The sequence below is a fragment of the Zingiber officinale genome, chromosome 3B (assembly GCF_018446385.1).
Source record: "Zingiber officinale cultivar Zhangliang chromosome 3B, Zo_v1.1, whole genome shotgun sequence".
NCBI lineage: Eukaryota > Viridiplantae > Streptophyta > Magnoliopsida > Zingiberales > Zingiberaceae > Zingiber > Zingiber officinale.
Window position 1 is genome coordinate 125,172,662 of NC_055991.1, and position 61,349 is coordinate 125,234,010.

The following is a 61,349-nucleotide window of genomic DNA, read 5'->3' on the forward strand; positions in this document are numbered from 1 at the left end:
TTTTTTGTAGGAAGAAGATGTTGGAAAAAAGTTGGTCTGGATGCCCGGAAGGGATCCAGGCGCCTGGGCAAGTTTCATCGAAGGAGAGCCTCGGGCGGGTGCCTAGGCAGGCACTCGGGCGGTCCAAGGGCCTAGAGTTGCTCCAGGTGCCCAGGCGACCAAAATCTCTTTGACATGATGAGCTGGAACGTGATGACTGGATGACCCATGTCAGTGGTCCAAGCGCTCGGAGGGGGTCTGGGCACCCGAACGTGGATAAACTTCGATGATGAAGTTTTGATGAGAGCTCACCACATCAGCACAGTCCAGGCGCCCGGATGGGGCTATAAAAGTAAGCTTTGACCAGCAGCTTCAACACATTAATTCAAAGAAGTTTCTCTCCTGCATGCTGCTTAGAAGTCATCCCCGACATATTGAAGAAATTCACTAAAAATCTGTAGCTATGATACTAATTATTGCGCAAAGAAGGCGGCAACAACACCTCTCAACCTCTAACGCGGAAGAAAAGAGGAAGAGAGAAAATAGATCGTGCGGAGCAACAAGACAAAGACGCACAAAAGGAGAGCAAACATGAGGAAGGAGAAGAAGAGAAAGAAGAAGAGTTACCGTGGTTCAGCGTGTTGGAGTGTATACTGAAAGTCTAAGCTTTGTAAACATTCATTATGAATAAAGAATCACATTTGGTCAAATTGTCTACATTTGTTTGTAGTTGTTCATTTAATTTATATTATAGATAACATAGTATGTGGTGTCACATACAGAAGATGATGTTATCAGTACCTTATAAATTATAAACAGTAGCTCACGACTAAAATGGAAAGGAACAAACCATTAGAAGGTCGTAGTGTAATTAGGTATTAGTTTATCTTGACGATATAATTACACTAGTACACTCAGAGTGTATTGAGTAGGACCATTAGAGGTCGTTTCTTTTATACTAACTTTATAAAGGAACAAAGACCTCAGTTATTATGGAAGTGTGTGCTCTTAATCCTAATATAATAACAAGCACATATGTTTGATATTTATTTCTTTAATTTATCAATGGGTGAGATTTAGTTCGATGAATCAATAAACCCGATAAGTTGGGAAATGGTATCACTTATAGTGTGTGTTGTTGATTATAGAAGGAAACTGTGTCCTAAAGATACTAGATTGATAATGTCCCAAAGAGGAGCTCATAAGGATTGTCATGTTAAACCCTGCAGGTGGACTTAGTCCGACATGACGATAAGGTTGAGTGGTACTACTCTTGGACTTAGATATTAATTAAATGAGTTGTCAGTAACTCACTTAATTAGTGGACATTCGATATCTTAAACACAGGGAGACTAACACACTCATAATCAGAAGGAGCCCAAAAATGTAATTTGGGATTGGTGCGGTAGTTCAATGATAGTTCTCTAGTGGAATGAATTATCATTGATAAAATTAAGTTGTGTGTTCGGGGCCAACACGGGATGCTTAATTTTATCGGGAGACCAAAACCAATTCCTCCTCTCGGTCCCTATCGTAGCCTCTTATTTATAGAGTTCTATACCCACCTATACCCACCTTCTATACCCACCCAAAAGGGGCCGACCGAGCTAGCTTGGGAACAAGCTAGGGCCGGCCTAGGTATAAGATTGGGTGGTCGGCCCTAGCTTGAACCCAAGATAGTAGGGCCGGCCAAAATAAATTAAAAAGAATTTTAATTTTAATTTTTATTATGTGGAAGAAATAATTTATTAAAGAGAATTTAAATTAAATTATCTCTCTTGTAAAATTTACAAAAGATTAAAGAAAGAGATTAGATCTCTTTCCTTATTTGTAGATTGGTGAGATATTTTATTTTCTCTTTAAAAATTATTCACATGTTGTAAAAGTAAAATTATGGAAATTTCTTTTTATTAACCATGAAGAGATTTTTTTGAAGAGAAATTTTATTTTAAAAAATTTCCGGAAACAAATAAGGAAAGTTTTAATTGTTGATTGAAACTTGTCCAATTTGCTTCCCATTGATGTGGCCGGCCAATGTAAATTTAATTGGGAAATTTTATTTTATTTTTCTCAATTAAATCATGTCAAGGAAATTGAGGAAATTTTATTGTAATTAAATTTCCTAATTTGCCTAGGCCAAGGAATATAAAAGAAGGGGTGAGGGTGCCTTCATGAGATACAACCTCTATTGTTTTCTCTCCCTCTTTTGTTCCTTGGTGTGGCCGGCCATCCTCTCTTTCTCTTCCTCTTGTGGTGGCCGAATCTCCTTCTTCCATTGGAGCTCTTGTGGTGGCCGGATACTACTCGGAGAAGAAGAAGAAGAAGGAGAGAAAGCTAGCATCTCTTGGAGCTTGGTTAGTATTTTGGTTTTTCTCCTTGGTGAAGTTTTCCTTTGTGGCCGAACCTTGCTTGGAGGAGAAGAAGGTGGTTGGTGGTTTCTCATCTCGGTAGATCGTTGCTCACACAACGTCCGAGGTTAGAAGAGGAATACGGTAGAAGATCAAGAGGTTTTTCTACAAGGTATAACTAGTAATTTTTCTTTCCGCATCATGCTAGTTATTTATGGAAATAATACCAAATACAAGAGGCTTACGTTCTAGAATTTCGAATATGTTTTTCGATGTTGTGTTCTTTTGTTTTTTCTTTTCCTTGTGATTTGATTGTTCTCTTTGGTTAACCTAAAGTTATTTTAGGAAATTAAATATTAGATTTCTATAAAGGGTTTTGTCTAGTCGGTGGTGGTTGCTCCCATATCCAAGAAGGCCATGTGCCTCGCCACGTCAGTACTGGGAACCAATTATGGAAATTAATGTTTAATTGAATTAATAACTTAAGGAGACTTGGGTCGAACGTGTTAAGTTCCGCAGGAGATCCAAGTCAAAACCTAAAAGAACAAATAGATTATGTTTTAGATCAAACGTGTTAAGTTCCGCAGGCGATCCAAAATTTAATTTAAAAGAACACATGGTAGCTAGGAAAAGGTTCAGACCTTTGTAAAAAAATTTTGTACAGTGGAACCTATAGGTTTTCCGAGTAGCAACCAACAATTGGTATCAGAGCTAGGGTTTTGCCTCTGTGTATTTGGTATTTAGTTTAATTATGCACATGTCATACATAATTTAGGCAGGTTAATAGTAGGATGTGCTAACTTTGTGGATGCAGGATCCAACTATTATGGCTTTTAGTTATTATGTGTGTGATTGGACCCTTGGACATGTCAAGGGCATTTATATGTGTGTGCATGATTGTATTAAAATAGAGGCTGTATTTAGTTTTATTAGGATTTTATTTTTGATCTAGATACATGTACATTCCTTTTATGGAATATAGGATCAAAAATGTAAAATTCTATTTATGTCGCAGATCGAATCTTGCAAAGCGTGGAACCTTCTAAGGACCAGAGGCGCAGCGGAACTAGGAGCAAGATGGATGCGACTGGTGGCGGTGGCCAAATATGGCAGCAGCTTGGGATGACAATACACGGAGGACAACTAGAGATAAAAGCCATAATAGTTGAAAATTAGATTTTCTATTTATTGCTTTTATATTGTGCTATGTGTGCATGTTAGTTTACAAGTTAAGTAGGATAGCATAGTTAAAATTCCTCATTTATAAATAACTAAGTGGGAGAGGGTTTTTTAAGTAAATCCATGGTCTCCATTACTGGTTTGTAAGTGATGCAAACAAGCTTGCGCGTTGGCTCTGAGTGCCTTCCTCCATAATGGATGAGCTTGTTTGCGGATCACTAGAACAGACTTCCATTTTTGGATCACTATAGGAAGTTAATTAAGAGCGTGTGATCTTCCCCAACGGAAGGGGCATAATCTTATTAATGGACTTAGTGTCAAGTAATGGTATACACTTAGACACATCTAATAGTATCCTCCCCAACGGAGTCACTGCTATTATTTGTGTGACCAAATAATACCAACTATTAATTTTATTTGTCAAAAGTTAGGTTGACAAGATAATAAAATTAATGGGTTAAAACCCTCCTTTTACAAATGTTGAATTTGTATACGTCCACACTAACGTGGCATACAAAATTCACGGTGTTATGAGGTGTTGGTTAATTTAAAATAGTATTGTTTGAGGAATCAATATTATTCTAAATTTAGAGTTCTGACCAAAAGTTATTTGTGATTCTTAGGATGACTTTCAACCCATTGTCCATCATACTTCAACAAAATAGACTTACTGGACCTAATTACATAGATTGGAAAAGGAACCTGGACATTGTTCTGACTCCTGAAAGCTATAAATTTGTACTGACTGAATCTTGTCCTGATGCACCCACTGGTGAATCTACCCAAGAAGAGATTGAATATCATAAGAAATGGGTAAAGGCAGATGAGATGGCGCGGTGTTACATTTTGGCTTCAATGTCAAATGTATTGCAACATCAAGATCAAGATTTACCAACAACTTATGATATTATGAATAATCTCAAGGAACTCTTTGGTCATCGTGATAGGGCTTCTAGACAAGAAGCTATGAGAAAGATAATGACCACCATGCAAGAGGGTACTCTGTAAGGGATCATATCCTAAAGATGATGGCTTATCCGAACGAGATACAGATCCTTGGAGGAGAAATTGATGGGAAACCCAGATCGATATGATCCTCCAAACGCTACCTAGAAGTTTTGAGCAGACTGAACTATAATATGAATAAAAGGATTTATTCATTAGGGGAACCACTGACAGAACTAGGATTATTTCGTCACAATTCTCAAATTCACTATCTGAAAATGGTTCTACTTCTAAACCGAAAGGAAAGAAGAAGAAGAAACAAGTTAGCTCATCAAAGAAAGTGAATAAATCTCAGAGTACAGGACCTAGAGCTGGAGTGAAGAAGCCGAAGGGCAAGTGCTTCATCTGCAAGCAGTCAGGACATAGGAAGGTGGACTGTCCTCGTAGGAATCAAAACAACAAAGGTATATCTCAAGCTCTGGTTGTTGAAACATGTTTAGCGGTGTTATCTACCAGCACCTGGTGTGTAGATACAGGAGCCACTGATCATGTCTGTAATTCTTTGCAGGGGTTCCAGGAAACCCGACGACTATATGAAGGAGAGATAACCGTCTACATGGGCAATGCTACTAAGGTGGCGGCTGTTGCAGTGGGAGACGTCTACTTATCTTTTGATAGAAATAGAAAATTGGTTTTAAGAAATTGTCTTTATGTACCCAGTTTTAGAAAGAATTTAATTTCAGTTTCTAAACTATTTTTAAATGGATATTCTGTTTCTTTCAGTAATGATGTAGTTATTAAAAGAAATAATGTGATTATCTGTTCAGGTGCATTGGTTGGCAATTTGTATACTTTAAATCCAATTTCTTCCACAAAGAAAAACATGGAAATTTATAACTCATCTTCTAATTCTAATAAGAGAAAAGAACCTTTGGAAATGAACCAAGCATATCTTTGGCATCTAAGGCTTGGTCATATTAACTTAAGTAGGATTCAAAGGCTTATAGCCGATGGACTTTTGGGTTCATTAGAGTTGGAAAATTTTCCAACTTGTGAATCTTGCTTAGAAGGTAAAATGACCAAGAGACCTTTTAAGGCCAGGGGTATAGAGCCAAAGAAGTGTTAGAATTGGTTCATTCTGATTTGTGTGGTCCTATGTCTGTCCAGGCAAGAGGTGATTTTGAATATTTTGTCTCTTTTAAAGACGATTATTCAAGATACGGATACATTTACCTAATGCGCCGCAAGTCCGAGTGCTTTGATAAGTTCAAAGAGTACAAGGCTGATGTGGAGAAACGACTAGGTAAAAGTATCAAGACACTACGGTCTGATCGTGGTGGCAAATACCTCTTAGGAGAGTTTAGGAGTTACTTATCAGAGGCCGGGATTCAATCCCAATTGGAACACCCCAACAGAATGGTGTAGCAGAACGAAGGAACAGGACTCTTATGGAGATGGTTAGATCGATGATGAGTTATTCAGAATTACCAAATTCATTTTGGGGATATGCTCTGGAAATAGCAGTATACGTTCTGAACTTAGTACCTTCTAAATCAGTCTCTTCTACTCCCATAGAATTGTGGAATGGGCGAAAACCCAGTCTAAGACATATTCGGATTTGGGGTAGTCCAACACATGTGCTGAAACCGATAAGTTAGAATCCCGTATAGAAGTTCGTGTTTGTAGGATATCCCAAAGGAACGAAGGTGGTTTATTTTATAGTCCTAAAGACCGTAAGGTCATTGTTAGCACCAATGCCCGCTTTTTAGAAGAAGACTATATAATGGATCACAAGCCCGATAGTAAAGTTGTTTTGGAAGAACTTAGAGAGGACATGTCTACTTCAGTGACAAGACAAGATGAAGTACCACAAGAGGCAACACGTGTCACACATGATACACAACCACGGATGCCTCGTCGTAGTGGGAGGGTTGTAAGGCCTAGAAGATTCATGTTTTGGGAGAGTCTTGGACTTGATCCCGGGTAAACATGAACCCGATCCACGAACATATGACGAAGCACTCCAAGATCTAGACGCAGGATCTTGGCAAAAGGCAATGAATTCGAAATAGAGTCTATGTACTCTAATAAGGTCCGGGTAGAACCACCGATGGTGTAAAAGCCGTTGGATGCAAGTGGATCTACAAAAGGAAAAGAGGGATGGCGAAGGTAGAAACCTTCAAAGCTAGGCTTGTTGCAAAGGGTACACTCGAAAGAGGGAATCGATTATGAGGAAACCTTTTCACCGGTGGTCATGCTTAAGTCTATCCGGATACTCTTATCCATTGCTCATATGGATTATGAGATTTGGCAAATGGATGTCAAGACTTTCCTTAATGGAAGTCTTGAAGAGAACATCCATATAAGGGTTCATTGAAAAGGCAAAGAGCATCTAGTGTGCAAGCTCAATCGGTCCATTTATGGACTAAAGCAAGCTTCAAGATCTTGGAACATCCGGTTTAATGAAGTAATCCAGTCATATGGATTTATTCAAAGTCCGGATGAGTCTTGTGTATATAAGAAGTGTAACGAAAATGTGGTGGTATTTCTTGTACTATACGTAGATGATATTTTGTTAATTGGCAACAATGTCAAGGTATTATCAGACGTAAGGGTATGGTTGTCCAAACAATTTGATATGAAGGACTTAGGAGATTGTGCACACATTCTTGGGATCAAAGTTATAAGGATCGTAAGAATGTTGTGTCTGTCCTAAGTTTCATATATAGATACAATCCTTGCTCATTTTAGCATGCAGGATTCCAAGAAAGGTTTCTTACCTTTTAGACATGGAGTAGCTCTATCTAAAGAGATGTCTCCAAAGACGTCGAAAGAGATAGAGGACATGAAAGCAGTTCCTGCTTCAGCTGTAGGAAGCCTAATGTATGCAATACGAGACCGATATCTGTTTTGGTGGCATGGTCAGATATCGAGTAACCTCGACAAGGACATTGGACTACGTAAAGCATATATTAAAGTATCCGAGAAGGACTAGAGATTATATGCTAGTTTATCAAGCGGACGATTTGCTCCTGGGTTACAGTTGATTTCCAATCGATAGGGATAACAAGAAGTCTACATCAGCTATGTGTTTACTTTAGGAGGTGGAGCCATTTCATGGAGGAGTGTTAAGCGGACGTTTCGGACTCAACCATGGAAGTCGAGTATGTAGCAGCCTCTGAGGCTAAAGAAGCAGTATGGCTCAGAACTTTCTAATGGACTTAGATATGATTCTGGTTTGCCCAAAATCATCACAATTTATTGTGATAATAGCGATTGCAAACTCGAAGGAACCACGAGCCCATAAGGCAAGTAAACATATAGAGCGCAAGTACCACCGATACGAGATATTGTGAAGAGAAGTTGTCATCGCCAAGATTGCATCAGCAGATAACTGGCAGATCCTTTCACTAAGGCCCTTTCGGTGAAAGCTTTCGATCGGCATGTGGAGGAATGGGAATCAGATGTATGGTAGATATGATGACTTAGTCATTAGTATAAGTGGGAGATTGTTGGAGTGTATCTGAAAGCCTAAGCTTTGTAAACATTCATTATGAATAAAGAATCACATTTGGTCAAATTGTCTACATTTGTTTGTAGTTGTTCATTTAATTTATATTGTAGATAACATAGTATGTGGTGTCACATACGAAGATGATGTTATCACCTTATATTATAAACAGGAGCTCACGACTAAAATGGAAAGGAACAAACCATTAGAAGGTCGAGTGTAATTAGGTATTAGTTTATCTTGACTATATAATTACACTAGTACACTCAGTGTATTGAGTAGGACCATTAGAGGTCGTTTCTTTTATCTTGACTTTATAAAGGAACAAAGACCTCGATTATTATGGAAGTGTGTGCTCTTAATCCTAATATAATAACAAGCACATATGTTTGATATTTATTTCTTTAATTTATCAATGGGTGAGATTTAGTTCGATGAATCAATAAACCCGATAAGTTGGGAAATGGTATCACTTATAGTGTGTGTTATTGATTATAGAAGAAAACTGTGTCCTAGAGATACTAGGTTGATAATGTCCCCAAGAGGAGCTCCTAAGGATTGTCATGTTAAACCCTGCAGGTGGACTTAGTCCGACATGACGATAAGGTTGAGTGGTACTACTCTTGGACTTAGATATTAATTAAATGAGTTGTCAGTAACTCACTTAATTAGTGGACATTCGATATCTTAAACACAGGGAGACTAACACACTCATAATAAGAAGGAGCCCAAAAATGTAATTTGGGATTGGTGCGGTAGTTCAATGATAGTTCTCTAGTGGAATGAATTATCATTGATAAAATTAAGTTGTGTGTTCGGGGCCAACACGGGATGCTTAATTTTATCGGGAGACCAAAACCAATTCCTCCTCTCGGTCCCTATCGTAGCCTCTTATTTATAGAGTTCTATACCCACCTATACCCACCTTCTATACCCACCCAATAGGGGCCGGCCAAGCTAGCTTGGGAACAAGCTAGGGCCGGCCTAGGTATAAGATTGGGTGGCCGGCCCTAGCTTGAACCCAAGCTAGTAGGGTCGGCCAAAATAAATTAAAAAGAATTTTAATTTTAATTTTTATTATGTGGAAGAAATAATTTATTAAAGAGAATTTAAATTAAATTATCTCTCTTGTAAAATTTACAAAAGATTAAAGAAAGAGATTAGATCTCTTTCCTTATTTGTAGATTGGTGAGATATTTTATTTTCTCTTTAAAAATTATTCACATGTTGTAAAATTAAAATTATGGAAATTTCTTTTTATTAACCATGAAGAGATTTTTTGAAGAGAAATTTTATTTTAAAAAATTTCTGGAAACAAATAAGGAAAGTTTTAATTGTTGATTGAAACTTGTCCAATTTGCTTCCCATTGATGTGGTCGACCAATGTAAATTTAATTGGAAAATTTTATTTTATTTTTCTTAATTAAATCATGTCAAGGAAATTGAGGAAATTTTATTGTAATTAAATTTCATAATTTGCCTAGGCCAAGGAATATAAAAGAAGGGGTGAGGGTGCCTTCATGAGATACAACCTCTATTGTTTTCTCTCCCTCTTTTGTTCCTTGGTGTGGCCGGCCATCCTCTCTTTCTCTTCCTCTTGTGGTGGCCAAATCTCCTTCTTCCATTGGAGCTCTTGTGGTGGCCGGATACTACTCGGAGAAGAAGAAGAAGAATGAGAGAAAGCTAGCATCTCTTGGAGCTTGGTTAGTATTTTGGTTTTTCTCCTTGGTGAAGTTTTCCTTTGTGGCCGAACCTTGCTTGGAGGAGAAGAAGGTGGTTGGTGGTTTCTCATCTCGGTAGATCGTTGCCCACACAACGTCCGAGGTTAGAAGAGGAATACGGTAGAAGATCAAGAGGTTTTTCTATAAGGTATAACTAGTAATTTTTCTTTCCGCATCATGCTAGTTATTTATGGAAATAATACCAAATACAAGAGGCTTACGTTCTAGAATTTCGAATATGTTTTTCGATGTTGTGTTCTTTTGTTTTTTCTTTTCCTTGTGATTTGATTGTTCTCTTTGGTTAACCTAAAGTTATTTTAGGAAATTAAATATTAGATTTCTATAAAAGGTTTTGTCTAGTCGGTAGTGGTTGCTCCTATATCCAAGAAGGCCATGTGCCTCGCCACGTCAGTACTGGGAACCAATTATGGAAATTAATGTTTAATGGAATTAATAACTTAAGGAGACTTGGGTCGAACGTGTTAAGTTCCGCAGGAGATCCAAGTCAAAACCTAAAAGAACAAATAGATTATGTTTTGGATCAAACGTGTTAAGTTCCGCAGGCGATCCAAAATTTAATTTAAAAGAACACATGGTAGCTAGGAAAAGGTTCAGACCTTTGTACAAAATTTTTGTACAGTGGAACCTATAGGTTTTCCGAGTAGCAACCAACACAGCGGTGTGCCTACTCCACAAATATGGTCAAACCTTTATCAGAATTCTCTTTACACAAGAGAATCACATCTAATGATTCTTGTGATTGTTGTTGTACAATAGGTTTACAATGATCCCTATAAATAATGCATAAACCCTAGATCCAGTAAAATCATAACAGAATTTTATTATGAAAAATCGTAATAGAATTCTGTTATGAAAAACCATAACAAAATTCTGTTATATAAAATCGTAATAAAATTTTATTACGAAAAAACTTAACAGATTTTTCTTCAATAACATCCATCGTATTGACCTCATCCAAATATGAGTAACCCGTCAATAATCTCCACCTTGACGAATATTCACCCCTTTGAAGAATACGAGTATCTGAATAAATCTCCACCTGAATCTCTGGGTCTGGGCTTCCTTCTTCTAGCATTTAGAGATATGAATTAAGTTCAAGCAATGCTTGAACTTCTCTGTGGTCACTGGCTTTGTTAGCATGTCTGCAGCATTGTATGGAGTGTGAACCTTCTTAAGTTGAATTTCTTCGGAAGCAATCAACACTCTGATCTTGTGAAACCTCACATCAATGTGCTTAGTTCTTGTATGATAAACTTGATTCTTCGCCAAATAGATAGCACTCTGACTATCGCATAACAACTTGACTCCACCTTACTGAACACTTAGTTCTCTGACCAACCCTTAAGTCATAAAGCTTCCTTCCCTGCTTCAGCTGCTGTCATGTACTCGGACTCTGTAGTAGACAATATAACAATAGATTGTATCATAGATTTCCAACAAATAGATCCTTCTGCCATAGTGAACATGTATCCTATAGTAGACCTCCTGTTATCTAAATCTCTTGCAAAGTCTGCATCTAGGTACCCAGCAGCTGAAGGATCTTCTGGTTGTCTACTGAACATGATGTCATAATCAGTTGTATTTCTCAAGTATCTAAAAATCCATTTCACTACATCCCAATATAGTCGACCAGGATTTGAGAGAAACTTGCTTACCATACTAACTTCTTGCGCCAAATCTGGTCTCGTGCAAATCATGGCATACATCAGACAACCAACTGCACTGGCATAAAGAACCTTTGACATCTCTTAGATCTCATTATCCGTCTTTGGACACTATGTACTGGATAACTTGAAGTGATGCGCCAAGGGTGTGCTCACCAACTTTGCATTCTTCATGTTGAACCTATTTAGCACCTTCTCCACATAACTACGTTGAGACAACCATAATCTCCCTACAGCTCTATCCCTGTGAATCTCCATCCCAAGAATCTTCTTGGCCTCTCCCAAATCTTTCATGTCAAATTCCTTGCTCAGTATCCTCTTCAATTTGTCAACCTCTTTCATCTTCTTCGCAACAATGAGCATGTTATCTACGTATAGTAGTAAGAAAACAAGTGATTCATCTTCAAGGCTCTTCACATATATGTAGCAGTCATACTCACATCTCCTATATCTGTTTTGAATCATGTATGAATCAAAACGTTTGTACCATTACCTAGGAGATTGTTTTAATTCATAGAGCGATTTCTTCAACTTGCAAACCAACCACTCTTGTCTGGGTTGACTAAATTCCTCGGGCTGTGACATAAAAATCTGCTCCTCCAAATTTCCATGAAGAAATGTTGTCTTCACATCCATTTTCTTAAGCTGCAAATTGTGATGTGCCACTAAAGCCAACACCGCTCTAATTGACGTATGTCTAACCACCGGAGAGAAAATTTCTTCATAGTCAATCCTCATTCTCTATGAATACCCCTTTGCTACCAACCGAGCCTTGAACTTCACTCATTCTCCCTCTGACATTCCTTCTTTCTTCTTAAATATACACTTGCACCCTATATCTTTCTCTCCTTCAGGAAGTTCCACTAGATCCCACATTTAGTTCTTAGTAATGACTCCATCTCCTCTTCTATAGCACATGTCCACCTATCTTCTTAGAGCTGTGTATCGCCTCCTAAAAAGATGTAGGGTCTCCACTACTAGTGATAAGCGCATAAGATATCAAGTCTTTGAATCCATATCTGGTGGGTGGTTTTACAACTCGTCTCGTTCTACCACTAGCTATAGTGTGATGCTCCGTGTGCTTTGAGCTAGAATCATCGGAGTCATGAGTCTCTAGCTCCACCTGCATAACATCTTTCTCCATGTTGATTTGTGGTGTTTCTTTTCCTTCTTCCTAAGTACACTGTAACATAGCTTTCTCGTCAAATACCACATCTCTGTTGATCACCACCTTGTTTGCCTTAGGATCCCAAAATTTGAAGCCTTTAACTCCTTTCTAATACCCCAAAAATATGCATTGCTTTGACTTCGCATCCAGCTTTAATATTTCCTCACTAGATATGTGCATATAGCCTGGACATCCAAAAACTCGAAGATGAGAGTAATCTACTTGACTTCCTATCCATACTTCCTATGATTTACCTTCTAGTGCTGCCCTTGGTGATCTATTAATGAGATAACATGTCATATTAATTGCTTCTTCCCAGAAATTCTTTGCAAGCCCTACATTCAGCCTGAGACATCTTACCTTCTCAATAATTATCCTATTCAACCTTTCTGCTACCCCGTTCTACTGAGGTGTTCTGCGAACCAAGAAATGCCTCATTATCCCATACTGCTCACAAAATTCCTGAAACTTTGAATATGTGTACTCAGTCTCATTGTCTGACCTAAGACATTTGATCTTTCTTTTGGTTTGGTTCTCTACTTCAATTTTTCACAATTTAAACTTTGTAAAAGTTTCTAACTTGTGACGCATAAAGTATACCCAGACCTTTCATGAAAAATCATCAGTAAAACTCACAAAATACAAGTGTCCTCCACGTGATGCTACACTGGCTAGTTCCTAGAGATCCATATGTACGTAGTCCAGAATCTCCTCCTTCTTGTTTGTTGCCATCTTGAATTGCACTTTGCTCTGTTTTCCAAGAACACAGAATTTGCAAAATTCAAGCTTGCACGTCTTGACACCCTTCAACAAATGTCTCTTGTGAAGTTCTAGCATCCCATGTTCACCCATATGCCCTAGCGGCATATGCCACAAGATAGTAATGTCTGATTCAGACTCCACCGAGGCGGCTCCACCTACAACTTGAATTGCACTTTGCTCTGTTTTCCAAGAACACAGAATTTGCAGAATTCAAGCTTGCACGTCTTGACACCCTTCAACAAATGTCTCTTGTGAAGTTCTAGTATCCCATGTTCACCCATATGCCCTAGCGGCATATGCCACAAGATAGTACTGTCTGATTCAGACTCCACCGAGGCGGCTCCACCTACAACTATAGTTTTTATCAACTTGTAGATGTTTTCTGCTACCTTTTGTCCTTTCATTACCGTCAGAGTTCCATTGCTGACCTTCATCACCCCGCTTACTGATTTGTAATTGCAACCAATACCATCCAGTGTGCCTAGTGAGATCAAGTTCTTCCTTAGCTCTGGTATATATCTGACATCACATAAAGTTCTGATCACACCATCAAACATTTGGATTCTGACGTTCCCTATGTCGATAACTTTGCATGACACATCAGCTCCCATCAACATTGAACCACAATCCACTGCCCTATAGGCGCCAAACCAATTCATTTTTGGAGTGATGTGATATGAGCATGCAGAGTCTAAAATTCATGTATCCGTCAATTGCTCTGAACTTGACATAACTGATAACGTATCTCTATCACCGCTCTCTGAATTTTCTTCTTCAACTATGTTTGCAGATTTTATCGAACTACCTTTATTTTCTGTAACATATTTCTTTATCTCTGGACAATCTCTCTTGATATAACCTTTGCCTCCACACTTGTAGCACGTGATCACCTTCTTCCTTCTCGACTTTAAATGAGCCTTGCTATTGTTACCCAATCCATGTCAAGATTTACTCCTACCACGTTCTTGGTTGCTATTTACCACAAGTCCTTCTCCCTGAGAAACTTCATCGCTTGTTTTCTTCCTTTGGTGAAAACCTAGCAACGCACCTATGATCTCCTCCAATTTGAGAGTTTCTTTTTCCCACATCAAAGTAGTAACCAAATTCTCGTACATAGGAGATGAAGGTAGAGAATTCAACAACATCAGCACCTTGTCATTGTCTTCGATCTTCACATCAACCCGCTTCAAATCACTTACAATTTAGTTGAATATGTTGATGTGATGGCTCAGATCAGTTCCTTCTGTCATCTTCAGCCCGAATAATTTCTGCTTAAGATACAGCTTGTTTGTCAATGACTTTGACATGTACCAGCTTTTCAGCTTTTGCCAACTGCCACCGGTGACTCGTCGTCCATGACATGGTACATCATGTCATCCGTAAGACAAAACCTTATTGTTACTACTGCCTTCGCCTAAAGTTCTTCCCAATCTGATCTCTCCATGCTTTCTGGTTTTATTTCTCCTAGCGCCTTCACCATGCCTTGTTGCACTAACAAGTCCTTGACCCATCTCTGTCATAATCCAAAGTTTCCAGTTCTGTCAAATTTCACCATATCAAACTTTGTAGAAGTCGTCTCCAAAATATTAAAGAAATCCACCAAAAACCTATAGCTCTGATACCAATTGTTGCACAAAAAAGGGGGCAACAACACCTCTCAACCTCTAACATGGAAGAAGAAGAGGAAGAGAGAAAAGGGATCGTGTGGAGCAACAAGACAAAGACGTATAAAAGGAGAGCAAACACGAGGAAGGAGAAGAAGAGAAAGAAGAAGAGTTACTGTGGTTCGGCGGTGTGCCTACTCCACAAAAATGGTCAAACCTTTATTAGAATTCTCTTTGCACAAGAGAATCACATCTAATGATTATTGTGATTGTTGTTGTACAATAGGTTTACAATGATCCCTATAAATAATGCATAAACCCCAGACCCAGTAAAATCATAACAGAATTTTTTTATGAAAATCGTAACAGAATTCTATTATGAAAAATCGTAATAAAATTCTGTTATATAAAATCATAATAGAATTTTATTACGAAAATCTTAACAGATTTTTCTTCCATAACATCCATCGCATTAACCTCATCTAAATATGAGTCACTCGTCAACAAAAATATCCCATGCAAGTAGCGCCTACTTAATTTTTACACGTATTTTTTTAAAAAAAATCAATTTAAAAGAATTTGAAGTTGATGTGGCATATAGCGTGGGCCCCTGAGGTTGGGTCGAAGTTAAAATGATGTGATAGTGTCAGTTAAAATGAGGTGTTGATTAAAACTAGAGAGTATGTGGATGAGCTAATCATTTCTTCTAGATAGGACTCCTAGCATACAACCGATCAGACAAGATCCGGTCAGACCATCCGGGGCCTAGTTCCCTATTCTTCTAGGCACAACTCCTAGCATAATATCCGCTCAGCTCTAGATTTGAGCGGACGTACGAATTCAGCTCCTCGTCTCTCCTAAGCATGACTCCCAACACAAATTCGAGCATCACCAAGATCTGGTCGGAGCTAAGGGGTGTAGTTTTCCACTCCTTATGGGCAAGATCCTTAGCATAAATCTAGTCCAATAAAGTGTCAGTCAGACATTCAGAGCACAGTTCATCATTCCTAAGGGGCACGACCCCCTCATATAGCTAGTCGGCTCAAGAGTCAGTCGAACTTATGGGGCTTAGCTCCCCATTGCTCAACGCCAAGGCACACGAATACCAAGGAACACAACGTATATACGGTCAGCTTAATCATCGGTCGGACCTATGAGGCCTAGCTCCCCACTTTAAGTTCAAGTCTCCCAACATACAGCCAGTCGACTATATGGTCAATCGAACTGCCTCTAGGAAATAATATTATCAGAGAATCACAACCTATCAGGAAATAACAACTGTCCACCAGAGAATATTCCATTATTATAACATATATGTGTAATGGAACCTTCCTCTATATAAAGGAAGGTTGTGATACACCCTCCATTATCCGATATATTCTGATGCTAGACATTCTCAGACATCTTATTAATGCAGAGGTTATGAGATATTGTTGAATATATGTGAATGGAGAAGAGGTGGAAAAGGAAAGAAGCTCTCCATTATGAATGGGAGTTTAGTCCCACATTGGGAGTTTAAAGGCATATTAGTTGATTTATATTGATTCACATACATTGATGTTGTGAACAAATACATGAGAAGAGGCTCTCTCTCATGCATGGGTGCGCATGGGGGGTGCAAATCCATGGCTCGGATTGCACTGAATCATGTTGACTCGTGTACGAGCATGACCTGTGCTCGCCGAATGCCGGACTGGTCAAGGCAAAATTTTCCCAAGTGAAAAAACCAATATTTTGTCACGTGAACTCTTTTTGCTGCTCAAGAAGGAACAGAAGCATAACCATTATTTTCGTAACCTCCCGGATAGTAATGGTCAGCCATTGATGGTCGCCGGCTAACATTAATCCCTGGGTATTGAATGGCCATTACTCGTCATTCAATGCTTGGAAGGAATGGTGCTCCTATATAAAGGGAGACCATAATCTTGAGTAATACACAGAGAAAAGAAGTAGTAGCTCCCCACCTCCGTTCCCCTCTTTCTCTGTCATGCAACTCTTGCTCGGCAGAATATCCATGATAGTAATCGGGTACCACTCAGTTCGTCGTGACCATCGGTGCTTGGTGGGAATCATGATTAATCATTGTATCTTGGAAAACAGACAACCCAATTAAACCTCAAAGTATAACCGAAGGTGGGGGCAAATTTGCTTCAATGAAACTGTAACCATCACAGGCCTCGATCCATTCGCCCGCTCGGCCTCACTACCTAGTTGGCTACTCGCTCACTCAGTCGCTCGCTCGGCCACTCGGCTTCTTTGCCCAATCGGCCGCTTGGCTTCTCTGCCTAATCGACCGCTCGACCGCTCGACTTCTCTGCCTACTTTGCTTGTCCCGCCGCACACTCGCCTGACCGTTCAATTTTTGCCCACCCGATCAAATACTCACTCGGTCACTCACTCGCTCGACCGCTCGCTCACTCGAATGCTCGCTCGCTCAGTTGAATACTCGCTTGGCTGCCCATTCGCTTGACCACTCTGTCACTCGCTCGCTCAACCGCTCACTCGCTCGGCCACTCGCTCACTCGGCAATTCGGCCGTACATTCGCTCAGCCTCTAGGACTGCTCAACTTCTCAGCTCACTCGGCTGAACCACACAGTCGATCGCTCTACTTTACCCGATCGATCGGTTTACCCGCTCGGACTCTTTGTTCGACCGCTCTGCTCGCTCGGCCTCTCTATCTGCTCGACGAGTCTGCACTTAGCACTTGGCAAAAACCATCCCCCGCTAGTATCCTAAGATTATTAGCTCAGGTCATTTCAACAGATAAGTTGAATTTAATTTTATGTATTTAAATTCGACTAATTTCCTAGAATCTCTGGTAGATTGTTTATCTAATAATCTTAAAACAGATTCGATTTTATTGAGATGGCCACAAAACAAAGTGTTGAGGTGAAATAGACTCAACACATGAAGGCCACCTCCGCCCCAATTGGAACTGTGCCAATCAATCACGGGGAAAAACCAGAGAAGTTCGATGGACTAAACTTCAAGAGGTGGCAGCAGAAAATGTTCTTCTACTTAACTACGCTCAATCTAGCTCAGTTTTTGATTGAGGACCCTCCCAAGCATGCTAAGGATGTTGATGCACAGACCATAAATGAAGTGGAGGCATGGACTCATTCTGAGTTCTTTTGCTGAAATACATCCTCAACTACCTTACCGACTCGCCATACGCTATGTATAGCGTGAAGAGAATGGCTAAGGAGCTGTGGGAGTCTCTGGACCAAAAGCACAAGATGGAGGATGCAGGACCAAGAAGTTCATCGTGGGCCGATTCTTGGACTACAAGATGATTGACTCCAAGATGGTGATAAGCTAAGTTCAAGAGATTCAGGTGATCTTGCACGAGATCAACTCAGAAGGGATTGTTCTAAGTGAAACCTTCCATGTGGCTACTATTATTGAGAAGCTGCCTCCCGGCTGGAAGGACTTCAAGAGCTACCTGAAGCATAAGCAGAAGGAGATTAATGTGGAGGAACTCATTGTTAGACAATAAAAGTTTAGAGAGAAAGCTATTCTCTCAGGCTACTATGAAAGCCAACGTGATATAGCACGGTCAAAACTCGAAACGGAAGAATCCTAAACCTTCCCAAATAAGACCTAAAGGAGACATCAGCAAGAAGAAGTTCTCTAGGAAATGCTTCAACTGTGACCGAGTTGGTGACAAATCTTCAGAGTGAAGAAAGTCGAAGAAGAAACAGAGGCCAACCTGAACGAGGGACCAGAAATGGACGACGTCTGCGCTGTGGTCTCTGAGTTGAACCTGGTGGATTTAAACCAACGATAATGGTGGATCGATACTGGAGCCACTAGACATGTCTGCTGCAACAAGGACTGCTCCACAACTTCGAAGAAGTCAATTGAGATAAACTATTCATGGGAAACTCAGCAACCTCGGACATCGTGGACCAAGGAAAAGTGGTACTAAAGATGACCTCGAGCAAAGACCTTACTCTAAACAATGTGTTGTATAGTCTAGAGATTTGAAAGAATCTAGTATCTGGATTACTGTTAAGCAAGCATGACTTTCGTATTATTTTTGAGTCAAACAGAATCCTATTGTCTAAGAATAGAATGTTTGTCGGGAGAGGCTATATATTTGATAGACCATTCAAGCTCAATGTAATGGTCATTAGGCCTAAGATAAATAAAAATGAAAGCTCTTCCACTTATATGCTCGAGTCTTCATATTTGTGACATGGTAGACAAGGACATGTTAACTATGATATGTTACATAGATTAATAAACATGTAAAACATACCTACATTCCACCTTGACCCAAAACACAAGTATGAGATTTATGTTGAAGTGAAAATGACAAGGTCATCCTTTCAACATATTGAAAGAAGTAATGACCACTTGACATAATCCACACTAATGTGTATGAACTAAAAGGTACACCAACACGTGGTGGTAATAAATACTTCATCACTTTTGTAGATGATGTTGGTGCAGAATGCACCAGAATTGAACCTGAGTTTTGATGTTGTCAAAGGTTCAAATTAGGTCATGTTGTGATCTAACAAGTTAACTAAGTGTACATGATGTTTACTCGACTGAAAGTCTTAGCAGATCATGGAAGCCATGCAAGAAGCCCAAGTGGGTCGAGAGGATCCGACACTTGGCAGGGAAGCTCGATGGTCTGGAGGATCGAAGATTGAAGAAAAGTCCTGGTGAGTCAATCAAATGCTAAGCGACAAAGTGCAAACATGTCTAGAGGACAAATGTTTGATAACTAGGTTGAGGTAAGCAAACTGAAGAGGAGCGACAGTGAGGTCATGTTCCAGGAAGGAACAAATCCTAGGTCGTTGATGCAACTGAAGAAACCGAGAAGGTTTCCAAGTTGAGATCAAGACAGTGTTACTGTCAATTACTACTCATGCATCATACTATACTATGCTAACCTTTGTTTTGTAGGGATATATTGTGTTTAACTCTGCTTTGCAGGAATCGGCTTGATCGGTTGACCGAACCAGATTGACTCATACCAGAATTCAGACTAGAGCATAACAGATTTTGATCAAAGGATGATCGATCGATCAAACCAGATGATCGATCGATCAAACCAGATGATCGATCGATCGAACTATGATGGCATGGCAGAGATTAGATTGAGCTGAAGCAAAGAAGGAAGCTAGGCTGATTAGTCAATCAAACACAGTGATCGATCGACCGAACACTGTCATCGGTCAACCAAAAGATCACTTCATTAATGCAGAATTAAGTGCGAATCTCAACGAATATGGAAGTTCACTGTTCGGTCTACTGAACAAGGTGATCGGTCGACTGAACCATTAAAGCTCATAAATGTGCGAAGATTGGATCTCGGCGAAGAAGGAAGGGAGCACGTTCAGTTGACCGATAAAAGGTTGGGTCGACCGAACAGATCAGTCGATCGATGGGTTTATCAGTCGACCGAACCATGCTTATAAAAGAGGAGCTCGAGGTCCAAGGTAGATCATTAGTTTTCGGTTCACCTCTGTACTAAATCTCTGTTCATGCTACTACTCTGTCTCTCATTTTCAAGCAAGCTACCGCACCATCTAGAAGTATTGATCGAGCTTAATCTACTACATATTGTCAGTATATTTTTTAGGCTTGTATTGTTTTAATTTCCAAAAGATAGTAGTGTGTTACTATCTTACATTCATCATGTTGTACGCATTACTTTTTTCCGAAGATTTTGGAAAGAAGAATTCTAGTGGATTGACCAACGGTGTGATCAAGATATCGTGGGTCTTGGAGTAGGAGTCGACCTAGGCTCCGAACCAAGTAACCAACTTGTGTCATCTGTATTGCTTTCGTTTTGATTTCCGCTGCTTATTCTGATTTGTTTTATAAGCAAAAGAAATGTTTTTAACATGCGATATTCACCTCCCCCCTATAGCAGCTTTCAATCCTTCAGATGAAAACACAAAATACTATTATGTGTATTTTCTCAAAAGTATGGATGAAGCTATAGAGAAATTTGCTCTCTATAAAAATGGGATTAAAAATCAACTTAATAAAAAGATTAGGTGGTTCGAAGTGACCGAGGTAGTGAATATGTATCGCAGTTCGCTAAGTTGTGTGTTGTACATATGATCGAATACGAAATAACAACTCCTTATACTCCTCAGTAAAATGGAGTTGCTGAGTGTAAAAATCGAACTCTAAAGGAGATGATGAATGTTCTTCTATTAAGCTCTGGACTGCCAGAGTTTATGTAGGGGGAAGCTGTGTTAACAGCTAATTATCTTTTAAATAAGGTGCCCAACAAGAAAATAGATAAAAGCCCTTATGAGTTGTGGAATAGACAACAACCGTCTTACAAATATTTACGAATGTGGGAGTATTTTGCCAAAGTGTTGGTGCCTGATCTAGAAAGGAGTAAGATAGAACCAAAGACTGTTGATTGCATATTTATTAGATATGCACATAACAGCAATGCATATTGATTTTTTATGTATGAGTCACAAATACTAGATATACACAAGAACTCAATAATAGAATGAGAAATGCCTGGTTCTTCGAGCATGTATTTCTGTATAAGACCCGAGAGGATGCTAGCTAATCAAAACGAGCATATGAAACATAAGGCGAAGAAGATGATGATGAACCAGTCGAGGTTGTGTTGGATCGAGATGCGCTAGAGGGGGGTAAATAGAGCTCGTGGCTTTCACTTATCGAATTCAAAAATGTTCGAGTAACGCAGCGGAATAACAAATAAAACACACACAAGAAGACCCCAAGTATTTTTACTTGGTTCGGAGCCTTGGGCGACTCCTACTCTAAGGCCCACGCTCGTTGAGCGTTTACTTTGGGCAATCACTATAAGTTCACAAATATACAACTATGAAGTACAAGTAATGCAATAAATAAGTTATATCGACAACAGAAATACTAAATTTGAGGCTCCTGGTCGTCGGGGTGTTGCTACAGCTGTTCTGGATCATCTCGTTCGCAGCACACGGAAGAAGGATCGTTTGGAAGTCGTTGAATAGAGCTGCTGGTGGAGACCTCTATATAAGGGCTATTGAAGGTGCCTCAAAGCCCCTTGAGGGCACCTCCATCACAATCGAGTCAGCCGCGCAGATAAGCCCAAACTCCTTCGTCGCTCATCCACTTGAAGGCGCCTCCATGCTCCTTGAGGGCGCCTTCAAGGCTGTCCGAGGCGCCTCAAGCCTCCATGAGGGCGCCTCCAACTCCACTGCGTGCATACTCCAGCCTTTGCATCCGAGACACCTCCAAGCTCCATGAGGGCACCTCAGGTACTGTTCATCCGAGGCATAATGTGCTCTTTTATCCCTGCAAGATAGGTTAGTCCACAAAACAACAATATATCCTGCAAAACAAAGTTAGCACATAAATAATAACATAAACAAGAATATCTTACAGTTACCGGACTGTCCGGTTCTGACTTCGGATTTCCGACCGAAAATCCTAGGTCGAACCGACGCCTACTATTCCCTCCGCGGGGAACGCGTCCTCACCTACTCCACTCAGGAGAGCATACCTGATGTCAGTCTGGTCCTCCAGATCGACTGGTCTTTCTACCTAGGATTACCACCCCCTAGGACCTAGGGTTACCACCCCCTAGGACCTAAGGTTACCATCCCCCAGGGTTTTCCGCCACCTAGGGTTACCTCCCCTTAGGACCTAAGGTTACCCCCCCTTAAGATTTCCACCACCTAGGGTTACCACCCCCTAGGACTTAAGGTTGCCGCCCCTTAGGATTTTCCTCCACCTAGTGTTACCACCCCCTAGGACCTAAGATTACAACCCCTTAGGATTTTCCTCCACCTAGGGTTACCACCCCTAGGACCTAAAGTTACCGCCCCTTAGGATTTTTCTCTACCTAGGGTTACTAACCCCTAGGACCTAAGATTACCACCCCTTATGATTTTCCACTTGCCTAACCGTAGTTAGGACTTTCCTACAAACTCATTCACACACATTAGATAACAAACTAACTTAACTTTGAACCTTTTGATATAATCAAAAAATAGGTTCGATCGTTGGATGCTTCTCACACCAACAGGTTGAGCTTAGATGAAGCAAAAGAGCTCGAGTAGAAAAATGTTACGGTTAAGATTGTATCACTTTCATGTTGGAAAGTGAGCCCTAATGTTACTCAAAAGTAGTAAGTTCTTCTGATGGACCTCACTGGAGAGAGGTAATTACATTTGAGATAGAATCTATCTTACAAAACCATACTTGGAAACTTGTTAATCTTTCTCCCAGAAGTAAACCACTAGGTTGCCAGTGGATTTTCAAGAAGAAGTGAAGTCAGATGGCACAATTGATAAGTATAAGACCAAATTGGTAATCAAAGGATACCGATAACGAGAAAGCCTTGATTACTTTGATACATATTCTCCCGTGTCGAAAATAACTTCCATTAGAATATTGTTGGCTATAGTCGCTCTATGGAATCTTAAAATAAATCAGATAAATGTAAAGATAGTCTTTCTAAATGAGGATTTAGAAGAGGAAATCTACATGAAGCAATCCAAGGGGTTTTCTGTGCCAAGTCAAAAAAAAAGATTTGTAGATTGGTGAAGTCATTATATGGCTTGAAATAAGCACCAAAGTAGTGGCATGAGAAATTTGATAATGTCATGAAGGAATATGAATTCAAAATCAATGAGTGTGATAAATGTATCTACATGAAAGACACAAAGAATAACTATATCATTCTGTGTCTATATGTAGATGATATACTTATCATTGTGAGTAATGATAAGATAATTAAATCCACTAAGGATATGTTGAACTCAAGATTTGATATGAAAGACATGAGCCTAGCTGATGTGATTCTAGGAATCAAAATTCTTAGATCAACAGAAGAACTTATTCTTAGTCAGTCTCATTATATGGATAAAATTCTTGAGAAATTCACCAAGGGTGATACTGTGTTGGCACGAACACCATTAGATACGAGTCAATATCTTCCAAAAAAAAATTGAGGTGAAAGTATCTCTCAAATAGAGTACTCTCAAGTAATTGGAAGTCTGAGATACCTGATGAGTTGTACACGACCATACTTGGCCTATGTAGTAAGTAAACTGAGTGGATACACCAGTAATCCTAATATTGAGTACTGGAAAGGGATAACAAGAGTACTGAAGTATTTGAGATATACTTGTGAATATAGACTGCACTATATGAGATATCCTACTATGATTGAATGATACAGCAATACGAGTTGGATATCTTACATAAAATACACCAAGTCTACGAGTGGATATGTATTCACTCTGGAAGGTGCAACCATTTCCTAGAAATCTTCTAAGTAAATGGTAATAACCAAATCCATGATGGAATATGAATTTGTGGCTCTTGACAAATGTGGTGAAGAGACTAAATGACTACGATAATTCTTAGAAGATATTCTGAAATGGATGAAACCGGTACTGACAATTTGCATATATTACGATAGCCAATCAACAATCGGTCGGGCACAAAGCTATTTGTATAATGGTAAGTCTAGAGATATACATCGTAGATATAATACCATTAGATAACTACTCTTACCGGGAGTTATCGCTGTTGAATATGTGAAGTCAAAGAATAACCTTGCAGATCTGTTAACCAAGGGGTTAAAAAGAGAGTTAGTTGCAAGCTCATCACGAGGGATGGAGTTGATGCCGATGAGAAATGTTAGTGCAAAGGAAATCCAACCTATGCAGACTGGAGATCCCAAAAACTAGGTTCAAATGGACAAACTATTTATACTGACAAAGTTGCTCATTATGGAAAAATGACCCAATGGATCTGTGAAGGATGGAGGTTGAACATACGGCTTTTAATGATTCAAGTAGGGTAATCAGGAATACTCTTAAGAGATCATCTATGTGAGAAAGAAGTGGGGCTGCTTCGAAGAGAATTGGAGGCACAATTCTTAGAACTTCTCACAGAAACAGGCGTGTTCATGACCAAGAATGAAGACACGCATGAGAACTAAGTTATATCAAGGAGAGTCTTAGGTGAAATATGTCAATGTTGTTGGATCAAAAGCGCTAGAGGGGGTGAATAACGCTCATGGCTTTCACTTTCATTTCGGAAAACTTGACAAGTAAACGCAGCGGGAATAAGAACAAATAACCCAAACACCAGGATTTACTTGGTTCGAAGCCTTGGGCAACTCCTACTCCAAGGCTTGCGATCGTTGATCGCTTTCGATGGGCAATCACTATCAATTCGTAAATCTTTACAACTTTGAAGTATAATTAAATGCAATAAAATTTACCAACGACAAAAGAGAACAGTGATCTTGAAGTTTCTAATCGTCGGGGTCGAGTTGCCGTTTTGTCGAAACGTTCTTTAAACAACACACAGAAGATGGATCACATTTTAGATGTTGTCCCTTGCTGCTGCTCGATACCTGCTTATAAAACTCGTGGAGAGTGCCCTCAACAGCATGGAGGGCGCCCTCATCCTCGCCGAATCCGCGGCGTGGATGAGCCCCGACCCGGTCACAATCTATCCACCTGAGGGCACCCTCAACCTCCATGAGGGCGCCTTCATGCCAGTGTCTAGGGCGCCCTCAAGCTCCATGAGGGTGCCCTCTGCTCAGCATCCAGGGCGCCCTCAAGCTCCATGAGGCATGAGAGCGTCCTCTTCTCAGCATCCAGGGCACCCTCAAGCACCATGAGGGCGCCCTCGGGCCTTGCTGCAAGAGGGTCTTCTCTAGGTTACTTTGAGGAACATACTCCAATTCACTTCCTGCAAAATACGTTAGTACAACATACCCTGCAAAACAGAGTTAGGACATAATAAGACATAGACTTTGACAGTCATTGGACTATCCAGTTCTGACTACGGATTTTCGACCGGAAACCCTAGGTCGAACCGACACCTACTGTTCCCTCACCGGGGAACGCGTCCTCACCTACTCCACTCAGGAGAGTTTACCTGTTCCTAGTTGATCCTTCAGACCAACTGGACTTTTGCTCAGTGCCCGAGACTCCAGGACTTTCCGCTAGACATCCGCTCCATGATCCGCCCAGTCTTTCACCTGGTTCGCGACACCAAGACTTTTCACCTAGAGTCCTCGACTCTAGGACTTTTGTCTGAAGCCCTCGACCTGCCAAGACTTCCTGCCTAGGGTTAGCACCCCCTAGGACCTAGAGTTACCGCTCCCTAGGGTTTTCCCTTTGCCTAACCGCAGCTAGGACTTTTCCTCACCTAGGGTTACCACCCCCTAAGATTTTTCACCTGCCTAACCGCAGTTATGACTTTTGCCTAAGTACACTTGGGACTTTCCTACAATCTCATTTAACTTGTTAGATAACAAAACAACCTAACTTTGAATCCTTTGATATAATCAAAACACAGGTTCGATCGTCGGATGCTTCCCGCACCAACAAATGCTTGCACAAACGATAAAATAGTTTAAGGACATCGCGTCTACTGTCAGCCAGTAAGCAAACAAATCTTCATAAGGGAAGGTTCAAAGGGTAAAACTTATCTATCTTATACTAGACTCAACGGCTGAATGCTATCACATACTCTATCTCAATTCATGTAGGGGATTGTTGGATATATATGAATGGAGAAGAGGTGGAAGAGAAAAGAAGCTCTCCATTGTGAATGGGACTTTAGTCCCATATTGGAAGTTTCAAGGTATATTAGTTGGTTTATATTGATTCACATACATTGATGATGTGAACAAATACATGGGGAGAGACTCTCTCTCACGCGTGGGTGAGCAGGAGGTGGGAGTGCAAATCCTGGGCTCGGATTGCACTGAAACATGTTAACTCGTGTGCGAGCACAACCTGCGCGCCGAATCTAGACCGATTGGGGCAAAATTTGCCCAACTGTAACAACCAACATTTTACCTCGTGGATTCTTTTACTACTCAAGAAGGTAACAAAAGCATTAACCATTGTTTTCATAACCTCCCGGATAGTAATGGTCGGCCATTGATGGTCGATGACTATCATTAATCCCTGGGTATGGAATGGCCATTATTCGCCATTCAATTCTGGAAAGGGATGGTGCTCCTATATAAAGGGAGACCATGGTCTTGAGCAATACACACAGAAAAGAAGTAGTAACTCTCTACCTTCATTCCCCTCCTTCTCTATCTTGTAACTCTTGCTCAGCGGAGTGCCCATGGTTGCAGTTGGGTACCACTCAGTTCGCTGTGACTACCAGTGCTTGATAGGAATCATGGTTAATTGTTGTATCATGAAAAACAGATGACTCGAGTAAACTTCGAAGCACAGTCGAAGGTGAGGTGAATCTGTTTCAAGGAAACTACAACCATCGCAGGCCTCGGTCCATTCGCTCGCACGGCCTCTCTACCCAACCGACCGCTCGGCTTCTCTGCCGATCGGCTGCTCAGCTTCTCTGCCTACTTCGCTCATCTTGTGGCTCACTCTCTCGACCGCTTGCCCACTTGGCTAAATACTTGCTTGGTTGCTCGCCTGCTCGGTCGCTCACTCGCTCGGCTAATTGCCTATTCGGCCGCTCAGTCGCTCGACTGCTCGCCTACTCGACCGCTCGCTCCCTCGGTAACTCGGCCACAAATTCACTCGGCCTCTAAGACTGCTCAGCTTCTAAGCTCGCTCGGCTGAACCACCCGGTCGACTACTCTACTTTACCCGATTGATCGCTCTGCCCAGTCGGACTCTCTGTTCAACTGCTCTGCCCACATGGCCTCTCTGTTTGCTCGACAAGTCTGCACTCAACACTTGACAAAAATCAGCTTCAGCTCCCGTTGGCAGCTTGAGATTATCAGCTCAGGTCATTTCAATAGATAAGTTGAATTTAATTGTTTGTATTTAAATTCGGCTAATTTCATAGAATCTCCAATAGATTGTTTGTCCAATAGAGATGGTATAAAAAGGGGTCCTCTCTGTTGGCCAAGTAACTTTAACTTTAACTTTTACATGCGGAGCATCTATATTTATAATTCTTACTACTCATCTTTTTTTCCATTTTTTCACTTAGCTACTATTCTGACTTGAGCGTCGAAGTGTCTGCACCAGGGACCCCCTCCCTAACGCGGTGACTAACGCTTTCTTCTGTCAATTCTTATTGTTACCACGTAGGATCGTTTGCGGGCTTAAAGTTCTCCACCTCCAATTCTCCTCACGATCAACAATAGTATCATCTACTCAGCATGTCATCTCTCTCAATTTTAAATAGGATCAACAACTAACTTGGCTAGGTAAAGCATGGATTCTCTACCCCATGCCCATGGTTAGGTTGGACCAAGATCCTAAGCTTCTGATGCTAGATCAGGTAAGGTGCTTGACCTACGTCGGGATTATGATGCAATAGAAAGAGATTAGATGAATTTATAAGATAACGTAGACTCAAATCTCATGTCGAGCCATCATCAAAGAGTATGAATTCACTATCATATACTCATTATAATAATATTTTTTTATCTACATTCTTTTTAATATTAATTCTCATTATTGATAGGTCTCAAAATTTACTCAATTATCTTAAAATTATATCATATTAAATAAATATGTTTTAAATATATTTTAAAATATTTAAATTATTATTATTTTTTTAATAATAATCTTGCTTATAAAAATATAAATTTTATTAATTTTAAAATTTTAATTTTTTAATAAATAAAATTTTAAAAAAAACACACATATGAGATGACCCACGTTGCAATTAAACGCGTTCAATTGTTTGAACGTGTTCAAATAGGGAGTATTATAACACTCTTCTATAATGGATGTTTAACATCAAGGAGTGTTATAACATCACTATTAACGAGAATTGTAGTTGCTCTTATAGATTTTAGTGCCAAATCGAATGTGACAGTTTGCATGGTTGTGTTCGTGCCTAGCATAAGCCATGCTGGGTCGAAATTGGGTGCATATAGACATATCCATTGACACCCCTGTTTGTTAGAAGGTTTGAGGACAAAGATTAGGAGAAAGCCCTCCCTTTCCCTGCTCTCACTTTCTGGTTGCTGTTTAGTGTGCCAGATGTGTTTGCAGAAATAGCACCAAAGAAAGAGTTTTGAAGGAAGAATCTAGTTTTGCCCCAAGATCCAAATCCAATCGTTTAGTGGCACTGTCTGTGGCCACGGATGCGACAAAGACAAATCCCCCCAAAAAATTTAGAATAGCAACAGTGGACAAACTACTGCAGTTGGGAGGATATGAATGGTATCTATTCTCCACCTCTCCATTTATATCAGCTTAGTCTCTTAACTCTTTTGGCTCCCTCCTTAATCTCCATTCCAATCTACCGTGTACCTGTCGCAACGAATTCCATTTTGTTGGTCTCCTCTGTCTTGTTTTGTTTGATTGCAAAACTGAACAATCTCTTTTTTGTTTTTCCTCTTTCATTGTCAAATTTAAATGGCGATTTACCAAGTACAGTAAATATTGCAAACCTTGGTTGAGTTCCTCTGTTTTTGTAGTAATATTATTCATTTAATTTCCTTTTGCAGCTTTATTTTTCGTCGACACAGGGAGCTCAGCAGCTTGTGAGCTTCGTACTAAGAACCAAAAATCGGATGGACGAGGACATGCATCTCACTCCGGGGTGGCGGCGGTGGTGGCGGCGATACGGAGATTGATCCAAGTGGTAAATGCGTCGAGGGTCTTCATGTCGGCTCGGTAGTGCTTCTGCGTGAACTCGAGCAGCGCAGGCCAGGTGAAGTCCGGGTACGCCTGCGGGTGGTCCAGGTCAACCAGTTCCGCCGGCGGCCGCACCAACCGGTCGTTGCCGGGGCAGAGGAAGAAAGCCAGCGATTTCCGCGGGACCTTATTGTTGACCACAGCCCTATGCAGGCAGCTCTTGTACCGTGCGTTCGACAGCGCCTACGTTATTGAGTATCGATCGTCGAATCGATCAGTGGGCCGAAGTTAATTGGGATTCGAGCTGTGACTGTTGATATATATACATAGGAGTTAAAACAGTTAATACCATGAAGGTGTCGCCGATATTGACGACGAAGGCGTTGGAGGAAGGGCGTATGGTGCGCCAGTGGCCATCGGCGAAGACCTGGAGGCCCTGGACGTGGTCCTGGTGAAGGATGGTGAGGGAGGTGGGGTCGCAGTGGGGACCGGTGCCCAGGGTGAGCTCCGGCTTCTGGCACGGCGGATAGTAGTTCAGCCGCATTATCGAGTCGTTCCCCTCGAAGAAGTCGCGGAAGCAGCGCCGGCCAACCCCCAGGCTCATCCCCAGCACCTCCATTATCTTCAACGACAGCTCGTTCATTGCCTCGCAGTACTTCTGGTACACCTCCCTGTGTATGTTGTCGTTATTAATCGCTAATTGGATTTACAATGTTTGGAAAATGAATTTTATTTTATTTTATTTTACTAAATTTGTTGATTAAAATTAAAATTAAAATCACCCCAAGTGGCAGAATTCCTCGCCCAGAGTGGTGACGAAATAGTTTCGAACGATGTCGTCGCCGCTGGGGGAGAACCGTAAAGAGAGAGTCTCCTTCCAGGGGAGCCTGCTGGCGAAGCGACCGGTGAAACTGCTGGCGTAGCCGCAGCTATCGCCGGGGCGCCTCTGCGCTCTCTGCTTCTCCAGCAGCGGCATCCCAAAGAAGGCCTCCATGCAGCGATGCGCCTCCTCAATCAGCGCGGCGTCGATGCCGTGGTTCACCACCTGGAAGAACCCGTGCTGCTCGCACGCCGCGGCCACCGAGCGCGCGACCGCCGCAGCATCGCCGGAGATAAGACCGCCGAGGTCGATGAGGGGGACCACCAGCTCCTCCTGCGAGTCCGGCGTCGGCTTCTCCTCCTCCGGCCACACGAACTGCGAGGGAATGTCGGCCCGGAGGCTGAGCACGGCGGCGTCGAACACCGGCGCCTCCGCCTCCGCCTCCGCCTTGGGCGGTGGAAAGGTGCACAAAACCATGATTTATATAAAAAGTGCGCTACAAACGAAGCACTCTTCTGGACGAAGATCGAAGGAAAGATGAGAGAACAAGTGGAGAAGAAATATTCAAGCGTCAAATGATGAGTGCGGAGAAATAGGTAGTAAAAAAGAGCGAGTGGTAACGAGAAGAGTTCAATGTGATTATGATGTGGCTTTTTACTACTCCCTTATCCGCTCCTTATATAGTGGAAACACAGAGACCATCTCTCATCATCCGCCTTCCAATAATCACTAGATCCTCACGCTACCGCCACATCTGATCGACCACCACAACATGTCTTAATTAGTTTACTCATCATAATGCATCCTTTTTTTTTTAAATATTTTTGTTTTTATCAATCATAAATGCATTTTCAAGTTTATCAGTAATGTCTGAGTTGGAAGCAGACGTAGCAAAGTACAAGAGCAGTACGATATTTCTTAATGATCTTAATTTTTAAGTGATACGGTTTTCCCGTATATGGAAATTCTTAGGGGATTTTTGAGTTTATTTGTTTGGCTGATGTAGATTATTATTGGTTAGGCCCAATGTGGAAGGACAGGGCAGTGCAGGGTAGAGCAGAGATGATTTTAGACTTTGAAGTTATGATGATTTAGTTTGCCTCTCGAAAGAGGGCAATCCCAACAATGGCATGGCTTTTCAATAACATGCAAGGGTCGGGAATGTGCGCAAACATAAATTTGTTGCTGCAGATTAAATATGCCCTTGCTGAAAGTTACTACTTCTTTATCAAATAATAAATTCGTTCATTCTTCCAAACCCTCTATTTGGATTTAGCAAATCTTTCTACGTAGGAATTATCTCCCGATCAAATAAAATAAAGTAAAATAAAATACTGGCGAGAAACAGCTTGTCAGTTTGCTATTTTTTAAAAATCATTTTGTCCTTGATCTGATGAGTATTTGATCCATACATCACTTGGTATTAGTTTTTGCATCAATACTTTACTTGTTCCAATGATAATTCACTAGAAGATGGATTTAAATTCATATAATTGTCAAATGAAAAATGTATATGATGTTTAAAAAAAAGGAGTAAAAAAACAAAAGTTAAAAAAGGGGGTGACAACATATAAGATACCCTTAAAAAAAATATTCAATAGTTTTACCAATATCATACCATCACAACGATCTATTGTCCATATCTATTTCATAGTATATGCGGCTGCTAATTTGATTAAATAGGTCAGGTACATGGGGGTATGCATCAAAACTCAACGCCAATTCATATACAATAAAGAAATTGAAAATTACAGCACTTAAATAATGTAATATTTAAATACATTATATTAATTTTAGCACTCAGTTATATATCCAATTTCGTGACAAATGTTTGTCGCGGGTATCTATTGCTTTACCCAAACTCTTCCATCTAATGACTACCAACACTAGCTAGATGCTAAACAATCTGTACTAGCACTGGTCGACACATCCATTATTCCCAGAAGAACAAAAGGAGACTGTTTCGATCATGGTATACCAAGAACTGATTTTCTTATCAGACATCTGTTCCGCAAGTCAATTGCTGAACTTTCATCTCACTGATGAAAATTAAGCACACGATTACTAAGGAAATTATTCTCAGGTGGAGCAGATGTTAAATCGGTTGAAAATATGTAGGGGATGAATCGGCGGCCTACAGAAGTTCCGCGTCTGTATGTGCAGTGCAATGGGCGACTTACGGCCCACAAACCATACCTCTGCATGGTCTCCTCCTACAGCCACTGTTCTTATCCTCGCTTCAATCTCTGTTGTGCCCTCCTTGGCCAAACAAGATAGGCGGATAAACAATACCATGCACCACCGGTCCCATCATTTGGAACACTCTCCATCTGGTCTGCTCCGAGGTTACCGAACTCACAAACGTCTCATCACCCTCGCTGTCACAGCACCAAACGTCTTCAAGTAGCATTAAATTTGAAAAGATTTGTAATGATAAACAGGAAAGTGCTATAAAAAAAATCAGGGGCATGGAAGATTCTTGGCCGTCGGAGCTAGTGGAGCCAACCTCAACCATGCACTGAGATGGAAACACAACTAAAAGTTGCAAGAAGGGAACTGATGACGTCCATAATAGCCCCACTCACTCTGGTGCCGGGAGATTTTCTTGTTCAATTTACTCTACCTATATTAGTGGATGGTGTTTCTGTACGATATGCAGCTATAAGCCAGGCGACACTGAACTGTTAATCCAAGCAGTTGAGATGTGTTGTTTTGCATTACCGACACTTGAGATGTGTCGACATAATTTCCTCTGATTAACTGATGTAATGAATGACTAACAATAGACGAATGATGACATGGCTACAATCCAAATGATTGAAGGCCCACATGGAGGGTCCTCTGGCAGGTTGAACTTTAGCATGCACCCAACCAGTTGGATGAACTCGATTTGGTCGTCTTTGACACGTGATTCGAGTATGGTATGTGTTGGAGTGTGGGGACATAAAACATGGTGAGTTCTTAATGACCAGTATGAAATTGGGCCCATCAGTACCTATTTAGAGAAGACAATGCTTAATTCTTTTGCATTCTCTCTTCAAATGGGTCTAAATGAAGTTGGCAGGTGCAGAAGATATGACAGATTCCAAATAATTTTTCCTCTGTGTGTGTGTGGTTTGCTTCATTAGAACCAGTAACCAGAATTATAATTCAAAAGCTAGAGAGAGAGAGAGAGAGAGAGAGAGAGAGAGAATGAACAAAAACAAATGTCCGAGTGGAGTCCTTAGTACACAATCTTGGCTTCCCAGTTTTTTATCAGCACCACAAAGAATTGTTCAACACCACACTGCGGTGGGCAAAGACAAAATCATGAGGGTACGCAATGGCAATCATGCACAATCAGTAAGAGGTAGGTTAACGGAGAGAAACCATGAAGGCTTCAGCCTATGCAAGATTTTGAGCACAAATTAGTTGGAAGACACAATCTTTGATTATAAATCTAAGTTTAAAGGTCAGCCATGCACGATAGAACCCAAATGTTGACAACGCCTACAATGCAGCCTCGGTAAGCGTTATTTTAGCTATCACTGCCAAGAACAGCCAAAATCTTCAGCTGGACATGCCTAGTTATGCACCACTGCTGCATGATGGTGGCGAAACTCCAATTGTAGCATATCTGTATATTTCATGTGCAGATTGTCTGTCTTCATTCTGGCACATAGAGAGGGTAGCCACATTCAAGTATGAGTTGTTTGAGTGCTTCCATGGTCTTATAAAATCCACTACATTTGTCTTGGTATGCCATAGGAAATAGTGCTTTTTGTCCTTTTAACAGTCACAAACCCCCAAGTTCCCAATGTCCCATTAGCAAAATGTTCCTAATAATTGACGCGAATGCTAGAATACAAAAAAGTTAAGCAAGTACACGTCTTGTGCCAAGCGTACTCCCGAGTGATAGGAATGCCAATTCTTGGGCCCATAAACATGGTCTTCACATGGGCCAATTGGCACGGACTGCTTAGGCTAAGCACCAATTTCCTTGGAACCAAGACAGCACAGAAGGTTATAGAAATGCATAAGCTCAAGACCTTATCATCCTAATTTTATCAATCAACTAATATACCCAGCAATCAAGATTAGAAATATTCTTTAGCCTACCAAATCAATAGTTTTCGATGGGTTCAGTCCTCTAGCTGCATAGTTTGTCACATCGACTGCTTTTTTGTGATGCATACATTGCATTGTATGCATCTGCATGGATTGGACTTAGCAACACAAGACAAGTGGAAAATATTTATATTAAGGCCTTTGGATATGAAGTGGCCGCAGGCACTAACTGATTAAACTTTAGCCAAGGGAGTGGAAAGAGAAATAATTCTTAACTTGCCTATTATTAATGCTTTATGGAAGACGGAATAATGAGAGAACCTATAGCACCCAAGTCATCTAACCACATCACTCAGTTAACAGGTAATAAAAATGGGTGGCAATGTGGTATTATCTATAGGACTAAACTATTTGGTTTAGACTCACAAATTCTTGTTCCTGAAAACAAATCTCACAAACCTGAAAACAGACAGTTCATAAAAAATTAACTCATTTACAAATTAGCAGAGAGGCTAGTGAAAGACAGTTATTTGGCTTGTCTCGGTCAATGAGATTCGTGTTTGGTTTAGGGGTATGGGAATCGGAAATTGGAATGATTTCCTTTTGTTGTGTTTGGTTAATGGGAATGGGAATGAAATCCAAATTTTTGAGAATGGATAAAACCTATCCCTCTCCTCAGGTTTAATATTTCATTCCAAAAGTAGAGTTCTTTCAACTTCCAACCAATTTCAACTTCCAACCAATCAGATTCATTGAGATATTCGTCGTGTCGATAGTGATCTTCAAGGTCACAATTTGGCTGAGATAGTCATCTTGTGAAGCTTCTCGGCGCTGAAATAGTCAAGGCGGATGTGGACGGAGAGGACATTTTTTTGAGAGATGAGAGGGCATTTTTGAGAGAGGAGGATATGGACGGATGGTGGTCTACAATGGATCCTTCTCCGGGACCCCACATGACGGGAGCTTCGTGCACCGAACTGTCTTTTTTTTCCCATTTCAGAATATCAAACTAACCAAACACTGTATTGAAATAATCATACCCATTCTCATTCCAGTCTACTATCAAACCCATTCTGATTCCTATTCCTACAGCACAAACCAAACGCCACCTCAGAGTTGGTTTTGAAAACAAAACGCTACTTCAGAGTTGGTTCTGAAAACAGACAACTATAGCATACCACCGGAGTTGATGGAAGAGTAATGCAGGTTGGTAAGAGGAATATTGAATTTTCCATAGCCAATCATGTATTTTTTTAAGGGCATCTTCAATAAAAGGGGTGTGTTTTGGCAAAAAGCATAAGTGGACACCATGTTTCAGTGGGCTGTTTGAAATTTTGGAACAAGTGGATGTTGTGGCATACAATTTACCATGTCTTTATTAGGACTTAGGAGCGTGTAATATTATGCTAAGGAAGCACATCTCTGTTCGATACAAACAAATTAAGCCTGATGTAAGTGTTGAGGAACAATTTAGTAAAAGTCCAGGACTATAAGGAGCATCTGTATTCTGTTGAAGTACAAGGTGTCGGTGCTATTAGGTTTGATCTTTTGACAAAGATTTACATTAGATCATGATGATTTGTGATGAGCGTGCAGTGCAAAACACTTGCTGGTGAGCATTGCGGGCGTTTAATTGTCTTACTTGCAATAACTATGTTGTTTTGCTTAATAAGTCATGACATCAAAATAGCTCAATGCTTAAGTGTAATATCTCTGTTTTCCCATTTTATAAATATAACTACATCAACAAGCACAAGGTTAGAATATTTCTCAAACATATTCTTTACCGATTTAAGATGATGAGTGAAGTTGTGTCTCATATCTAAATAACTAAAATTCACTAATATGTGATCATCATAAAGAAATCCTAAAAGGAGATATCCTCATTAAGCTTTCATATCCCACAAACTGAAAAATATTCTCTATATGCAAAGAAGATTTTTGTAAAGAGTGTACACACTATCCAAAATTATTTTAAAAATACAAAGATAATTGTTGGATAATAACATATAGACTACAATATCATTACACAAAAGTTCCCGAAGTGCTTTTCACTTGATGAAATCACAAGTCTAAACCAACCTTCTTGCCTTAAGAGAAACATAAGCATCAAGACATTTCTCCAAATTCACCAAAACTTATAAACATATTAAGTAGTCTAGCTAGGTTTAGGAAATTTCTATGTTTTACCATCTTTCTTTTTATTATGATGTCTTTCTTTGCAGTACTTCTACCTCAAACCAAGTTCTAAATCAACTAGTCACTTATTTTACTAATTGAACCCTAATAATAGTGTTGAAGAACCTAATGTGGCAAAAGGCGATTACGCTCGCCCCCAGCGCCACGCCAACCCACCCCAAGACCAACACGAAGGAGGTAAATCACGATAACTTTGCAGCAAGTGGGGGTTGGGGTGTTGAAATGCGAGTTGCAAGGATTTACGCCCCGCCAGCCCGAAGTTCAAAGTGTCAATAGCAGGTTGTCAATAGAATTGTGAACAAAAATATTTGCAGCTCTTTAAATAATCTATATTACCATTTGGTTATGCTACTTATATTTCAGGGTTAAAGTGACCTAAAGTCCTGAAATCTAATGGCTCCATCTAAAACTTCCACAGTTGGATAACTCAATTAAGATGATATGCATTTTAAATTTTGATACCAAAGAAGTGAAGAACAACCTATAATTGTATAAATGAAGATTGAAACGTATGCATCCTGAATCTCTTGTTTCCATTTTGGTTTACTTTACCTTGTCCAGTTAAACCATATCTTCAAATGTCTTCTTTCTCCCACAAAATTGATATCCTCAAATATTGATTATTGAAACTCACAACTATGATAGGGCCCTTACACTTCTTTGGGAAAACCAATTGGCTTTTTTAGTTTTCTTGTAAGCAATCCTGACAGAAAAAAAATATATAATTCCATACCAGAAAAGAATTTCTTATGAATTCAATTCTCAGATCAGGATTTAAGTGATAAAATGAAAATGCAAACTTCAATTTTTTGTGTTTAGAAACATAGATAGTTGTCATATGGCTCTGTTACTTGGCCTCTTATGTATAGCCTCCATATTCGTGTGACACCCGAAGAGGCAATATAAAAAGAACAAATGCAGTGCAACTAAAAGAAATGCACCGAAAAATTGAGAAATTTCTACTAATAAGAACTAAAATGCAATTCGTTTTCAAGTAGGCTTGTTTCTGGCAACCCTAACCCTATTCGGGAGTCGCATCAAAGGCATCAAAATCTACCAACGCATAGAATACACAAGGAAGAGATGGATTCTCACTGCGTACCTTTTCTGATAGAGCAGCCCCTTCTCGATCTCAAGAAACAACAAGGGTCCTTCTTAGGCAAAGAATCAGAAAAGACGGCACGATTAAACTGAGAGAATGAAGACCTTCGCAGAGTTGGTGATGAAACGAAAATATTTGGCGATGCCGTCCGTCTGATCGCAAACAGCAGCGAGGAATGTGAAGGCGTCGAACTATCGAAACTATGGGAGAGGACTGAGGAGTAGAGGACCGGAGGTTGTCTGACATTGCGATGTAGTTGACTATAGGGTCGAAACTGTTTCTTTATGCGGAAATATTCGTACGGATCGTCACCACACATTTTCCATACCAAAAATAAAGAAATAAGCGAGGTCTACGTTTGGTCAACCAGCTCCAGTACACAATCTGGTTTGAAGAACCGCAATGACCGACCTCTTCCGGTTCAAACCGCAAAGAGAGAGCCACGTGTGTGGTGGGCACTCTTAGGCTATGTTTACTCTAGACGGTGGATGAGGAAAAGAAAGGAATCAACGATAGAAAGTTGTCTTTGGAGGAAGAGAAAAGTAAGGGTGAAGAAATCTTTTCCTTTGCCTACTTGTTTATCTTGATAGAGGAAGGTGAATATTTATGATGTAATTTTATAAATAAAAAAGGGTGCATGCGTCATTTTTTTTTTTGTACATAGTGTAATTTTGTGATTTAAAAAGGATACATGCGTCATTTTTTTGGTATATGGTGTAATTTTGTGAATGCAAAAGGGGTACATGCGTCATTTTTTTTTCCATCCGTTGCTTTCCGTCCGATTTTGAGATGATTGATTTTGGCTCCAAAATTATCCGCGGATGGATTACATTACTTTTCCTTCGGAAAATTTTAATGAAGTAAATGACGAAAACTTTTCCACCGTAAAAACTTTTCTTTAATTTTACTTTTCACTCTCCCAAATAAACAGAGCCTATAGTCTTATTCACTATAACGGCCGGTCCGTCCGTCCCAAATCGATACGGCTAACAGCATCTTTAACGGTTAGAATTCTATAAAAAATATTTTTTATAAGAAGCGCACTGCTGCGACACGTATGGGCAACGCACGTGAATCTGCGCCAGCGTCGATCGTCCAGTGACTTCATTCATCGTGTTAATTCGAGAATTTATCAACATAAAACAACCTACAAGCACGATTGACATCTGTTATATTTGCTGAAATTGTTATAGTGTTCTAATTAAATTAAAGTAATTGTATGTATATATTTACATTGTACTCCGGGACAGTACGGTGGTTAAGAAGATATTATCATATGAAATTTTAGAGAACATATTCTTCCCATGTTTTAACCCCTTTATTAATGGTTAGTAGTCAGTATCCTAATTTATTTTCTTCGTATTAGTCTAAGACAAATTAGCAGGTGCTGGACGAACAAATCATCCTTTACCATCTGTATATATTTACATTATTTTATTCTTAAACTCGACGTCAACAACACGTAATTGGAGTGATCACAACAGTGTAGTAGAGTAGCTTAATTGACTGTGAATTTTGAGTGACGCACGTGATCTCAGGCGTCGACATCGCACTCCGAAGCGCCGAATGGAGGTACCGGGCCGGCATTGAGTCCGACGAGCACGTCGCAGCGAACGCGCAGGCTGTGCCAGCCGCTGCGGAAGGGGCCGGACTTGAACCGGGCCCGGCCGAGCACCACCAGCCGCAGGGCCACCAACCCGTAGGCCTGGTCTGTGGCCAGCCCCCAAGCGACGTCAGCCATCACCGGCACGGGCGCCCTGCTACCTAACACGGGAGACACGGAGACCTCGCTGCGGCGTTCCTAGACGAGTGGCAGGAGAGGGACCGACGGCGTGATGGGCTGGCCTCGGTGGGCGGCGTAGGCAGCGGCAAGGCGGTCGTAGGCGACGGAGGCGCGGTTGTTGGGGTTGCGGATGCGAAGGGTGAACTGCATGGCAGTGGAGATGGCGGATGGGGTGGGTTGCAGGGTGATGATGGAGGCGCTGGTGATGGAGAAACGGGGGTGGGAGGGACGGTAGACGAGGTAGAGAACGAGAGCGTTTACTCCAGCGAGGAGGAGGAGACGGAAGAACATAAGGCAGAGGACTCGGCGGCAGCGGTAATTGGGCATGTAGGGATCGACCTCTTCGTCCCTGTGGTGCAACTTTGGAGGGGGAGGGGGAGAGGGAGAGCGGCGGGTTTCCGACGTGGTGGGTTTTCGTAATTTGGCGGAGTGGAATAACAAATTGGAAATAATGAAAAGGAAGGGAGAGACAGGACCAGGTAGCAACGGTAAATTGCTGAAAGTGAAACTGAGGAATTTTTAAATTAAAAGTTTTAAATTAAGAGCAAGTCCGGTGCAAAACTCATTCAAGAAGAGTCTATCGTACGTCTTTTAAAAAATTATTTTGAGACTTTTAACTTAATTAAAAGTTTAAATTAAACTTCCATTAAATTTAGAAGAAAAACATATAAGAATTTATACGGTGCGTAAAAGAGAGATCTGATAAAATTAGAAATTCAAAAGTTAAGGGGATATGGAGTTAAAAGTCAAGGAGATATGACAGTCAATAGTCAAGAGACCGTGACAATTAACCGTCAAGGAAAGGCGGGAATCAAACCATTTCGTATCATCAGCCGCATAATTTCTGGTCGGTCACAGACATGGCAGATCCACAGATCTGAGACGTAAAACGAAGCCTGGACTAATTCCTGGCCTTCTCTCAACTGATCAGATTTCCCCAGCTCATACTTTATAGATGGTCCTAGTATTTTTATTAAGACAACTCCCGACCGACTCTTCAGTGGTCAAATCATGAAAGATGGGTCCCTCACCACAGTCTCAGATAAAGCCTTGTCGGTTCACCACAGCTCATCATTAAGGCTCAGTCCTGGTAGCACATCTGAGTGGTCGTCCTGAGTTGGCTATAGCTGAACCTGGGCAGGATGAAAAGCACTAAGCGATAATAATGTCATAGAATTGTAATCTCCTGTCAGAAAATAATTGTTAGATGCTAGGGAATATTCTAATGGTTTGCCACTCCCTGAGAGTGAAATCTTCCTTCTACCAATAAGAGATCGCTATACAATCTCTCTCACCCAACAGGCCCTGACATCCGACATTCTCTGACAACGGCCAGACTCTAAAGGTATGCAGCGCCATATAAAAAGGGAGGTCCTCTTCTTTGGCCAGGTACGCGTACATCCGCACTCGTCTTCAACAGTTCTTTTTTCTATCGTACACTATTCTTCCAGGGAAAAATGACCTGACTTGAGCATCGGAGGGCCTACACCGAGGGCTTTTTCCCTGATTTCTGGTCTCTAACACTCCGTATGCCTGTCTGAGTGTGTGCAAAGTCTGAGTACCACCAGTTCTCCTACCACAACCTTTAGAGGTTCCACGTGGGGGTTCTCCTTTCTGATGTGCATACACAGGGTGCGTCAAAGTCGCCTCTCCGTCAACACCAACGCCATCTCCGCCGGCCTCCGTTTGACTCAGATTCCGGGCAAAATAAATTTGACACCGTCTATGGAAATCTTCTCCACCTATTTTGGAACGTGATGATGGAGGATACCAATAAGATTAATGTAACCATGACAACGGGAGAGTACGAGTTGTTCAAAGAAGCCAAGAGGCGAGTGACTTCCGAGACGTATATCGCCACTTCACAACCACATAGGATACCTAGGCTTCAAAGGACCAAGCCCACGCTTCAGACAAGGGGTCTAAGAGGAAGTAGCTCGAGGATTTCCCTCGAGCTTTCTATAGCGACCCCGGTTCGGATTACTACAACAAGAAAGAGTAGCACCAAGCCTCCACGGCCAAAAGTTCCCCACCCAGAGACTCAAAAAAGGGGAAGGCCATAGTCATCCAGAAGGAACCGAAGGAGTTGCCCAAGGAATTGCAAGTACCTTTCTCTTTAAGGGTGCTCGAGGAGAAGCTGTCGAAAGGGTATAAGCCCCCAGCTATTGTAGAATACGATGGTAGTAAGGACTTAGAAGATCATCTCCATAAATTTTGGAATGCTGCGTTGTTACACCAATACAGCGACGCCATTAAGTGTCGGGTGTTTTTAAACACTCTATCAGGCTTGACGCAAAAGTGGTTCGACGGATTGCCTATTGAATCCATCACCTACTTTCAGGATTTTAAGAACGCTTTCCTAACCACTTCACCAGTAGCAAAAAATATCAGAAGACTAACCATTGCCTATTTGCTCTCAAGTAGAGGCCTACCAAGCCCACAAGGGCTTACATAAAATGCTTCAACCATGTAGCCCAGGATGTCCCATCCACTACCTCGGATATATTGATGATCGCCTTCTCTCATGATCTGGTGGAAGGGGAGTTTTTCCAATCCCTCATTCGAGAGCCTGTGAAGAATTTTAATGAGATTCTTGGGAAAGCAGCAAGCTATATTAATGTAGAGGAAGCTCAGAAGCTTGAGGAAAGCAGACAAAACGCCTGCTCTTGTCAACAAGGCAGAGAGAAGGCCATCCCAACCTCCTGCTCAACCCTTTCCCCACTCCAAGGATGTCCGACCGGGTTTTCCGCCCAATCAAGAATCCAAGGTAGCGCAATGAGTTGAAGTTGTCCAAGCTCCTAAACCCGGCCAGTGGGGGCCCCATTATTGTACCTACCAAAGGTCTCACACACATTACACAAGAGATTACATCAAGTTCGCCCGAGATTCTCAGCGGGCAGCAAAACTTTGCTTGCCTCCACCCAAGATCGCGCCCAAAATTCAGAGGTTGCTGGACAATCCGCCTACCACCGCAGGACAATCAAGCAAGCCCCTTCTCGAGAGCGAAGGTCGCGAAGGTCAGGAAAGTCAACAGGCAGGCCGGGGCAAGGAGCCGATGGAATCTCCTGAGGAAGAGAATAAGGGAAATATCGCCATCCGAGAGATTGGCATGAACTCCAGAGGGCCCACGGATGGAGATTCTGCCAGAGTCTGAAAGTTCCATGAACGCCGCTTAGAGTTAAGAACATAAAGAAATCTGTTAAGTTTGCAAACCACATTAGAATCACCAAGAGAATAACAAGGGGGGCACTCCATATAAATAGTTTCTTGCAAATGCCCATGAAGGAAAGTATTCTTTATATCTAATTGATACAATGACCATGTTTTGCACAATGCAATATCTATAGGTCCAGGTTATCGGCTAGAGGAGAGTAAATAGCCCTGAAAGAGAGTTAGAAAAATCTCTTACTTTTAAACTTAGCAAGGATACAATATTAGATAAATAATAATAAAAAAGAATTATAAAAAGTAAGAAAATAAGGAATTTTTTACTTGGTTACTGATCCTATCCAAAAGTGGGGAAGTGGAAAGTTGGGATGTGGCAATTTCATTGACCAGACGTGAACCTCGCTCCACTTTGTAAAACAAATAATGTCAGTGTCGGGCCAGGGAAGGGGGTCCTCTGACACTCAAGTCAGTCACCGGAATATGTAGAAGAAGCGGAGCAATAATAGAACTATGCACAAACAGTAGATAATGAGTACCTCCGTCGGTGATGGACCCCCCCTTTATATAGAGCTCTGGTGGGCGACGTGCACGCTCCTTGAAGTATGAGCACGTTCTCCAATATGTCTTATGAAAGGACTTGTCAATAAAGTACGTCTGACGTCATATCTTAACAGGGCATATATATCCCTGACAAGACAATAGAAGCTTCCGCCATACGATCCGCCTGTCGATCATGCTTGGTGTCAGCGACACTATCTCCCAAAAGAATGTCGAGAGATACGATGGCAGTCCCGCTGCTTGGTCGAGCGAGGTACTCGCTCGGCCGAGACTCCTCCACTCGTTCGACTTTGGCTACTCTTTTATGCGATGACAATGAACGGTGGATTGTCTCTCTCGATCGAACAAACTTTTTAATCCCCTTGGTGCCTCGCTATTTCATGGAATGCCTAGTGATCCCGTCATAGTGCCCCGAGCTGGACGCGTGGTCCGCTCAGACAGGGTTCCAGCCAATAGGCCACTATGACACCCGATCGAACGCTGCAGTCGCCTCCTGCTCAAACATCGCAAACGAGCCTCTTGATACCCTGATGTTGACTACCTTGACTTTGACCTCCACCATGGCTAGCCCATATCAGGTGGGCTCCTCCTTATCGCCGCATCAGTTACAATCGGGATAGTTGTTAATTTAAGATAATGAAAAAGTTCTACTAAAAATCTCTTAATTCGTGAAGGCAGAGTACTCTCTTACCCTCTTTAACAGCTTAGAAATAGCTAGGAAGATGAATATAATGATTGATACTTAATTCCTAACTCCAGTGAACTTTTTATAGCCTCTTGGAAAAAGTTACCATTACTTGGAGGTGTCTCTAAAGTCATCCAAGATCTCTCCAAGTGGATAAAGCTTTTTCCACATTTCAACGGTTAGCAAACGACTCTGACTGGTTGGAGGCGCCTTCATGCTTGGACCTAAGGTGCTTTCATGCATGTGCTTGAGGTGTCTTCATGCCTTTTCATCTGAGGCACCTTAGACAACTGTTAATAGGAGTGAGTAAAAGTTCGATTAAACCAAATAAACTGATCAAATTTAAAATTCAGTTCGGTTATTTCAAAATTTCAGTTTTCTTTTCCCTAAAAAATCGATTATATTAGTTAATTTGATTATGTTTTGATTTTAAAATTTCTTATTCGATTAAATTGAATAAATTAAAATAAAAAAATTCATAAGTTAACCTATAAATCCCTAAGTAATCGGTAAATTTTCTATAAATTTAACTAATTTAATTTTCAACCGAATTAATAGATATTTATCCGTTTTACTTTTTGTGGATTAAGAACTATTACAAAGATTTGATCAATAATATAAAAGATTTATCTACTTGAGCTGAATATATGATACAGTAGTTTATAAAATGATTGATCCTGTCTGAGATCTATGAAGTTGAGCACTGGTTTGGATGAATGCTAAGGGCCTCCGATGAAGACGAACTCCGACGATCTAAAGAAACTCCTCCACGCTCCTACGCACAATGAGAGAGTCAATACAACGTTAGTGACCTAAGACCGGGGTGGGGATCCCTGGTTAGACCCTTCGACGCTCAAGTCAATTCCTCTCATAGATGGAAGAAGAAGATCGAAGAACAGTGATTCAAGTGAAAACAGAGTTCAGATGCTAGAACTTACGTACTTTACTAACGGAGAAGATCCCCCTTTTTATATCACCTCACGTGACCCCCGTAGTCGTGAGATGGTCCCTGATTTGTTAGAGTTTGTTAGGAGATGAAGTCATCTTCTATACTTCGTGCAATAATCCTTTAAGGAATCTTTTCTGTACCACATATGTACCCATTTTATCATTTATGACTTGTATTTATAATGGGGACACGTCATCATAATTGAAGAAACTTCTAAAAGATATTTCTCACCAAATATTCTATTAAGCATGTTTTGGTCGGTCATTTAAGTCGGATGTATATATTGTTCATATTACCTCCTGCTGAATATGCTTCGACCGGTCATTCAAACCGGTCGTATATACTGTTCAGATTACCTTCTGCTGAATATACTTCAATCGGTCGTTCAAGCTGGTCGTATATACTGTTCAGATTACCTCATTCTGAATATGCTTCAACTGGTCGTTCAAGCCGGCCGTATATACTATTTGGATTACCTCTTGCTGAATATGCTTCGACCGATCATTCAAGCCGGGCGTATATACTGTTAAGAATGCTTTCTGTTGAATATGCTTTGACCGATCGCTCAAGCCGGTCGTATATACTGTTCAGATTACCTTCTGTTGAATATGCCTCAACCGGTCGTTCAAGCCGGTCGTATATACTGTTAAGAATGCTTCCTGTTTAACCTGTCTTTTATGCTCGGGTGGGCGTTGCCCGGTCGAACATAGATGAGCATGGGAGCGCTCGCTCAGCATACGGTCGGCCGGTAAGATGCTGAGAATATTATATAAGGCTAAATTCCTTTACACTCAGGCGAGCTTTACCCGGACGAGCATATATGAGCACGTAGGTGGTCGCTCGGCCAGCGGTCAGTCGGTAAGACACTGAGAATGTTATATAAAGCTAAATACCTTTATGCTCAGGCGGGCTTTACCCGGACGAGCATATATGAGCACGTGAGTGCTCGCTCGGCCTGCAATCGACCGGTAAGACACTGAGAATGTTATATAAGGTTAAATGCCTTTATGCTCGGGCGAGATTTACCCGGATGAGCATATACGAGCACATGTCTTTATACTCGGGTGGGCTCTACCCGGACGAGCATATACGAGTACGTGGGTGCTCGCTCAGCCTGTGATTGGTCGGTAAGATACTGAGAATGTTATATAAGGTTAAATGTCTTTATGTTCGGGCGGACTTTATCCGGATGAGCATATATGAGCACGTGGGTGCTCACTAGACTTGCGATCGGTCGGTAAGATACTGGGAGTATCATAAGGCTAAATACCTTTATACTCGGACGGACTTTACTCGGACGAGCATATACGAGCACGTGGGTGCTCGCTCGGCCTACGATCGGTCGGCAAGATACTGAGAATGTTATATAAGGCTAAATACCTTTATTCTCGGACGAGCTTTACCAGGATAAGCATATACGAGCACGTGAGTGCTCACTCAACCTGCGATTGGCTGGTTAGATATTGACAATATCATAAAGCATAAATACCTTTATGCTCGAACGAGCTTTGCCCAACCGAGCATGTATGAATACATGGAGCTTGAGTGGACTTTTCTCGGCCGAGCATATATGAGTACCTAGATATTCGCTCGGTCTACGATTGACCGATAATATATCCTTCCTATCTCTTTTAACCTGATCTCTCCTTCATTCACTCAATCCATCTATCATAACCCAGAACAATAATAATTCAAGGAAATCTTCCCAAACCACAAACTTCTTTAAGTAACGAGTCATGTGAAACTCAAAGGTAATAGTTGATCACACCTCTGCAAAAGTTTATCCCATTTTTCAAATTCATCCTTTGAAATTTCCTCTTTCAACTTCCATACACTACAAAACACATTTAATATTCCAAAGATTTTTTAAAAAAAATCTGATAACATTTCGAATGAAATGTATAAAACAGAAAATCTTGCCAAAAAGATGGAATTGTATACTTGTAATAACTTGGAAGACAACTGTGAATAGGGAATAAATTCATCGAATTTAAAAATTCAATTACTTCAAAAATTTATTTTAAAATTACTTATTTGATTACTGAATAAACCAAGATAAAAAATTTAATTGGTAAATTTGATGTAAGTGAACTCATAAATCCCTAACTAATTAGTAAATCTCTCATAAATTTAGTTAATTTGATTAATTCATTTTCAACTGAATCAACTGATATTTAATCGGTTCGATTTATTTGATTTTTATTTTAAAAAATAATCATCTCAATTAGTTTAAAAAAATATAGTTTATTTGATTTCGATTAATTCGGTTCAATTTAATTTAATTCCCTATTTGCAACCACAACTCATCAGAGTCTTCTATTTTTCTTTATTTTTTTCCAAGAAATTTTTTCCAACTTAGATTTCTATCCTTCTTCAATCCCACTTCCGATTAAACAGATAATAAGTCACAGTTATAACTCATAACTGCAGAGTTCGAGGGACAAGTAAGAACTCGTAAGGCAGAGGCATAATATTAGGATAGACAAGAAATATGATAAAAAAGTGACCTCGAAAATAAAATAAAAATACATCCACTCTTTCTCTAGTGTAAAATTATCTCAACATTTATATCATTTATCTTACCTTGCCGGAGTTTTTATCATCCGTACATATAAATAGGACTTCCAATGTAAACGGTTATAGTGCAGATGTGAAACTAGAAAATTCAATATTGAATACAAGTTTTCCATCAGATGGTGATGAAGATGACTACAAAACGCCGCAATTCAGGAAGAGATGATGAGAAGTGAGTACAAATTAAATATCAACATTGTTATTTTTGGCATATGAATTTGAACGCTGATGCTAAAAATATAGTGGACAAAATTAATATGAATTCCTTCATCATTTTTACTTATAATTATCCTAAATATATTAAGAAACATACAAATGAATAATGCATGATTAATATAAATATCACAAATGGTGAACAATTGTAGTAAAAAGGTGAAATCTGTCATTCCAGCGGCCCCATACGATCGATCCCATGATTCACTACAAGAGATAACAGTTTTACCGATGGAAACACCGACAGAAAAATACTTCCGTCGGTAAACATTGACATTACCGACGGAATACTTTATTCTGTTGGTAACTAAAATTGTCACCGACGGAAATCTTTATTCGATCGGTATATTCATAAGATTACCGACGGAATAAATAATTCCGTCGGTAAAGTTAATGTTTACCGACGGAAAAATATTTCCATCGGTAAACCCGCACAATTATCCCTACCCGAGCCCGATCCCTTTCTTCCCACACGTGTGGACGACGACGACGGCGATTTAGGGCTTCCTTCGATCGGCCGGTAAGTCAAATCTCGCTGTTTTTTTTCGATTTTTCTCGTTCCCCTTCTCTCGGTGGCAGGTTTGCCGGCCGCAAGAGGGCAGCTGGTGGCAGGTTTGCCGGCCGCCAGTGGCCCGCTGGTCGCTGTGCCAGTTGCTGGTGAGCCAGTTGTTCCAGACGTTGCCTTGGTGAATGTTGCTGCGTTGGACACTGCTGTGTTGGTCGGTAGCAATAGTTTATGCTTTGTACTTGTTAATTTTTAGTAAAATTTTGTACTAAGTTGTTTTTATTTTGTAAACATATAACATTTGCTGCTCTTCTCCGGTTGAGCTACACATCTTCAGGTATATTTTAGTAAATTGTACTTTATATTATTTAGCATGGTTTACTTTAGATATATGTTATATTCGTATATTAATCTGTAACATAATATAGTTATTTCATTTGTAATGTGTTTGTACGTTAATATTTGCTAATTTTAATTTATTAGTTTAAGGTCAAAATGTCTATGAACAAAGCATGGATGTACAATCGTTTGGAAAATGGGTTTATTAGAGATGATTTTATTGCTGAAATTGAAGAATTTGTGAACTTTACTAAGAGTCATCCAGAATTTATGAATGGTGATGAGTTACGATGTCCGTGTAATCTTAAGAAATGTAGGAATAGAGCTTTTCGTGATGAGGATACCGTGAAGGTTCACATATGCAAAAATGATTTTGTACCAAATTACTATAATTGGTATTGTCACGGGGAGCCTTATGTATATGAATCAATTGGATCTTCTGGTGGGACGTCATCTGCCACAACTTATACTACTCCTGATATCTCAACTAATGATATTGCAATGCAGTCAATGGTTCATGATGCGATGAATGCTGCAGTTGATTATTCCAATATAGATGAAACACCAACACCTGAATATCAACAACTATATGAAATATTAAAGGCTAGTGAAAGAGAAGTGTGGGAAGGCATTCCCTCTGGTCATTCTCAGTTATCAGCTACTGCTAGGTTATTGAATATGAAAGCAGAACATCATTTTTCAGAAAGATGCTATGATGACATATGTCAATTGATGTCAGAATTGCTTTCTGCTGATAACATAATGACTGATAGTTTTTACAATACAAAGAAATTGGTCAGAGGTTTAGGCTTGCCTGTAGAGAAAATTGATTATTGTATAAACAATTGCATGATATTTTGGAATGAAGACAATGATCTACTTGAATGCAAAATCTGTACACACCCTCGTTATAAGCATGGCACTCGTATACCAGGGCAGAAGAAGAAAAAATTTGCTTGGAAAGTGATGTATTATTTTCCGTTAACTGCTAGACTTCAACGGCTGTATGCATCTACTGCTACAACTTGCCACATGATGTGGCATCATGAACATGAGCACGATGGAGCGCTAATGTGTCATCCTTGTGATTCCCCTGCATGGAAACATCTTGATGCTTTATTTCCCTCGTTTGTAATTGAACCACGTAATGTGAGATTGAGACTTTCCGCTAATGGATTTCAGCCATTTGGTCAGTCAGGGCAACAATATTCATCTTGGCTAGTTATATTAACACCGTACAATTTATCGCCATGGATGTGTATGAAGGATGAATTTATGTTCCTTACAGTACTTATTCCTGGTCTAACAAATCCAAAAGAGAAGATAGATGTTTTCTTGCAACCTCTGATTGCCGAGTTGAATGAATTATGGAATGTAGGGTCAGTGACTTACGATGTTGCAAGTAAAACTAATTTTAGATTGCATGCTGCATTATTATGGACAATCAGTGATTTTCCAGCATTCTCAATGTTGTCGGGATGGAGCACGACTGGTAAATTAGCTTTTCCACACTGTATGACAGATTCTGATGCATTTTTATTACCTTACAGTGGAAAGTATCTTGGTTTTATAATCACCGTAAATTTTTACCAATTGATCACTCTTTTAGGCGAAATAAGAAATTCTTTTTAAAAAATGTTGTAGTCAGAAAATCTCCTCCAACCCATGTTTCAGGTGAAGAAATCATTGAGCAAATAGATAGTTATGGATTTCTACCAGTATCTCAACCTGGTTCAGATGAGTTAAATAAATACATTGTTAGGATGTGCAAGTGTGGTTGGAAGAAAAGAAGTATTTTCTGGGAGCTACCCTATTGGAAGCATCTACTTATTAGACATAATTTGGATGTTATGCATATTGAGAAAAATTTCTTCGATAATATTTTCAACAATGTGATGAACGTGTCTAGAAAAACTAAAGACACTGCAAAATCACGTGAAGAATTAAAGGAACTAGTTAATAGACCAGAGTTGCATCAGGATGAAACAACCAACAGATTCCCGAAAGCTTGTTATACATTAGACAAAGATGGTAAGCAAGCTTTATGCAATTGGTTGAAAGAAATCAAATTTCCAGATGGGTATGCCTCAAATATGGCTAGATGCGTGGATGTGAATAGATTAAAGATGTTTGGAATGAAAAGTCATGACTGTCATGTATTCATGCAAAGACTTATTCCAGTAGCCTTCCATGACTTACTTCCTCAACATGTTTGGCAAACACTCACTGAATTGAGTCTATTTTTTAGAGATTTGACATTGAGATGTATTATGATGGATGATATGCTTCGGCTAGAAACAGACATTCCTCTTATATTATGTAAGCTGGAGCACATATTTCCACCTAATTTTTTTGATTCAATGGAACATCTACCAGTGCATTTACCATACGAGGCACAAATAGGAGGGCCTGTGCAGTACAGATGGATGTATCCATTTGAACGGTTTTTGAGGAAATTAAAAAAATAATGTTCGTAACAAAGCAAGAGTTGAGGGGTCAATCTATAATGCTTATTTGGTTGAAGAAGCATCTTCTTTTTGTTCATATTATTTTGCTAATAGTGTGCAAACAAGACAACGTAAATGTCCTAGAAATTTTGATGATGTTCAGACGATAGACCCATCGATGCTTTCTATTTTCAAATTTCCTGATAAGTCAATGGGTGCATCACGTTCTAGATGGTTAACCGAAGATGAATACCATGCTGCAAGAACATACATACTATTAAACTGTGAAGAGGTCAAACCATACATAAAGTAAGATAACTTCTCTAATTAAATAATTATTCATTCTTAAATATATTTCTTGATATCCCAATATTTATATAATTACCTTCTTTCCCAGCTTGTACGAACAACAACTATATATACAAAATCCATCAATTGCTGCAAGTGAGGTAGCTGCAAAGTTAGAGAGACCGAATTTGCACTATGGTTTCAAATATATGTAAGTTACAAAATTTGTAAAAAAATTTCCTTCGATCCTATTAAAATGTGTTCTAATTTATATGTGGACTATATTTTATAGGTGAAAGACCATAGAATATCAAATGTGCAAGATGATAGGATAATGAATATTACATCGGGCCTGCTCCGTAAAATTAAGGTGTACTCTGGTTATTATGTTAATGACCTTAAATTTCACGTGGCACAAAGAGATTTACAGAGATTAACTTATAATTCTGGTGTTTGTGTCAAAGGATCTATGGACAACAACAATACTGAGTTTGATTACTATGGTAGACTTGAGGAAATCATAGAGATTGAATATCTTGCATTACCAATAAAGAGGTGTGTGTTGTTCAAGTGTTCATGGTATGATCCGACCCCAAGAATATATACTAGAATTCATCCAAATTATAATTTAGTTGAGGTTAATGTAAACAAAAGATTCAACAAATTTGAGCCTTTCATTTTTGGGATACAAGTGGGTCAGGTTTTCTATCTTGAATACCCTACGAAGAGAAGGAGATCTAGTGAATGGTTGTCTGTTTGTCGAATCAAGTCTCGCTCAACCATAGAGATGCCGAACACAGTCACTCCTCAAAATCATGATGCATTTCATAATGATGATCAAGTGGATAGACATTTAGTTGATTTACAACTCCAATCTACTTCTCAATTACTTGTAAATGTTAATGTCACTTACGAAGAGATTGATGATGGAGAGATGTCCAACAGTGAGTATGAAGTTGAACTAAGCTCATCTAGCGAAGATGACATAGAAACTGTACAGAGTTGATTAGTCAGATGGTAACGATGATTATGTATTAAAATTAGTAATCATCATGTAAGTTATGCTTTCGTATTAATTTGTAATTTTATTATCATGTTTTCATCACCTTATTATTATGTGTTGCAATGTTGTTTTACATATATCATTATGGCAGAGCAGCAGCCTGTAGCACCACGTGGCTACAAGGTCCTTAAAGTCGTCGGGGACTCGTACGTATTTTTTTCTTATATTAATTCAAGTTAATATATAATTGATTTTTCTTAACTTAATATTGTTTTGTGCAGGTTCACTCCGGATGGCCACCGAGTTGCCACATATATCACCGGAAAATTCAAAGAACGAGTTAGCGCGTCTGGTACTACATGGAGGCATGTAGACAAGGACATGAAGCTATTTTACTATAATGAATTTGTGGTAAGTAAATTTAATATATTTGGTATTATAGTTAATATAGTTATCACTTAACTTAAATGCTTAACTTATAATTGCAGAAAATGTATACATGGGAGGACGGACATGAAGAAGATTTTAAATCTACATGGAATACATACTGTGTCAAACTATACAGAGACCATATGTATTACATGAGAAAGAAGGGCGTTAGACCTGCGTATGTTTCCGAGGCGATATGGAGTGCATGGATGGCCACCTGGGCTGCAAAAAGATGGCAGGCAAATGCTGAAAAGGCAAAAGCAAATAGAAATACAAAACCAGGTGGGCCGAGCACCGGAACCGCTCAGCATATGTCAGGATCCAGATCTATTGTAGAGCATACCATGGATCTGGTGAGTAAAATTTAAAGTTATACATTGTAACAAATTATGTATTTATTAGCAAACTTGTATAATTTTATCCAAAAATTTTTTGTATGTAGGAACGCGAGCTTACCCGACAACCCACATGTATGGAGGTCTTTCTCAAGACCCATAAAAAGAAGGATGGATCATTTGTTGATTCTCGATCTCAGACTCTCCATGTAAGATTATTAACTTTATTACATTTGTTAATTTCTATCTTAATTAGTAGCCAGTAATACTGATTAAATTGGATATTATATTTTTGTTTACAACAACAAATGACAGAAAGGGTGGCTCAGGCATCTCAGCCATCAGTAAAGGGGGGAGAATCACAATCTCTATCCACCGACGCTCTAAATGAGATTTATTGTGATGTTGTCGGTGGAAGGACAAAAAACTCTACCCTCTACGACCTGGGCTCTCAAACAAAAGTGACGTTTGATTGTCTGAGAAATCTGGCCGGTCGTGCTAGTTCCTCTTCATCTAGTGAGATGCAGTCCTTAAGACGTGAAAATCAAGAACTGCGCACTCAATTGAAATCAATGGATCAGAGGATGACCGATATGGATCAGTGGAGAGCTGATGAGGAGAAGAGGAGAGCCGAACGTGACAAGAGCAATGATGATCTCATGGCCCAGATGCGCCAGATCGTGGCTAATTTCACCCAGGGGTCACATGGTCTTGAGTCACAGGAGCCTCAAGATCCATCAGCCGGTGATGATTAACATTTTCTGAGGTATGTTCAATTACACTTTATTAGTTTTTTATTTATCATAGATAGACCATGGTAATATATTTATTCCATTTTTATATTTGGTATAATATGTTCGTTTAATTTCTAAATGTTTTATTAATGTATGTTTCAGGAGTCACGTTCGGTTCTATTTACATACTGGCTTTTCATATGATCATATGCGAGCATTTTTTTTCAGGTATCATTTTATTATAAATAAAATTCGATATACATATATGCAAAAATATTTATTTATATATCAACATGATCATTTGATATTTGTCTTTTGACAGGATTTCTATCCAGATCTTTCATTCTTGTATTATTTTGCATACTTTGTACTATGGTATGTATTCTGTAACTTGGATTTATATATGACTATTTGTATTATGCAGACTTGTTTAGTTTAGTTTGTTATAGATGATTATGCAGACTATTTGTATTCTGTAACTTGGATTTATTTTGTAACTTTAGTTTAGTTTAGTTTGTATTATGCAGACTTTGCGTACTTAGCTTAGTTTAGTTTGTTTTAGATATTGTGAATGTTTAAGTGTCGATTGTGTAACAATGATTTTTTATATGTGATTGTTATATATATATATGATGTAAGTGTGGATTATATGTTTGTATGAAGATGTATGAATGAAGTGTTAGAATGTTATGATTATTTAATTGTGGATTGTGTAAATATGATGCTTTAATTTATGTGTGGATTAAATATCTTTGTGTGGATTGACGATTGTAATGGAATATATATGTCATGTTTTGTATATTTGGAATTTGTATATATGGAAATTGGTAAAATAGATTGAACCTGACAGTTTTTTTTTGCTTTACCGACGGAATACCGACGGAAACAATATTCCGTCGGTAAATATCGAAAAAATTACCGACGGAAACATGAATTCCCGTCGGTAATGCGATATATTACCGACGGAAACACCTATTCCGTCGGTAATTTATCGCATTACCGACGGAAAATACTTCCGTCGGTAACCTCGCCCCGGGATATTCCAGAGATGTCTCCGACGGAACTATCTTCCGTCGGTATATTATTACAGACGGAAATTCCTACTTCCGTCGGTAATCGCGTTCCCGACAAATCGGTTACTGACAGCTGTGTTTCCGTCGGTAATCCGTCGGTAAGCTATTATACCGATGGAACCCCGACGGATATTTCCGTCGGTAAAACTGGTTTTTTTGTAGTGATTATCTGTGAAGAGGTAAATCGGAAAGCTATAATTGGCTAGTGTGAGGGAGGATTTTTTTCTCTACTTTGCCAAGATTTGAACCATTACTTTATTATAGCAGCCCTGCCTCGCACTAACCAATTTAACCTTACCCGAGAGCGCAAATGGTGAACAGTGCAGCTTAAGGCAATGATGATTAGATCTATACCTAGGCCTAATTTAATTGGGGGCCATGTTTTTTAATATTTCAATATTATTATTTTTTATTTTTAAGAAAACGTCAACTTTTAATTTTATTTATTGTAATTTTTTATTATATAGTTTTTTTTTTTTTTTGAAAAAAAACATAGGATCAATTCTTTCTTTTATATTGAATTCTCAAAATAGCGGCCTTCTAGCTACTTTTCCCTGCCTCATGTATTAAGGGTTCCTAAGAGGCTAAGACTTCTCAAAATAGTGCAAAACATAATGCTAGTTTTTTTTAATACAAAATTGATCTTTTTATTATATAAATAAAAAAATGACGACTTTACGATTCTTTATATTTTTTAATGAAAATTTTTGATTTTGCATATGTAATGTAGTTTTCATAAATTTTTATTAATCATAGAATTTAATTTAGCATTTTTTTTAAAAAAAAATGATTCTTTATATTTTCATGATTCATAATAAAATTTGATACTTAAAAATTATTCTTTATCGATCTAATTAATTAAAATAAATAAAAAATTATGTATTTATCATGTTTTGTGCATTGTTAATGAAGTCTCAACAGACACAAAAGTCACAGCTGATGTAGACTTATTCCCAATCAAGTTTATTAGACCAAATGCATAAATAACAATCAGTTCAAGATTCTTAATTAATGCCATATTTGACATTTGACAATCATAATCTTTATTCAAAATTTATTCATATTAGGAAATAAATCCCTAAGAAATTAAATCACCATTTCAGGTGAGCTAATATGGACCAGAGAACAAAGGAGATATTATCGTAATCGTGGTTGAACTTCGCATGCACCTTGGAGCACGGACGAAGAGACAGACTTGAAGGAGATGAGTTGGAGAAGGAAGAACGCAAGAAACAGGCACGCCTTCATCTTCCCTTTTAAGAGCATTAGTTTTTTTAACAGGTTTGTAGAATTAAAAAAATTCAACAAAAAAATTTTAATGAGTGGAGACATAAATTTTGAAGTTTTTATTTTAAGAACAGATTTGATATTTCAAATCTATTTTTTTCTATTGAAGATGGAGCTATTAATCATTGAAAAATTAATATTACATGTTTGATTTTTTTTAAAACCATTAAATATTTTATTTAATAGTTAAATTATACATTTTTCTTTTAAAAATAAATATATTTGATAAGTTAAAAAAATACAAATAACTATAATTAAATTAAAATTCATAAGTTAATTAAATATTAAATAAAAATTATAAATTAAATTAAATTATAAATCATAAGTTTATTAATTTATTAATTAAAAATTACAAATAAATTAATTTAAAGATGAGAATTAAATAAAATATTAAGTAAAAATTATATAGAGATATTAAATGAAAAAATAAAAATAAAGATGTATGATTTGTAATGTAAGACCTACAAAAAAAATTATATCGAGGTTTTTTTATTGTGAAGAGAATAGTAAATTTTTTTATTTTTAATATAGTATTGATGTGACATATTAAAAATTAAAAAAAATTATAAAAAGATTTAACTATTAGAGATGTTCTAATTAATTACTACTACTTTTTCTCTTGTTGTTCTGTTTTCGATGTGGACTTGTATCTGTCGTTTCATTTGTTTATAAAGCAACGGGTAGAAAGTAGATTGAATAGAAATCGAAAAATTAATTAAATTTTAATATTTAAACATGGTTAAATATTAATTGAGGTAATATTTTATTACGTTTTCAACATTTGAGAAGCTGGTTACAGATAGTATGTTATCATTTATCAATTTGATCCATGTGGGAAGAAATTAATAGGGTATTTGGATAAATTTATTAAAATTAGTTTATAAATTTGTACTACTTATAAATTTTTTTAAGAGTTTATGAATTATTAGGTCTTATTTTAAAAATAAATTTTTAAAATATTTAGATAAACTTATTAAAATCAATTTAAAGGTATTAATATGTTTGATATTATAAGATCTTTTTATTAATAAAATTATTAAAAAAATGTATAATACTATTAATAGAAGATTTTGGACTTTTTATTAATAGAGAGTTTTGAGTAAATTTTTGTATAAGGGAGAAAAATTGGAAAAAGATATTGGCGGAGAAGATGACACAGTGCTGGAAGAGAAGCTGATGGAGATAGAAAGATATTAGATTTATAAAAATTTATGGAGGATAAGATGAGAATTTATGAAATTATATAAGGATATTTTAGAGAAGAATTATTAAAATAAGATTTAAAAAAAAATAGGATGTTCCATATTTTTTTTAAAATATAAGTTCTAAAATAATTTATTTTGACAACTTATAATCAGCCAAGTACCCTCTAAATGTCAATAATATTGACGATTCACATAAATTAGGAAATTTTGTTTGTTTTCGGGGAAGATTAAATTATTAAAGAAGACGAAAATAAAAGTAATAAATGTCAAATTCGGCATGTCACTAATAAATTCTATTGTGATATATAATAAATTATGGATTGGTAAGTAGTAATTATTAAGTGTTAATTCTTACTGGAAGAGTTATTATTTTAACATTTATTCCGTATGTTTGCAATATATAATAAATTATGGATTGGCAAGTAATAATTATTAAGAGTTATTATTTTTATTTCTGCAATTTAATAAAGGACGTATTTAGTAGAATTTTGAAAGACTTATCCTATTTTATTATTTCTCAGACGGTATAATTTTAAAAATACCCTCTTCCTGTGGTCAGGGCGGCTTAAAGTTCTACAGGGCCCTAGGCCAAGAAAAAAAAAACCTTTAATAATATTTTTTTTAAAAAAATATTTTTTTATTCTTTTTTTATTTAGACTTGGGATCGGCATGTATTTAAATTTTTTAAATAATTAGATTTAAAAATTCATACCATGTAATTATAATTTGATAATATTTCAAACTTCGACTATTACTGACACAAATATATAAGAAAATTCTCATATAATTACTAATAATCTAGATTTAGGTTCATAGTTCATTCATTCCATAATTTATTTATGCAGAACAATAAAGAACATTTCAAGGAAAAGAAAGCGAAAAAAATATTATCGAGTGAGATAGGAAAATGATGTCTTCTTAGAGAACTAATGATAAGAGAGGAAAAAATACATGGACACTAATGAGATAATGAATAGATGATGAACTAATTATAAAATGAGATGAAAAAAAAAAGAAATTAAATGTAAGGTCTTAAATAGTTATATTGTAACTCTAGATATAATTTTTGTATCATAATATAATAATTATAATTAATATGTAATTAAATGTAGTTGTCATTGGAATTAATTGAAGTGCACTATAAAAATAGAAACAACAAAATCTGAAATAAATGATTGCATTGGAAGTTAGCAAAATCTAAAGAGTACTAGAACGGAATTCGAAGCAAGCCCAATCTAGAGCAAAATGCATGCATGCATAATGCAATCTGGGAACTAGACAATATAACTGTTAAATGTAAATATTAAATAATAAATCTATTCTTTAATTAATAATGGGCCCCAATAAAATTGGGGCCCTAGGCATAAGCCTTAATGGCCTATGCCTTGAGCCGGGCTTGCCTGTGGTTCAATCCTAAATTACTACTTTTCTTGAGCTAATCACCTTTTGCCATTAAATTATTAATTTTCTTTATTTAAATAATCAATCCGAACCCAACTAAATCATGAAAATAAATAAAAATGTAATTATTTTATTATTATTATTTTTTTTACAAAAGTCATTAATGACTTATTTTAAAAAATGTATATATATATAAAATACGTCGATTTCTTAAATTTATTCATATTTGTAAAATTTTTAAGTTTTAATAAAAAAATTTAAAAAATATTAGAAGATTAATAAAAAAATAAAAGTAAAGGAACGTTTATAAAAACAAAAAAAAAAAAATATTGACGTCCACCAGCGTCGGCGTATTTTTCGTCCTACTCTATTTGTCCATCCCTCTTCCACCGCCTGGTCGAGTTCCTCCTCCACGCGATGTCGGTATCTTCTCTTCGCCCGACTCATCGGCCCTCTAACCTCGATCGATTCGTAAATCTAATCCTATTTTTTCATATTCTAAATCTAAAGCAACTCCAGTGTCGTCCGATTGTCAAGTACACCGCTTTAACTTTCCTTGTCGATCGATTCCTACCATCCCTTTGCAGGTGTATTACTGGTTAAACAGTTCGCCCTTCCGTCTGTCAGTATCTCTTATTGGTCCTGTTAGGTCTCTATTTTCCGCATAGGAAAGTCCCATCGTTGGAGGAGAAGGATGGTGGGAGCTGGCTTCTTCAAATTGCTCTCCCCTTTAAATGACCGTTCTGCCCTCTATCCTTTTTGTTTTTTTTTTTGATTTTTTTAGTTTTATTTTTAAAATTAATTTTTTTTATTATTTTTTTCATTCATACTTATATATTTTTAAATTTTTTTAGTTTTAATTTTTTTAATCAATTTTATTTATTATTTTTTATTAATACTTATATATATTTTTTTAATTTTATTTAATTTTATTTTTTAATTAATTTTGTTTATTAATTTTTCATTAATAATTATATTTTTAAAATTTTATTTAATTTTTATTTAGTTTTATTTTTAATTAATTTTATTTATTATTTTTTAATATTTATTTAGTTTTTTCTTTAATCAATTTTGTTTATTATTTTTTTTATCAAACTTTTTAATTTTTTTTTATTTTATATAATTTTTAAATTACTCTCTTCCTGTAAATTACCTTTTAATTGTTTAATCAATTTTATTTATTATTTTTATTAATACTTATATATATATATATATTTAATTTTATTTTTAAATTAATTTTGTTTATTATTTTTTCATTAATACTTATATTTTTTAAATTTTATTTAATTTTTATTTAGTTTTATTTTTAAATTAATTTTATCTATTAATTCTTTAATATTTATTTAGTTTTATTTTTTTAATCAATTTTATTTATTTATTTTTTATCAAATTTTTTAATTTTTTTTATATAATTTTTAAATTATTCTCTTCCTGTAAATTACCTTCCTAATTTAACACTTAAATTACCCCCATCCAACTATTGACACATGTCATGATCTTCTCTCCCTTTAAATCATCCCTCCCTCCAACCATTGACACATAACACATGTCAGAATCTCTCACCCTCTTTAAATTACTCATCCTCCAACCATTGACACATGTCAAAACACTCCCTCCATTTAAATTCGTCATTCTCCAACCATTGACACCTGTCAAAACACCCCATCCCTTTAAATTACCCCTCTTTAACGCTTGACATATGTCAGAACCTCCCCTCCCTTTAAATTACCCCCCTTTTAACTCTTGACACATGTCAAAATCTTTCATCCCTTTAAATGACCCCCTTCCAACCCTTGACACATGTCAAAATCTCTCATCACTTTAAATGACCCCCCCTTGACACATGTCAAAATCTCTCATCACTTTAAATGACCCCCTTCCAACCCTTGACATATGTTAAAAACTCTCATCCCTTTAAATTACCCCACTTCCAACTCTTGACACATGTCAGAACTTCTCACTTTCTTTAAATTACCCATCCTCCAATCCTTGACACATGGCAGAACCTCCCCTCCCCTTAAATTTGTTGGTTGCTACTCGGAAAACCTATAGGTTCCACTGTACAAAAATTTTGTACAAAGGTCTGAACCTTTTCCTAACTACCATGTGTTCTTTTAAATTAAATTTTGGATCGCCTGCGGAACTTAACACGTTTGATCCAAAACTTAATCTATTTGTTCTTTTAGGTTTTGACTTGGATCTCCTGCGGAACTTAACACGTTCGACCCAAGTCTCCTTAAGTTATTAATTCCATTAAATATTAATTTCCATAATTGGTTCCCAGTACTGACGTGGCGAGGCACATGACCTTCTTGGATATGGGAGCAACCACCACCGACTAGACAAAACCTTTTATAGAAAGCTAATATTTAATTTCCTAAAATAACTTTAGGTTAACCAAAGAGAACAATCAAATTACAAGGAAAAGAAAAAACAAAAGAACACAACATCGAAAAACATATTCGAAATTCTAGAACGTAAGCCTCTTGTATTTGGTATTATTTCCATAAATAACTAGCATGATGCGGAAAGAAAAATTACTAGTTATACCTTGTAAAAAAACCTCTTGATCTTCTACCGTATTCCTCTTCTAACCTCGGACGTTGTGTGGGCAACAATCTTCCGAGATGAGAAACCACCAAGCACCTTCTTCTCCTCCTAGCTAGGTTCGGCCAAAACAAGAAAGCTTCACCAAGGAAGAAGAAAAACACCAACCAAGCTCTAAGAGATGCAAGCTTCCTCTCCTTCTTCTTCTT

At 38.6% G+C, this 61,349-nt stretch overlaps 1 protein-coding gene, 1 long non-coding RNA gene and 1 pseudogene across 2 annotated transcripts; all 3 read right to left on the reverse strand.

Annotated features, from left to right (window-relative positions):
- Window positions 1-29,055: 29,055 nt before the first annotated feature.
- LOC122055196 (gibberellin 20 oxidase 1-D-like) lies at window positions 29,056-30,746 on the reverse strand. Its single transcript, XM_042616574.1, has 3 exons — window positions 30,232-30,746; window positions 29,799-30,120; window positions 29,056-29,692 (listed from the first exon to the last, which is right to left on the reverse strand). The coding sequence occupies exons 1-3, from the start codon at window positions 30,744-30,746 to the stop codon at window positions 29,405-29,407; spliced, it is 1,125 nt and encodes a 374-aa protein (XP_042472508.1). The 3' UTR covers window positions 29,056-29,404.
- Window positions 30,747-32,145: 1,399 nt separating this feature from the next.
- Window positions 32,146-37,865, reverse strand: LOC121967595. Its single transcript, XR_006107807.1, has 2 exons — window positions 37,618-37,865; window positions 32,146-37,218 (listed from the first exon to the last, which is right to left on the reverse strand). It is a non-coding gene; the product is annotated as an uncharacterized LOC121967595 (long non-coding RNA).
- Window positions 37,866-39,151: 1,286 nt separating this feature from the next.
- LOC122055197 lies at window positions 39,152-39,727 on the reverse strand (annotated as a pseudogene).
- Between the last annotated feature and the right edge of the window lie 21,622 nt (window positions 39,728-61,349).

Excerpts from the sequence above, each read along its gene's own strand:
- LOC122055196 (XM_042616574.1), bottom strand. The coding sequence starts at position 30,746 with ATGGTTTTGTGCACCTTTCCACCGCCCAAGGCGGAGGCGGAGGCGGAG. Across the intron at positions 30,121-30,231 it reads GAGGAATTCTGCCACTTGGG|GGAGGTGTACCAGAAGTACT; the intron begins GTGATTTTAATT and ends CAACATACACAG. Across the intron at positions 29,693-29,798 it reads ATATCGGCGACACCTTCATG|GCGCTGTCGAACGCACGGTA; the intron begins GTATTAACTGTT and ends TCAATAACGTAG.